This window comes from Megalops cyprinoides, chromosome 17 (assembly GCF_013368585.1).
Source record: "Megalops cyprinoides isolate fMegCyp1 chromosome 17, fMegCyp1.pri, whole genome shotgun sequence".
Lineage (NCBI taxonomy): Eukaryota > Metazoa > Chordata > Actinopteri > Elopiformes > Megalopidae > Megalops > Megalops cyprinoides.
Genome location: NC_050599.1, coordinates 27,092,856 through 27,164,684, shown reverse-complemented (window position 1 = coordinate 27,164,684; position 71,829 = coordinate 27,092,856). Strand labels below are relative to the sequence as shown.

The following is a 71,829-nucleotide window of genomic DNA, read 5'->3' as shown; positions in this document are numbered from 1 at the left end:
CCCACCAGAAGAAGTAATCACTTGGGTGTATGTGTAAGAGTGTGTAGTTATCTAATGTAAACCTCAGTGAAGAAGCCCTCAATAAGTCGCTCTGAATAAGAGCGTCCGCTAAATGCTAACACAATTAGTTAGCATTAGCATTAGCATCAGCAAAAGAGCAGGGATGGAATCTGCTGCTGTTTTTTCTAATGCCAGTGGGAAAATTCACTGTGTGTGTATGTGTGTGTGTGTGTGTGTGTGTGTGTGTGGAGTGGGGTAGGGGGTGGGTGGGATGACTCAAAGTGAATACACCCTTCAGCAGTGACCCCCCCCCCCAACTGCCGCCTTGGGGACTGGCGGGTGTACGGTTACACGCAGGGCTCAGCTTTCTTGGAAGGAGTGAGTGCATTGGCCACAGGGGGATTACGTTAACAGGAAGGACGTCCTCGAAATAGCCCGCTTTCACTTAACAAAGAGGCAACAATAAAATCGATGGGCGGCCTGCCGACGGATCAGAAACCCTACACGCGGCCTCTCGAAAAAACCGCCGGTCCTCCCCTGAGGCTGCCTTTCGAAATATTCATCTCTGGAGTGGCTTAGTGATGGTTTTATCCAGGAGCCCACTGCCATGGACAGTGGATGCTGAGGCCTAAGTATTACCCTGAACATTTCTTTGTGATGCTGTTTTAAGTTTTGCTAAATATCTTTTCACTTTTTGTGCCAGGTAGAGTGGTCTTTGTGCCATATTGAGTGATATGAAGAGGTGGTTGAGCTGTGGCCCCGGGGCCCTCTGAGTGTCACTCCTGGCCCCTGAGGGGCAGATGGACGGAAAGAATTCTATCACACACTGGACTAATGCTATGGTTAAAATGATCTTGCAGGGTTCTGTGAAACCCATGTGAAAGTGCTGTTGCAGACTTTAAAGGACGAGGGCGCTGTTGATAAGGCGAGTTTATGCCTGTCATCAAGCCAAAAAGCCTCAAACAAGCTTAACTGCCATGTATGTTAAACAGTATAGCCATTCCATTATCCACCACCCCCTCCTCCATCCCCACTGCCAAATATAAAATGAAATGGATTTCACATATGAATGTGCTCATGTACGGATAATAAAACACATTTTTTACAGGTCATAATATTACACGTGCCTTTTCCATTTCTATTTCATTATTTGTCAAATGCTCATAGCCACTCACAAAGCAAATGATTTGCACTTTAACATTCTGAAAATGTTTTCGCTGTGGTCCTTTCACAGTGATGCTGGTAAGCATTGGATCCCTTTCTAGGTCAGGTTCGCCACCCCGATCCAATGTGTTCATGCTGTATGACTTGTTCCACATGCCAGGAATCATTTTCTAAGAGATAGCAGGTGATTGGACATTAATGTGAATATTAATTGCTGGACTGGATGAATTTTGATGTTAGAGCAGGCAGATAAGCACAAACACACACACTATTCCTCAGACTCCATATATAATCACTGGTTTTGAATTACTGTTTCAGCTGGAAGCAGATCATGGGTGATCAATGTGCTTCCTGTTTGACTTTAAAGTTCTCTAAATCCCTGGGACTCTGAGCATACAGCCACTGACTCAGTGTGAGTGTGTGTGTGTGTGTGTGTGTGTGTGTTTGTGTGTTGAGGGAGACTGCACCTGTGGGTGGCAGAAGGTGATATGAACATCAGATGGGAGGTTCCGGGTTCTTGAGGGTGTATTCCACCGTAATCTGCCCTGATCCGAAATTTTCTGTGGCATCAACTTCAAGATGCACAGGCTGTCATAAACGAATTGTGAACTCTGGTTCAGTAGATGTGCACAGATCCAGTGACGGCGGCCTCTGCCTCAGACTGTCGGGAAACTCAGAGAAACAAAGCAGCACACATACCTAATTATTATGAGCGCATGTGTGCGGGTGGAGAGAGGGTCACTGCCGGGGGACTGGCAGGTCAACTCAGCAGTGGTGTGGGGACAGGCTAGGGCCAGCAGCTGAATGATTTCCTGGACTGCAGCAGCACGAGGCAAAAACAAACATAGAGTCTGTGATCTCAGGAAATCTCTGATGCAGGAGGGCTCTGTAGACACTGGGCTCAGAGTCTGCAAACGCTTAAAAATAAACTCGCCTAATCCTGGCACATTGTGGGGAAGCTGGAACCCTGGGGAGGGGGTGGGGGGGTTCCCTCTCTCTTCCGCTCCTGGTCTGACACACGGCACTGTTTCTCTTAGCAGAGGTGTGATATGCCCAGGGGGATAGCTGCTCCTGGAAAAACCTCCCTTCATCTGTTTCTGCTGATGTACCTCCTCACTCCACCTCCTCATCACAGCACCCCCTCTCCACAGCACCTCCTCACAGAGTGTGTGTGTGTGGGTGTGTGTGGGTGTGTGTGTGCATGTGTGTTTGAGAGAGAGAGAGAAAGAAAGAGAGGAAGGACAGAGAACATGCTTCATAAAACAATTGTCAAAATTTTACTGGGAATAGGGTTTTTGATTAGGAGTGGGAAAGTTGATCTCAGATCCGTTGACAAGGGAGGAATGTACCCATATCTAAATGGAGAGGAACTCACCATTGTTTCTGCCAGATGTAATACCTTGTTGATTCTGTACAGTGTAAAGTTTTATTTGACACTTTACATTTTTATGCTTCTGCTCAGGAATCATTTCTTAACTCTGTGTTTCTGCACATTCGGAATATATGTGATGCAATCTCACAGCTTATAGAACGTCACATGTTTTTGAGTTGCTGGCACAAAAGATGAAAGGATATTAGCTTTTTTTACAATGTATAGGGGCAACATACATTCAGGCTACGTAATTAAGATGAACTGAGGCCCGTGTTTTAGGCATTGTGCTGTCTATCAGAAGACAATGAGTCCTTTTGGAATATTTGGGGTGGGAGAGGGAACCCACAGGATTGCACGTTCCCCTGGGCCACGTCACCTTTCAGGTGAGGGGTATCCCTAATTAGTCGCCCTCTGCCCCTGTCCCTCCCTCCCCCACCCCCCATGGAATAATCAATGACCTCATCTCTGATGCATTGCTGATGGGTATCAGTGGTAATTAGTCATTTAATGAAAGGAGGCCTCAAGCTGTTTGCATCAGGTGAACAGTACACACCCACTTCCTGGTCCTTAGGGCCAGCCCATTAGCAATCATAAGTCTATTTTTGCGAGCTGATCTGAGATCAGTGCCCGGGGGGGCAGGACCTGACTAATGAACATCTGGCCGTGAGGCAGAAAAGGCATGTTTTGGGAAATCACACCCCTGCTTCCCCCAGCCTCTTCATATCACACCCCTCCTTCCACAGACACTCCCCTGCCAATTAGCCTTGTTGAGTAAATACTCATTAACTCTGTCAAATGCTGATAGGCTGATTGACTGTAATTATTACCTGGCCTGAGGCCATCTCTCCCTTCAGCAGAGTGAAGCTGGCCTTGTCCCGTGTAACATGCTGGATATGTTAAATGTATTGGCCCGTTGCTGAGAGCGAAGTGGTAGTTTTGTAAGCAGCTGCAGTTTGTTGTAGTCATGGCAAGATTCCCTGAGATGAATATTTGTTAGGGCTACATTTTATTTGCTTGTTGATAAGTTTTCTTTTCATGCTGAACAGAAATGAGCTTTAAATGTGTGAATGCTGCTGCAATCCAAGTCTGTGTGTGTGTGTGTCTGTGCATGTGTGTGGTTTTTGTGCGTGCATGTGTGAATATGTGTATGCAAGCATACTGTATATGTGTGTGTTTGTATCTATATATGTGAGCCCACCTGTGTGTGTGTGTGTGTGTGTGTGTGTGATAGACTAAGCCTGTTGCAATAATCAGTTGTGTATGTGTGTCCAATCAATATGTAGTGCGACGTGGTCCCACAGGTTGTTCAATTTATGTGACCTACTTGTTAAAAGGAGCCTGTTTTCTGAGAAGATGAATACTTACCAGAATTGTTCAGATTTCTTATATGTCATTGGAGTTCAAAATGTGTTTTTTCACTAAGTATTTTAAAGTGAGCCCTGTTCAGCCAGACAGACTAGACACACAGGGTTAGACAAGGCAATTTATAAAGGCTTGAAGTGTCTGACCAAGCCTGAGCTGCTCGTTATTTTTTCATTGGTATGGCTGAACCCACACCCTAAGCCTGCCCCAGATCTCTGTGGTTTACTGACATCTCAATGCTGATGATGAACAGACACACCCCCTGTAGCTGCGTTCACCCTGCTCCTGAATAGAAGAGGAGATTCCCTCTCTGCTTTTTCTACAGTTACCGATGGCAGGAGGAGGGACAGCTGTGAAGGTAAGTTATGTCATTGGTGGTGCTTTATACGCACGCGTCAAAAGCTGTACGGCAACAACTGAGAGCTTTGTGAAACCAGAGTTTCAGCTCCCCTCATTGATGAGCGTTCATGTCATCAACAAGTGAGAGAAGAATGACTCACAGGTATGGGAAAAAGCAGGGAGTGCTGATTGCTAGTACCAGTGTAGAGCCAGGCCATACCCAGGCAGGGTGTGGGGCCTAGCATCTGTGCTGTTGGCTCCATAGTGAGCAGCTGCAGGCAGGGGGGCTGTTGGGGGGTTCCGGAAGATAAAAGAAGGAGAGTCTGGTACCCCATCAGAATGGCACATTGGGGACGAGAGATTTCTGACAGGGCCACAGACATCCCCGCTGAGAGTGAGGCCCAGGTTCCAGAAGCAGCAGGAGAGGGTAGGAAAGCATCAGCGTGGCCTACAGCATGGCAAGATTGCTTCCAGAAGGGCCACTCCTCTTTTCTTTCTCTATCAGTCGGATCACATGACAAGGGAATGTTTTAGGGTGGCCTCTCCCCTGTGAGACCCTGTCACCCTCTTTCCTGCCTGTCTGGGCCCCCAGGATGTGACCCCAAGTCCCTCTGGATGTAAACAGGGCAGGGAGTCACACGCGTTCTGGTGTCCTTACTGAAGAGAAATAAAAACTCATGGATTAAAGTCAGGGAGCATTTTTCCTCTGTTGTTTTTTACCCCTGCCCCCCGTCACTAAAATGAAACAGGACTTGAGCTAATGCATTTCCAGCATCCGGTCGACATCTGCAATTTAATACTCCCGGCTCTGCTGTAGATTTCCTAAATTCGCTGACCTGCTCTGTCACTGTGGAAGCAAAACAGAGCAGTGACCTTGTTCCTCTGCTGTTTGCTTTTCAGTGTCATTGCTACTTTGCCAGACCCACTTACTTCAGCTTGCTAATGTTTATTATTCTGGGGTTTTTCAATGATTCATCATTGATTTTTTTCCTTCTTTTCCAAATTCCTGCCCTCATGCTGCTTCATCATCAAAATGGAACTTCCTAACATCACCCCAAGCATTCTGGCTAGATTAAATACCAGCCTTTTTTGTAGGTTTTCTCCACCTTCTCCTCAGCTTTTGACACTTTGAATGTTTTTTTTTTAATGTTTTTGCATTTTGGATACTTATAAATTCTGAGTGGCATGCTATTCTGTTCCTTTATGCCACAACATGTTGTGTAATTTATTATTAACAAATTAAAGGAGGTCTCTGCTGATTTATGGGACAATATTGTAGGTTTGTGGGATGCTTTGTGCTTTTGTGTGGGATAGAAGCAGGAGACCCATGAATGGGTGCACATTCTTCCTCGTACTTCATCAATAGGTGTCTGAGGTTACTTGGCTTGCGTGAACATGCCATACACAGTACCTGGCAGATGGATTCAGTAACACTGGTTATCCCAACATGGGCCTTATAGCTTTCCAGATAAAATATATATAAAAAACACATAATAATGAAATTGAATATATATGCTCTATAGAAGTGGATGAGCATGAGAACAAACACCCCTTGTTAAGCTAACAACCACATAACTGTCTCCCAAGCACTCTATCCAATTTTCACTGATAATAACAGTGGTGATTACATGAAGAATGAGGAAATTCTAGCATAGTGTGAACCTCATACCTCAGAGCCTTGGGGTAGAGCATGTGAAGTGCTATTGGTGCTTATCAGCAATGACTGAAAAGGGCTGTGTTATCTCAGTTGAGGTATTTGGGGGTTTGATGAACCCCATGAATTTTAGCTCAGACTTGCAGGCTGATTAAGGCCAATGCTAGCTGTTTAAACCTTTCCCTGAAACAGACTGATCACATAAAATGAACAAAAATGTCCTTGGGATTTCCCCTGATCCCTGGGGCAGTGTCTGACACTAATATAAGATAGCTGGGGAATACAGAGGACTGGGTCAATATCCAAAGCATCTCACATATGCTTAGTCTAGGGCTGCAGCCATGTAGAAGAGCAGTTTTCCCCTGGACCCTATTGAATGATAGGTGAGAAACAACACCGATTGTGCCTGTAGTAGCCATGGCAATCACATCTTCTCATCTTTATTTTGAGATTTACCACTCAGCTTTTTCAATTTTGAGAATATTACACACGCAACACGCACAGCCCTCAGCATTCATATATAAACACCTGGGAAAGTCCTACTAATAACTGACCCTGAATTGTTTTTTTCATGTATTTTACTCATTTGCGTATTTGGTTTTTTGTAGTGAGCAACACCAGGAGACCTTGAAAGAGAACCTAAACCAATGTGACCCTTGTCATATTACAGCTTAAGGCAGTGAAATGACACGCAGCTAACGTGTGTGCCAAGTCCTTTGATTTGATTCACATTGATCCAACACACCTGCTCCAGGGGGAATAAAAGAGCTTTGGTTACATCTCTGTTACAGGGCCCAGCCTGTGTAACTAAGACCTCTGACCAGCATTTCATATGCATTAAAAGTTCTTTTTAAACAGTGCATTATGCTTGAGGCCTTATCCTTCTCACAGCTGGCAGGTATTCCAACCCCCCCCCCCCCCCCCCCCCATCACTGTGGTCTCCTGGGGATGGTGGACTGCAGAACAACGGCGGGGGGCTGCTTATCAAAGCCAGACGCTTGACATGACGTGTGTAATTTGTGTTTTATGTGCCTGGCACAAGCAGTGCGCGGCGGCCGTGTCTGGATCCCCATTCGTACTGCAGCGGGAACCATCTTTTAGCTAGCGCTGCCCCTTGGTCAAAGTCTCCACCTCTTCACTGTGAGTTCAACTCAGCCAGCTTTCTCAAACTGGCTTTGACAGCACCTCCAAGTTTACATGCTTTGCCAGCTATAGGCCACGGGTTTGTGTTGGATGTGTCAGTAGAGATTGTGTGATTGGCTGCCATTTAGGGAGAACACCTCAAATGCTGGAATGCTTTGTCTCAATACGGACTGCGGGTTGAGTGCTACGCTGAGATGCACATTGCATACCCTCAGAACGTGCAGAAGTGCAAAAATAACCAGATCATAAAAGATTTCCCACCAAAATGCCTGTAACACCTATTATATATGTTTTCCTGAAAAAAGTGTTTTACATTATTAAGTTGATTATCTGCTCACCTTTCTTATGCAGACTGGCCTCTGTCGTGCATGTAATACTGTAGTTTAGCACTGTGTTTTTGCTTGTCCGTCAACCACACAAATGGCAATGAGGCACCACCTGGTGGTACTACAGTGGTACTACAGAGGTAATACAGAGAGCCCCTGCTCAATTAGAGCTGCCGTCATTGCCTTCATAATAAAGTGATTGACCTTGTTTGCCTGTCCGGTTACAAATGTATCTCCACGATGCAACCTGGTAAAAGAGCCAAGGATACAGGTACAATAGGGCAAGAAATAAAATGACTGACATGACCTTTTTTTTCTGAAGCAAGAACCTCTACAAAGTAGCCATTCACGGCTGATGGGTTTGTGCGTTTATTACATAGTTTGCACACTTGCCATCCACCATTACCTCAGGTGACTGGCATAGCTGACAGTTTACATTTCATCCAAATAACCCGCTGCTTGTTCACTGAATGCTAAAGCCTTTCAGGATATGGAGCTCCCTCACTGGGTGGTGCAGTGGCAACGCTGGCATATCAGTTTGCTCTCTTCTGTTTGCACTCTGAAATCAACAGCTCACCTCACCACCAGTTATGGAAGTTTATTAACTGAAGCTCGGGAGACAGGAAATTCCTACATCCATGCGTCTTCTCCCTTACCCAATCCAAACCAGCAAATGGTGAATATAAACTGCAGGGTTTTTTTCCCTAAATAATGCAAAATAAACCCTCACCCATCCCTTTTTAGGGCTGTCCCAAAGCTGTGTCCTGTGGTGGAAAAATTCAGCTACCGTTGGCGCCCTCCTATCCTGCCCTAGCTCTGACATCATTTAAGAGGTGTTGATTGTGCTGTGTGCTAGGAGATCAACACAAGCTGTTCCTTATTTCCACCCCCCATCGGCCCCTGTGCCCTCGGACTGACCCCATGCAACTCTATGAGACTGCACCCCGGCACGCCACATGGGGGTCTCCTCAATCCAGATAAGCAGTAAGTGCCTCAATTCTTTAACCAGCGGGTGCCAGGGGTCATGACTTCTCCTGGTAGAAAAAAAGAAAGCAGAAAAATAGCTTGCAATGATCCCTGAAAGAGCTCTGAGGGCAAAAGCCACAAATAATCAAATTGCTTGCATTAAGCAAGGATACTGAGGGGGTCGGTGGAGATCAGGGCTACCCAGAAGGCTGCAAGTTCAAATCCACACTGTGCTGGCATTTGTGGTGGCGTTTAGGAGGAGATTTATTTATTTGCTTTATTTATTTGGTAAATATCTAGCCATGGTGAAATGGCCACATGGCTGTGCTGTGCTATGTCTGTGTGTTTCCCCTGGAGTGTATATAATGCATTAGGAATGTAACAGAACTCGGAGGTAAGGGAGGTGACATCCTGCTTTGCTTGTGGAAATCCTTGTGTGTCTACCTGAGCGGCTGGTACTGTGTTCACCTCTGGGGGACACCTGCCATTTCCGGAGCTGATTGGGAGCGGCGCGCTAGGGAAGGAACTGCAGGTTTGAATCCAAGGTGGAGCTCTGCTGTTGAGTGCTTCACCAAGACGTTTAACCTGAATGTCTTCAGAAAATACCTACCTGTCCAAATGCATTGCACATCCCCCAAGGATAAGCACATCTGACAAGAAACTAAATACTGTAATGTGATCACTGTTCATCTTTTTTATACAAGGCATGTGTGTGCATATGTATGTGTTACAGTGTATAATGTAATTAAATTTATTGTATGAAACTGCCAAAATCAGTTTATATTCAAACTATCATTTTATATTGAAATGTATGCTGTATGTGCAATTTTTTAAGTGGAGGTTTTTGGTATCTACTCCTCTAGCCTGTTTTACACCAGTCACCATGGTGATGGGTCCAGATAGGAGGGTGTGGCCTGGAGCTCTGAGGGGGATGATGTCCAATCAAGTCCAGATGTTTTAGAGTAATGCTACCCCAGGGACTGGAGGATAGCATGTCTGCCCCTGGCGCGTGGTTTATATAGTTCCATGTTGTCTTTATAAGCACAAGGCTACAGTCTGACCAGGACCAGATGTGGACAGGTGGGTAAACTGGGGTTGGGTGGGGGTCAGAGACAGGGGTCGTGTGGATTCAGGCCAGAGGTGTGGGGAGGAGTGTGTGTGAGATTAAGGCTAAACCTCTCCTCACAGAAACATACTCACCCGGGGTCAGAGACCACCCAGAGCAACCTTGGGAGGTATGACAGTCAGAGATAAAATATTGAGATGAATTATAAGAATTATATTCTACTGAGAGATTGCAAGAGTTAAGTACTTTATGAGACAGAAATCACATTTGATAAACACAAGTCTTGTGACATGAGCACACCGCAACACAGAGATTAAGTGAAAGTCGTGGTGACACAGGAATACTGCATGTATTGGTATGATGCATATTCTGTCAATGAAGTGTATGGTAATGTTGTCAGCTTTGCCCTATGCTCTCAAGAGTACACCAATGAGTGGAGGAACACCAAACAATTCGCTACAGAAACACCCCCTTCACTCAGACACACACACATACACACATACACACTGTGCACACAGTCACTCACAAACTTTCTCTCCCAACCCCTTCTCATCTTTCCTTTATGTCTTGCTAATTGATTTCATGGCTTATCCCAGAGCATATGTCCTCTGTCAGGTTCACACACTCAGTGCATATGAAGTCTTTGTGAAGTACCAATGATCTTCTCTCTCTCTCTCTCCCTCCTTTCTTCTCTCAGATTGTATAATGTTGAATGTTAACATAAGTGAGACATGGAAGTTATCATGCAGTGCTGTGTTGTGGAGAATGCAATCTCCTCAGAGAATAGGCCCATTGTGCCAAAGAATCCCAGTAATTGAAAAGCGCTGCTAATAACTGTCTGCTGTGAGCCTTCTAAGGCACTGTCTGCTCTCTCAGGGCTCATACAGAGCCATTCAGCCCAGGCTTGGATGCTAACAGCCTTTTGTTGTGTCTCTGCTTTCAGAGCAAGGTGAGGCAAAGGAGATGTTGCTCCCACTCTGCAGAGCCTCTGCAGGTATGGGGCAGTTACCCTGCACCCAAAGCCAAGCAGGGGTGAGTCTCTCTGAAGGCGGAGCACTCTGAAGATTTGTGTGTGTGTGTGTGTGTGTGTGTGTGTGTGTGTGTGTGTGTGTGTGTGTGTGTGTGTGTGTTTGTGTGCGTGTGTGTGTGTGTATGTGTGTGTGGGTGAGTGAATGTGTATGTGATAGTGCATATGTGTGCCTGCTCTTGTGTGTGTGTGTGTGTGTGTGTGTGTGTGTGTGTGTGTGTGTCTGTTTGTATGTGTGTGTGTGTGTGTGTGTCCATGCATACCATGGTGCCATTACACTGTTACAGGTAACATTGTGAAGCTAGGTTTGGGGTAGCAGCAGGTGTGGTCTGACCAGAGCAAAGATATGAGTATTGCAGATAGCCTGCGTTGCGCTATCTCTTGTAATTTTTGGGAGATGCCCCTTCTTCTACCCTCTCCTCATCCCGAAACCTGCCAATGAGAGCATAATGAGGGCCTGATGCCCCGTCCATGGTGGGGACCTTACACACACGGCTCCAATTAGAGAGGAAAGCATGTGAAAACACCAGGAAGGTGTTCTCTCTTTCTCCCCAGCCTCTCTTTCATCTCACTTCCTCTTCCCTTGCCTCTCTCCAGCCTCTTTCATCTCTCTCCTTCTCTCCTTCTCTCCTCTCTCCAGCATCCCTTTTATCTCTCAACCTTTTTCCTTCCCTCACTCTCTCTCCAGGATCTCTTTTCCCTCTCTCTCAACTTCAACTTCAAATTCAAACAGAGCTTTACTAGCATGACAAATAAGATTGTGTAGCCAAAGCATAAAAAGAAGTTACAAATATATAAGTAGCAACTACATTGACAATAATTATATACTGCAGTGTCATATATTGTACTGTATATAATCAAGTATAAACACAAATCCACACACCCACATATACAAACATGTATATGTACTGTCCCTCTCTCCTCTCTCCTTCTCTCTCCAGTCTCTCATTCCTGTCTCTCCCTCTCTAGTCTCTCTTTCATCTCTCTCCCTCTGTCCAGTCTGTCTTTCTCCTCTCTTTCTACTTGCCTCTTCTTCCCTCTCACTTGTCTTTCCACTCTGTTCTGTCACTCTTCTCTATCTACCTCAATGACTAACATAACTAGTTATCCAGTGTTACCAATACATTTTAGGACATGCATATCAGACAAACCCTCCCACTCTTCCCTCATTCATGGAAAAAACAACATAAGGAGAGAATAAATAGGGAGGAACCTCCCCCCCTTCACTCTCTCTCTGTCTCTCTCCCTCTGTTAAGAGCTAGTTGGCATCTTAAAAGGTTATTCTCCACAGTTCTTTATTTGTGCTGACACATTGATTAATAGACTCTGAAAAAGCTTTCAAAGGTTTTGTCTCTTTGTGTCTCAGAGCTGAATTCTATTAATATAAATTGGTAGATTTGGATAAGGTTCCAAATTTTAAGGGCGTTGAGGTGTTGGCAGAGGGGAGGGTTTAAATCTGAACCATGAATTTAAGTATCAAAATTTGTACAGTCAACTGTTTCAATGATGTATTGCTATACTACTGACAACCAGTTTTGCAAGAATGTTTCGATGGTGTACAGCTATGGTTCTGGTAGCCTACAATACGTAAATTACGTGCATTCAACAGGAAAAGAAGGAACTCTGCTTTCTTGTTACTGAAATCTGCACATGCCAATTCTTCACTGATAAGATACAGATGACCTAGAAGGCAAGTCTCTCTCTCTTCTTCTCCCTCTTTGACTCCCTGTCGCCCACACCGATCTTTCCTCATCCACTGAAGCTGAAAACCGTTGTAAATTTTGCACAGGAATTTTTATGGCCCTCAATGTTAATGGAGCATTCTTGACACATTTTATAGGGAATGGCATCGTCACAATTCAACTTTTAAACAAAATATGAAACTGGAGCAGGCGAGAGTGGGCCCCAAGGCCAGGGCTGTGGGGGAAGGGAGCCTCAGCCTCTGTTATTTTAGAGCACCCTCTCTGGTCTCTTCATGAAATGCATCATCTGGGGTGAGAGAGGGGAACTCCTTGTAAAGTGTCAAGTTTCTGCCATGACATGAGCAATATTGTGAAAGTCTGAGAAAATTAATGCCATGCATCAATTCAGCTTTTATCACAGTAAAGCCAGGCGGCAGATGTGTGTGTGGGTGTGTGTGAGTGTGCAAGTACATACGTGTGTGCATGCATAGACATTGGACATGTGCACATGTGCATGTATGTGTGTGCGTGTGTGTGTGTGTGTGTGCGCGCGCATATGTGTGTGCATGCATACATATTCTGTGTGTGCATGCCTGTGTGTGTGCGTGTGCGCACATACATAGATGTTATATGTGTATGTGTATTTGTGTGTGTGTGCATATATACTGTGGCCACACATGTATGTGCCTGTGTGCATGTGTGTTTGTGTGCACGTTCTGCAAGTGTGCACGTGTCTGCACATGTCCACCTGAATCATCAAATGACTGATTCAACTTCACCGTCATTCACCTCTCAATGAGTGTGACTGTTGACATTTCACTTTGTGTGTGGGGTATGTGTGCATGCATGTGTGCTTGTAGTTTGCAATTTTCTGTGCATGTGAACAGCAAAAACTACAGGAAAGAGATGGAGGTGGAAAATCTGGAGAGACAAATAGAGACAGACAGCAGTCATAAATGAAACAATCGAGATGCCAAACATTATTTTACAAGCTTTTAAAGGCTTTTTTGGTCTGGTGTGCATAAAAATGCCCTCCCCAAACAGTTCTAACCACAACCATAACATTTTGGTTTTGGAAGAATCCAAGACGTTCTATTCTAAGAAAAAGTAATGCTACCACAATTCCCTAATGCAGTATAATTTAAGGTGTGACTGCGACCAATGTCTTTACATGAAATTCAGTTGTTGAAAGAACAGAAGCTGTTTGACTCTGAAAGAGGGTAAGTGTAAGAGTGATGACCAAGCTGAATACCAGTATAAGCTGGGGTCCTGTAATGGTGCCGCTAGAGGTGCATGTATTCACACCTGAGCCACAGCTCCCTGTGCTCAAGTATAGGTGACAGACACATGGAACATGTGCTTTGCAGTGACTGTGCTGCCCGGCACTAATAATGTGTAGTACAATGCTTCCCTCTTCTGGACTTGAAGTGAATTACATTGACTTATACAAACAGCAAAACAGTTTTCCACTCTGTCAAAGCAGTCTTTGGATATTGCAGTGGCATTACAGAAAAGGAAAACAGTCAATGCATTGTTAATAAAAAAATGAAAGGGGATCATATGAGGGGTTTACAAGTAAGCAATAGTTCTTTAAGTCTTTCAAATAGTCTAGAAAGATACTGTTACCAGTGAGGCAATATGGCTCATTAACTATTCATTCTTTTCTTTGATACTCCAGAAATAAAAATGCTGTTTGGAACGGTGATGTGATTTTGGACTTAACTACCTGATGAAATGACAATCCATTTGTTGTTGAAGGCCTCCTTGTAATCATGTACATGTGGGCCAACCCTATCATAATAGATGGCTCAAAAAGGCTGCTGGGCATTGGTGTGTCATAATGAAGAAGCTCCTTTTCTGATCGGTTTCATTGGACGTGAGATGGGTGAGTGTCACTTTTTCCCATCCTTCACAAACTGCTCGTAGGTGAGGGAATCGGCCCAACGTCCTGTCCTACTCTTCTTCTCTAAATACAAGCCCCTGGGCTCCCGCGGGGGGAGGGCTATGCTCCTGCTCCTGCAGGGGGCATAAATAGGGAAACAATTCACTGATGAAATGTTCAATGAACCTCCTCCAAAAACCTTTGAGAACCTTTGTTTGCTATCTACTTGGCCTTTATGTAATTACATATTACTTGGCTTAGGATATGCTCATATCTTGGCTTGCAATGTCTATATGTTTACATGTATACAGCTGGGTTTTTACTGCGCAGTTTGGTTCAAGTACCTTTCCCAACATCCCACACTCCACCTGGGAATTGAATCAGCAACCCTTACCTTACAAGCCCAGCTGTTTACCAGCATGTCTGTCCAAATTAATGACAAACGCCTGCTGTATTCTGATTCAGAGAATGAAACACTCGCCACTTTTGATGTCTTTAGTTATTGTGCACACATTATCTCAGTATGGAACACGGTTAGCATCAACGGTTTTGCAGAGCTCATCACGTGACTGGAAGCCGAAGCTGCAGCTGGTGTGAACTGTGCATAGCATCACACAGGTCAATGAACACCAGTGCGGATGTTTGTTTTTCATGTTTCCTATTCAGATACATCAACATTACAAGGCTGAGCTTTATTTTGGGTCTTTCACTCTAATCGCGTGCTGTTATCTAAATGCTCTGAGTGATGCTGTAGCGTCACGTTCCAAGCAAATCTGCTCAACACGTGCTGCTTTAGCCACAGAATTGCAGTAATTTCAGTTCTTTGGGTTTTATCAGAATAGTTTCTCCCTTTCTATACTTACCTTCATATCTTCAAAATCTGTGATTCCTAATCTGGGAAGATAGCAGCAATTAACATAAATCATCTTTTTACCCGTAATGAAGTTCTCAGTAAAACAGGCCTGAGGGGAAAGGACAAGCGCATAATGTTATCGCATTGTATTTCCAGTATTTACTTTTGTTTTCTGTGGAGAAAAAACTTTTTCGCATGTTTCTAATTTCTTTTCGTTTCATGAAATAACTGACGACAAATGGCTCATTCTCGGTCGACCAAAAATGTAATTCAAAAGTATTTACTTTCACTTTTGCACTTTGCAGTTGTACGTTTTTTTTTTTTTTTCAGATATACAAAATATGACAGCTAGCTATGTATAAGTAAACCTTTTCTGAATAATACGAGTATACAGTGCAAATGGCTACAGCTTACTGTTAGACCGTACACGAGGGTATTTAAAGATTGTTTATACGAACATTAAACATTTTCCTAAATCTAAATGAGCTGTTAGCAAATCAGATATAGTCACCTTGTACTGGGGATACCCTATGGATTCAATCCATTTAGCTACGTCCTCGCAGCTCCAGAGCAAGAAAGCGTCCATCTTTTATTGTGTACGTGTTGTCTAAGGCACGGCTACCATAGTAACCACCCAGGACAAGTAGGCTACGGCTCGTCGGCACTAACCAATAAACATTACATTTACATTTATTCATTTGGTAGACGCTTTTATCCAAAGCGACTTACAAGTGAGGTACAATATTAGAAGTACTGCATGACAAAGTAGGCTACCAAAGGTTGGCCAGGCAAGGTACCAACTAGCAGGTAAAGCTAGCAAGTGCGTTAAACCATCACAAGCAATTAACCATTACAACCAAACCGTTATGTTAAACTGTTACAGCCAAACATTTACATTTACATTTATTTATTTAGCAGACGCTTTTATCCAAAGCGACGTACAAAAGTGCATACAGTAAGTATAGCGACGGTACGGGGACAGGATGTGTACAGTTCCACAATGAGACAGTAGTTTTCAGCTGAGAGCAAGGTCTGTTTTAGGACACAGTGCTATCTAATTTATGCAGCTACAGGGTATAGGGCAACCAATAAGATCCAACTTAAAACATTACAAACAAACCATTACAACCAAACCATTATGCAAAACTCTTACAGCCAAACCACTATGTTAAACTATTAACTTTTTTTTTTTAATATAGTTTAGGAGGAGATAGGGGGGAAGTGTTTCAGGTGCTCAGTTCAGAGCGGAAGAGCTGTGTCTTCAGATGTTTCTTGAAGACAGAGAGGGACTCAGCAGAATGGATGAGGTGTGGAAGTTCATTCCACCACCGGGGGATAACGGCGGAGAAAGTCCTGGATAGTGATTTAACGCCATGATGTGACAGGACCACCAATGCACCGTTTGGTGGCAGAGCGTAGCAGTCGAGAGGGAACATAGGGTTGCAGCAGTGAGTTCAGGTACTTAGGTGCGGTTTTGGTGGTCACCTTGTACGCGAGCATCAAGGCCTTGAACATGATGGGGGCAGCTACAGGGAGCCAGTGGAGTTAGACTAAGAGAGGTGTAATATGAGCCCTTTTTGGTTGGTTGAAAACCAGACATGCAGCTGCATTCTGTATCAGCTGCAGAGATTTAATACTGCATGCAGGTAGGCCAGCCAAAAGAGCATTGCAGTAGTCCAGTCTTGAGATGACCAGTGCCTGGACAATTAAGGAGCTGCGCAGCATGCTTGGATAGGTAGGACCTGATTTTCCTGATGTTGTACAGGGCAAATCTGCATGACCTGGTAGTCATGATGAATAAAGGTTTAAAGAATGCTTCTTCTGACAATAAAAGCAGTTCTTTTGAATAAACATCTATTGCTGGTGCTTCAGTTGTAGAGAAAATCGATGGTTGTTGACAGCATCTTTTTGGGCTGGTATTTTTTTATTAATTGAAAATTCTCTTTATGCTATTGTAACGTTATAGAGTCAGTTAACTGGTGAATTGTATGTATTGCTCTTACACAGTCCAAGGAATGCCAGGTTGTATAATGTAATCACTGGCATACAAAGGGTTGTCGTTTTTGCCTATTTAGGTGTCTTTGCAATGGAGCATTTTCCAAAATTTTTATTCACAGTTACTGTAAGACTTAAGGAAAACATCTGAATTACATCTGATCACACAACAACTACCTTTTGTGTGGTTTACACTTTATTCACACCCATAGTAACCAATTCATTACAATGTAGTGTGGCTCAAAAGTGATAGACACAAACACATACACACACACACTCACACACAAACACACAGTTAATGGTGGAGAAGTCTGGGACTCACACAAATCTTTACTTAGCTAAAATGTATGAAATTTTGTATATACAATCATTGTGCAGTAATTGTGCTGTGTGGTTGTATGTTGCTGGTGATAATCTGCTGTGGATGGTGTGGGGCTGCTGTCTGTGCTGGGCTCATGGACTGGGTAATTAGCTGCCTGATCTTTGTTTTCAGGCTGTTTGAAGCCCCCGTGCACGTGCCCTTGCACCACTGACAGCTTTGTGTGATGGTTGGTGTCCAATGCCAAAGTCAAAATTGGCAACTGAAACCCTAACCCCACCCTTTAATAACCACACACCTGTTTGTGTTTTTAGAGGACCAAGAGATCCCTCACCCCCTGCCCCCAACACACACACACACATACACACTTCCCATTCATAAAGATTTACTTCATAGCAACAAATGTCCATAATATGCTAAGCACCGGGTCTCTGTACTAAAAACTGATACTTAGGGTTAAAATGGATAATGGAAAACTAATGAAATGTAGCCAGGCCTGTGAAATGTGTAAAACCAACAGCAATCCAAGAGACAGCAATATGAATGTACATAGCACAGCCATGTCAGGGAGTGCCTTTATCTGATTGTGGACTCTTTACGGTTCTCTTGTTGTCAGTCGAGATTTCTAGATTGGAGATCTGAAATCTCGAACACATTTGTGTGTGGTCAGTTTTCTCAATGCTGGAATATCCTACATAGATCAAGACTGCCTGTATGATATAAATATAGATATGCACATCTAAAACTTGTAACCAAGTGTTTTTATTACCTATATGCAGCTTGATGCTTTCTTTTTCCACAAAAGTAGCATATGGCTCATTTTGTGGCTATCCCAAAACAATAAAATGTCCATCAAAACCTCTGGAAAATAACGACAGAACAAAGCAATGTAGTCTCAAACCATGCACTCTAGTCTTCTCAAGGTAAACAGAGTATGGGTGGCAGGCCACACAGGTATTTCAAGGTCAAAAGAAAGTAGGTCAGATAACTGTCAGCTAATGGTAAAGACAAAAGAACACAAGACTCACACAATGAAAAATTATGCATGCTACATGTAAAAGGAAATGATATATACACAGCATTCAAGGTTGTCAGTTTCCCCATGAAAGGAGCAAGACCGAATACTCAACCTTTGTTATTGAAGGTGGTGGTGGTGGGAGTGGAGTTCTCTGTGAAAACTTGTATGTAGACTGAGACAACCTGCAATTACCCAAACGTGTTATAATTCGAATTAAACACAAATGGTTTAACACACATCTTTGAGGGCATGTTTTGCTGCCTTAGAGATTCCATTTCCCGGACAGAAGGGTCATTATGTAGATTGTGAAATGTAAAATCTTGCAATGTGCTAATGTAAGCTATAGAAAAAAACAACAAGACAAAAATCTTTGCTGTATTTGCCATAAATCCACTTAATGGATGGTTAATTGGCAACATGGACTGTTTTTTACAATATGATTTCAATGTGCTTGTTAATCAAACTACAGCTTTGTAACTACAGTGTATGATGTGGATACAGTTCTCAAGAGACATTCACATTTTTTCAGAATCTTGAATGCACTGTACAAACAAATACATCTCTCAAAGACACTTCTCTCAAATAGCTTTTCTACCCTTTCACATACTGTATGTGTGCAAGGAATTAGGATGCTTCAGGCAAGTCAGCACCTCATCGGCTCACACCTGTTTGGCTCAATCTTTCTCATTAACCAGACTCTATTTTTCATTCAATACATTACATATACAAACTGTACATGTTGTACAAATTACAACTAGTGCTTGTCATTAGCAGTTCACTTAAGTTTTCTGTGCCATTATTCTTCCTCCCTGACAACATTCACTACAGCCACAGGTGATAAAGTGTTCCACACTCTCAATGACAGTGTGTCTTTTCATGAGAACAGCTGATGGTCAGATTAAACAGCTGATCACTGAATTTGTCAAGATATCATTTTCCAGGTATATGCAAGGTCTGCCGTGCATGGCTGGCAAGAGACATACTTCATGGTAACTTCATCATGTTTTTATCCTTTGTGTTGTATTGTTACTTTAGAAGTGTCTCCATGACCTTTGAATTATTTCATCACTTTAACCTCATCCATTCCTGTGTGATCTGTTCATATATGAAATGCTGTTCCTCCGATCCCCAGAAGATATATGATTTGTTTAATTTACATTTACATTTCATGATTTAGACTGCTGTTATCCAGGGTGACTTTCAATGTGCAAATAAAAAGTGTGTTTAACAAAACAGCATTAAATGTCATTCAAAAATCAAGGACATGTACATGTTTCAACATGTTAAGTTAAAAGCAATACGTCCATTATTCTGAAAATGAAATAAAAAACACAAAAACTACAGACAAAAAATCTACACTATATATAAATCACATAAAAGGGGAACAAGATCACACTAGGACAGGGAAATGAAGTACAGTCTGAAGAAGTTGGTCTTCAATATTGTAAAGAGCCACACTGCTATTGTTAGCAGTTGAACCAAATTTGTTCAGCACATGAAGGAAATGGAAGGCTAATGGAACTCTGAATAGCCTAGTATCCTTTAACCAGACAGTCCTCTTTGCCAGTTAATACTGGGAAAGAAACACTGTAAACCCGGTATACCTTCATTTACATTACATTTACATTTTATCATTTAGCAGACTCTTATTGCGAGCAGCTTAAAAACAGCAAATACAGAGCACATCTAATAAAGCGACATGAAAAACAATGACACAAAAGCATCAAACCTTTGAAGTGCTGTGATGACTAGTGTGCACATACAGAAGTATGTTTGATGCCTAAATGCAATACAACATACAGTAAGATTACAACGTGTCCTGCAATGAAGCTATAATACACCCTGTTATGCTTATAGGAACTACTTTTCTGTTATAGTATATTGGGACTATTTTATGTGACAGACCACTATTACATTGCTGAGTTATTATGCTGCACATTGATACAGTGATTCTTTGAGATGCACCGATGTATTGAATGAGCGGAAAGACAGTAAAGTTACAGAAAACTTTATTCACTATCCAGTGTCGTTGTGTAAGTGTACAAACACAACACACCCTTCTGTAAAACTACTCAAATACTGTGATGTGAGTTATGCTTGGGTAGGGGAGCCAAGATGCAATCTGAATAGATGAGATTTCAGTCTGTGATGGAAGATGGCCAGAGACTCTCCCAGTCCCGCTACAGGCCTGACCGCTCTGTGAAGCTCATTCCATCACATTTACATTTCACACTTCATTACTCAGCAGAAGCTGTTATGTAGAGCAATGTGCAAGATGAATATATTTAACATTACCTTTACATTTTTTACATTCAGCAGATGCTCTCATCCAGATAAACTCCCACAAAGTACATCTCACAAAAAAGCATGAAACATTACACAAACAAGGACACCGCTATCCATCCAAGTAAGCATCAGTGCTAAACATGAGGCCAAGACCACAAATGTGCCCACGGCCTAACATGTGAGTGCAACACTACACACCAATAGGAATGTTCCACCAACATACCCTGAAGTAAAACCATTGTTCATATAGTGGATGGGATTAGATTCACATACTCCATAAAGTATGTTAATAATATCAATTTGGGATAGTGATGTGACACGTCCCCCCGTGCTGGCATCCCTCCCATAGATAATTTCCCTTGTCTTTGTACAACTGATTCATCATACATTTAGGCTGCCACTTCAGACAGAAGTACCCAATAAATGGCCTGCTCAGTTAAGAGGTGGGTGAACATAGAAGCATATCCCCTTTCCAATTTTTTTCTGGAATTTTAAACCTGAGATGAGAAACTGAACATTAACTTCACTGTGTTGACCTACTCTACACAACATAATGTTTTGTATAAAGTTCTGCCACATTGGCTTCTACCCAATGGGGTACGGTGACATTCTACTCCAGTTGTGTGACGCCACGGAGACGCCACTCACCACGTGAAAGATGACGTTTATCAGATCTGATGACGTTCACCACATTGTACCCACTTGAAGAATGTTATGACACGTTAGCAGCTTAGCAAATTAAGCAGTTGGCTAGCTTTGCCGTTAGGCGTCTGATTAAACTCTTGGGAAGAGTACTACCGTGACTTTTACGGATGCGTTTAGTTAGCTACCACGGGATTCATTCAGTTAGCTGCTGTAGCTGTCATTGTAATTAAAACAAATTAACTACAGTTAGCAGCTGGAAGTTACCGCGAATTAGGCAGTTACTGTAAGTAATTTGTAGCTGTTGGTATCAAAGATATCTTGCGTTCATCAAGTTGGAAGTACCTAGCTAATGTATTTATTAGCTAGCCAACCCCCTCCTTAGATAAAATGTCCTACTAACTTATGTAACCTTTCAGGTGGTGTATTAGGTAGTTAGCTAGTTAGCGAAAATGTAACTTTTCTTAAGATGTAAGACACGAACGTCGCTTAGCTAGCAGGCTGTGTAGCTATACAGTTAACAATTTGTATACGTGAATCTAAATTTAAATGTACGGGAATGCGCTAGCTGGCAAATAACCGACTTGTCTGTAAGGTTGCTTGTATCGGGTATTGTGAGTGGCTACGTTGGCTGTTTTAAATAGATTAGACAGATCGTCTCATCCAGAAACGTGGAGTTGTATTAACAAACTAGCTACAAAAATATACATATAGCAAATTATAGCTTCGGTTGACTATGCACTAACTAGTTTCTTGTGTTTAAGGTTGTACATTGTTATATATGTTGTTGTTTATGCTAACTGCTTACTTTTGCTAAATAGGTTCCGTGTGCCAAAGCAGAATCATTCCGGAAATGCTGGAGCTACTCTGGACAAGCAAAACACAGTCCATTATGTTAGCTAACAAGGCTAGTTAACTAACTGACATCATGAAGCGCACGGGAAGGTAAGCGGTTTCTCTATGAATGCATCATAACTAGCAAGGTGCGTAGGAAAAAAAAAGTTAACTAACGTTAACTGTCCAACATTGTATTGAAAGCAGACGGTTAGCAAGCTAACGTTCGCAAGCCACTAGCTATGAGCCGGCAAACTGGGTAGCGGTGCAATTGCGTTCATATGCAAAGGTTCTCATGAAATCCACCATACCCGATCAAAGATAACTACGTTACTCTCTCTTGGTTTTCACTCAGCCGTCACGCCTCAAATTTAACTCCACAGGCTGCAGCACAGCGTTTTAGCGAGCAACATGTTTGCATCGATGGCCGTGGAGAGCCATTGGTTTCTGGTCTTTGTTCCAGCTCAGGTCGACTAAAGATGAGGCATTCTGCCACAAGTGCAGAAATGGGTTTAACTACCGTTATCCGGAGACCGCTTTCTAATGTGTATTTCTGAAAGAATGTAATCTCACGGCAGCATCTCTTGAGTTGTTGTAAACACAGGATCATTCAGGAATGCATAAACATCTCCAAAAGAAATTACATGTAGGCCTATCTTTACATCCCGTCTTCATCACAGTGCAATGGGCAAAACCAATTTTCATAACTTTCTGGCAAAACGGGACAAAACATGCCTCTTTGTTAACTGTTCGTGTAAAGAAAGGTTGTCTTATGATGAAATGTTTTTCTTTTTGATCCCCAAAATGAATGACAATTATCCTAATCCCGTTTTTGCTTTCCATGATTAACGTATGAGTTTTAGGTGTCTAATGTAGATTTACAGTACATTTTCTTCATGTTCCATTTTAATTACAGCAAAGAGATTGGGCTACATTAAAGCATTTTACTTGCATCAAAGAGATTTTTCCTATTCACTGAATTAGTTCATAGAGTCCTCAAAAGTAGCAGTCTGTAATGGATGCAATCAAGTAAAAAATAATCAAATGGTGACCCTTATTTCAATCAAGATGTTTGTTAATCATGCAAAGCTACCTAACTAGTAGAACAGGTTCAGAATAGCCATCAAGCACGTGTCTCCCATATTTGTAGCTCCCTAGTCATCACTGCACATTTGACTGTCTTAGACAGGGCTGCCTACCGTAACATGAGTAATAACCCTCCCCAACACAAATAAGTGCTGTGCTCTTCTGAAAAGAACCTCAGGCTCCACAATTGAAAGCTATTGGGGAAAATGCCACCATCAGCTACATGCACAGAGCACATACATTGTGAGGAGGGCACAGAGGTTTAATTGCAGTTACTGCAGTCGATTGGGAAGATTGTGCGCAAATGTGGCTGGCTGAAATTATGTAACGTGCTGCTTGGCTCATTTTGGCCTTAATCTTACTGTCTACCGTTGGCCTGGTCAAGAGGATTGACCCTTGTTCATAATTTAAACATTTTTAAGGATCATAATTAAAATTTCAGTGTAGGTAGTCGCTGGAATGAAAATCATTCCAAAAATAAAAATATATGTATGTCTATTTAACATAAAGTTGTTTTGGAGGAAGACAGGAGCTACAAAACATGTTCCTCTTACAATGCTAAAAAACGAATTTTGGAACAATTGGTTATAATTGAGGCCGTGGAGAAGAGCACGCAGCGTGGAGATGTTGGGTCTCTTTAAGCCGTTACAGGCCCTGTCAGTAAGCTGATACAGAATCAGGAGACTCGTTGGCAAGGCAGGGGTTGCCGACCTCAGGCTCTCCTTTGCCAGCACACAGAGCATCGCCAGTATGTAATGCCTCTGCCGTCGCCACTTCCAAAGAGAGACACACTATACATTGTACTGGTATGTACGACGAATAGTTAATACAACATATACAAACACTGGTTTTGGGTCTGTGGAGTTTGTATTTTTGTGCTTTGCATAGATTTTTCTCTGCTGTGCCTGGTATACTTTTTAATTGTTTGCTCACTGAAGTAAGGCATTTTTCCTCTTCATTTCAGCATAAATTTATCTGCTTTCCCAAACCCAGTCAGTTGTTTGTTGTGCTGAGACTTTGCTAATATTTTCAGAAAAGGCAGTTACTCATGAAACTATTAAATGGTGCAGATTCATCACATTGTGTTTACTTTATTTAACTTAATTATAAAGTAGCTCTGCGTATTTTAATTGGTCAGCATAATGTAAGTGCAAGCTGTAATTGCAGTGTTTGAAAGAAAACATTGTAAATATGCCATACTTTAACAGTCAAATGTAATCTTTCAGTCTGTGTGGACAGGTGCAGTGGATTTCCATTGTATACCTCAAACTTGCTATATAATTAGCTAGTGGTTGCTTTACTCTCTGCTTTTTTAGATAAAAAACAGATCACACATTTTTGTGAGTTAAGGTGAATACATTGGCATTATCTTTTGTTTTGTGAGATTAATTTGCAACTGCAATGTGTAAAACAACATAACCTTTGGTAACTCGTTTGTTCTTAATTTGTACTTTCATGACAAAGAGAATCGGGAAATTTGTCGAATCTCGAGTTTGCTGGTCAGAGCTTGTATCATCGCAGAATTTAAGGGAAGTTTTAGTTGTATGTCACACTATAAGTTTCAGTTTCATATATTTTATTATCCTTTTAATCCCCCAAGTGTAGGGGGTGTAAGTCCAGTGCACTGTCTTTTAAAGTGTCAATTACTGCATGTTTATCAATCTCAAAGTACTGTGAATGCATTAGGGACTGTGTAATTCTTCAGGAGGAGGTTTAGAGTGATCATAACTGAAAAGTTGCTCCTCTTGATTGGTGGATTACTGCTGTGGGCTTGGCCACCTGTCAGGTCCCAGTCATTATATGTGGTTGCTGGAGGAGAGGAACACTGAGTACAGTGTGCCACCTGCACTACCTCTCCCTCTCCCTCTCTATCTCTCTCTGTCTGACCTCTGCAGATTGGAGCAGACTGACTCCGGCTCACAGCTCCCCTGAGAGAGGACGGACAAGGACAAGGAAAAGAAGACTGAACCCCTTTTCCCTACAAGGGGGTCGAAAAGATTTGCAAAGCATCAGAAAATTTTACCCCAGTTATATTTTCTCTGAGCAAGGATGGCCCGGCAGATTCTGCTGCTCTCTGTAATGTCCCTGTGGGCTTTATGTGGTGCGACTCACGTGAAGGCCGACCACTACAGACTCGAATTCCCCGGCATGGACAATGTGCTGCCTATAGTGGCCCGGCCCGCCAATGCCAGCCGCATCTTCTACGCGGTCATGTTCGATGCCGGCAGCACCGGCACTCGCATCCACGTCTACACCTTCATCCAGAAGGAGCAGGGTGAGTCGTCCCAGAATGCAGTGGGGCTGAGGTAACCCGGATAAGCCTGTGCTGTGAGGTGATGCAGAGACCCCTACATAGGACAGAGGAGTTGTTGTTGTGGTGGGTGGTTGGTGAATTGTATTTTTTGGTAATATGATGAGGTTTGTGTTCATGTTCTTTTGTGTTCAGTGTTTTTTTGTGTTCTGGTGATGGTGCCTAAGCATCGTCCCAGCCTGTGTTCAGTGACAGACTATACCGCAAGGCAATTTTTCAAAATGATAATCCAGCCCACATCTGCTCCTTGGCAAATAAGATCTGACACATTTCAAACGGAGCAGTCTAATCATTCAGGACTTTCTGCTGAAGCATATCAGTTTTGCTTGCAGAACTCAGCTCAGCAGAACTATGAACTATGAAAAAAGATTTAATAATTTCAGTCATCGTCATCAAAAAACAACTTGATGGATGGGCCTCCATCTCACTTTCATTAAATTCTGCTTGCTGTCAGATATGGTGTCACTCTTGGTGAGTAACTTCCTTTTGACCAGCATGTGTGCTTCCAGACAGGGGTTGATGTAAATACTTATTACGCATTGGTGTCACGTCTGTGGATAATTGGTGAAGATCCCTTTGTTGTATTGGTGAGACAATTTAGCAGAGATGCAGTCAGCATGTAAACTACTTTATTTCTCACCTCCTAAGTCCCTGTTCTTGAAGCTGAGCTATGGGGAAGGAGCTGAGTGTCAGGTTTTTGAATGTTTTGCATGGTGCTCCCAGTCCAGTGATACTAGCTGATACTCCAGTGATAGAGCTCAGGTCACTCTCAGCTGGGGGTTAAGCATTACCTGACTGGTCCCTGTTTCTGACTGAGAGATCTCTTTTTTTGTCCCATGTGTTTTACAGGCGAGCTGCCCATTTTGGACAATGAAATGTTCCAGTCGGTGAAACCCGGTTTGTCTGCATTTGCAGATACACCTGAAATGGTATGCTCATTAATTCCTTGTTTCGGCTGGAGCTAACTGTTAAGAGTAGGTTTTTCAAACATTTTTTTCCCCTGGTAGGTTCAGTGTTTACATAGTTGCCTTATTTATGCATATGTGTGGAATCCCAGGGTTCACATATGCAGCTCATCATTCTGCCTTATTGAGATGTTTCCATTGCACACGAAACGCTCTTAAACACGGGAGTGACTTATATAGCTAACAGTAGCATGTAATTGGTATATGATATCCATAAATACAGTGAGACATTTACTGAGGCAGTTTGTTTAAAGTACATTGCCCAAGGGTACAACAGCAGAGACCCACCTGGTGGACTGGCTACCTTTGAGTTTTGAGCCCTACTCCTTACCACTACACCACACTGCCACCCATAAAATATGTAGTTTATTGCATTTATTTAGTCTAATGTCTGCACTAAATGTAAAATGCTTGTAGTGGCTCCACTCATGCACCTTGGATCTGTGAAACAGTCGCAGGGTCTGGTCTTCAGGGCCGCGCGGTCGGCCGACTGCACAGCGGGAGATAGTAATGCGGTGTCAGAGCGCTGGCTTCCCAGCCGCGGCGTTTTGCTGACGGTGTTCTCTGTGATCTGGGGCGGGGCCAGGGAGGGGACACGGTGCGGCAGCTCCTGAAGGTGGCGAAGAGGACGGTGCCCCGCCTCGAGTGGAAGCGCACCCCTGTGGTGCTGAGGGCCACGGCCGGCCTCCGCCTGCTCCCCGAACAGAAGGCGCAGGCGCTGCTGGAACAGGTACACCACCCCGTCCTGGCAGCTGACACAGAGAGAAGCTCCCCAAAAGGAGACTGGCTCTAATGTACGGCCTCTCTCTGGCATTATACTCATAGACACAGTGTGTTAACAGTCATAACAGTTTAACAGTAACAGTCTGTGTGTTACCGGTTCAACACAGTCTCAGCATGAATGGTTTATCACGGTCTGTGTGCTGTAGTGGATCCTGCCGCTCTCATCTTGATGGACCCACACAGTACCAGCTGGATATACTGGTTAAATTTGGGTTAGATACCCTGCTCAAAGGTACAGCAGCTATGCCCCATCCTGGATTAGAAACTGCAACCTACTGCTTGCAGCTCTGCTCCTTACCTCAACCACTATAACACAGTGCCACCAGTTTTGCAGGAAAGTGTTTATCCCATCAGCACAGCAGTGTCTGTTGCCTGTGGTTTACTACATGGATCTCTGTTCATCACATGCTCATTCATGCTTTTGAGCCGTCTGTCTGTACTGTTTCTGAGTGAGTCACGGTGGTCACAGCGGTCACTGAGAACACATTGGCTGGCTAGCCGGCCAGACGTGAAGGCAGACAGACTGCTTGGACCGCTCCCTCTGAAATCATGAGGCGCATGTGGCTGGATTACCGCAATGACGCAGACATGCGGTTGAGTTTGATAAACCCATTCAAATCCATGATCCACGCATGCCCCCCTCCAGGTTCGCGAGGTGTTTGACGAATCTCCGTTCTTTGTGCCGAACAACAGCGTCAGCATAATGGACGGAACCAATGAAGGTAGAGTCGACCACTGTCTTTACCAGCCTGTTCAATTGCACATCAACTGTCCATCTTAGCACACTGACTCCTTGCCCATACACCCTACCAGAGGTGTCTGCTGTCCTCAAGTCACAGAGTGCTGATGAATCATTTCACAGCCCTAAAAGACCAAATTAATGCAGCTGCCAGTTACTTCCTGGTGAGGTAGAATGAAACACTGATTTGAATGTGGTAAAAAAAAGAAACACCTTCAGCTGTCAGAACATGATTTGAGTTGTTTTGGAAGCTGCTTTGCTGTCATACCCACAACCCAAAGTGTGTCTGGAAGCGTGTAATTATGCTCCTTTGATCCCGTCCCCTGAAGGAGGTGTCACGTTACCTCATTGTGTAATGAACCCAATTTGTCAGCATTTTCGCTGTGTGCCATTCCACACCTCTTGTTACCGCTAGACCTGTACTTACGTGTTTCAACATCCCACCCTTCACTCTAAATTTACAAGATGCTTTGAATGAGAGGCTCTAATGTAATGTAATCTGATCACCTTGTGCATGTCGTGGCAGTGATTCCTACCTCTCATTCATGCAGTGAAATTGTTGAAGTTGCAGTTTGAGAAGTTAAAGTCTAAAGGCATTTTTGTCGATGTAAAGATGTTTCCTCGGGCTGGACATTTCAACAGGTGTGATTTCATTTCTCTCTTAGGTATCTTGGCCTGGGTAACTGTGAACTTCTTGACAGGTAAATTCTCCAGTCATACTTTGGGAGTGCAGTTGTAAATGATTCTTTGATTTGGTGCTGAATCGTGTTTCAGACTATACCAAAGATTATGAGTGGTAGCTTTGAGTTTCCATCTCAGCTTGATAACCTGTGATATTGGCTAGCTACAGCAATGAAACATAACTGACATTAGTTATAGATGCCCACAAAAGCTGGGAAAAGGACTGCATTAGTCATATGTCTGTACTGTTCTGTCACACATGAGAATTGAACCGGCAACCCCCTAGTTGCAGGTCTTTAACCACAAACAAACACTGTGAGCTTGCATGTATTGTTGCAGTTTGGAGAGGTTCCTAACCCCAAAGCTCGGCATCAGAGCTCTCTGTGAAGTCGCGCTTTGTCTCCAAGCATCAGTGTATTTCATTTCAGGTCACTTGTACTCCAGTAGCAAAAACACAGTGGGCATCTTGGATTTAGGTGGAGGTTCAACCCAGATTACATTTCTCCCTAGATCCAAGGTAAATACCTCTGATACCATTAGAGCAGAGTTTACTGTATTTATATATCTGTTCATATATATTTGTGTATATGTGTGGGTGTGTGTGTATGTAAATCTCTTGTAAAATTGTTTGTCAGTTAATGAATTCTTCCTTATTATTTGGGCAAAGTGTGTCTCCCAGTTTAGTGATTTCACCCTAAACATCAGGCAGGCAGGAGTACATGTACAGCCTGTGCTACCAGGCCAAAATACTTTAACATGATAGATCACTGACCCTTGTTTTGCAGTTGTATTATTTCACAATCATGAAACATATCAAGACAGAATGATACATAGATCAGCTCCTTATGGTGGAATATGCCTGTACTCTCTTTTACAGAAAACGATTGAGGCGGCTCCGGCTGACCATGTTTCTAAGTTTGACATGTTCAACACCACTTACGAGCTGTACACCTACAGGTAGTGCCATCGTGTAGTACCATCGTCTGACTGACGCACGCCCTGCTTCACAACCATACACACGCAATCCACAGCAGAGCCCCAATGCACTAGATAATAGTGATCAGAGTGCAAGTATTCATACATTTAAAAATTATCAGTGACTCAGTCTTTTCATCCAATCATAATGCTCTGCTGTGGGGAGCGAAGTCTTTTGATTGGCTCAAACAAGTCAGCAATTGGCAGTGCATGGAATGCTCCATCCATAATGATTTTCATGAAACTCCCTCCATCACTGCTGAGTAGTATACTCTACAGGGGTCACTAGCTGGTTATATATTATGCCTACACTTAGAACACCTCATTGACAAATGCCCATATGTAACAACTGTCCTAATCTCCACCCACCCACAGTTACCTGGGAAATGGACTAAAAGCAGCCCGCCTGGCAGCACTGGGAGCCCTGGGGGCAGAAGGTAATGCAGTGAGTGCGTATGGAGCATGAGTTTGTCATGTAATCTCTGACACACAGTAGGCCCAGAGCTCTAACAAAAGCAGTTAGTTAACGGTCATTGACTCAGTGCTTGTTGCTCTCCAGCTGTACAGTTTCCCTGGGTTCCATATTTGTATATATCCATTGCATTTCTCAAGGAAACATCAAAATTTCAAGCTCCCTTTGGGTGTTCATATCACTTGAGCATATCACAGAGCATTTATAGAGCTCTAGTTGTTCTATGAATACTGCAATGCTACAATTATCCCTGGGATACGTGGGTCAGGATGAATACTACAATTGATAATTGGAAGACACCATTGAAATGCTGCTGTTTCCTTCTCCAGGACTGGAGTGGCAAGTTTTCTCGAGCTCCTGCCTGCCCAGGAAGTTCCGAGAGGACTGGTCCTTCGGAGGAGTCACGTACAAAATCAGTGGTATTGTAGACGGTGAGGGCTGCTTCCTTTCCAAATCCAAAGCTGTCTGGCTGCTTGATATGTTGGGAGTCCTCCCTTCCTCTGGTTTGTGTTTAGTTGTTTCAGTCATTGTAAAATGCTTTGTTTTGAAGGTCATATGTACCCTGCACGCACATTTCATTTAGTTTGGCATATGCATTCATTCAGGGGAACTTACAGGCAAATCCAGCAAGATACATGCATGTCTTTGGAGCATTTTGAACATAAATATCAACAAAATCGCAGTATAGAAATCCACACATCTCCTGCCAAACATAGAAATGGGTACTGGACATGGGAGTGCTTGAAGTAGTGTGCGCTTCAGTCACACCCCAGACAGCATGCTGGCCACTGGGCTGTATTTCAGATGCACCATATCCATGATTCATCAGCACAAGCAGCATCAAAAAAGTCAGACTAATTATCAGATGGAGTGTCTTGGTCTCAAATAACTACTTATCGTGAAGGATAAACGTCCGTTTGTTGAGAAATCTGTGCACAATACACATCGTTGCTGTGGTGTTTTATCAGCAGATTGATCACAGATCATCAGTGTTCCATAATGTCAGTAGCATTACCATGGAGATGTAACTTAATATAACATTTGGATTTACATCCATACCTAATGGACAGAAGGTCATGTCACATGTTGCATTTTGCTGATCAAAAAGGAGTAATAGACTCATCGGGAAGGAACTGGCTAAGTCCAGCTGGTGCAGTAGGTGTGCTGATGCTGTATTAATCCCCCACTGTCTCCCCATGGCGTCCAGGCTACACAGGGTTCAAGCCATGCTACGAGGAGATGCTGAAGGTGGTGCAGGGCATCGTGCACCAGCCAGAGGAACTGAAGGGGAGCAGCGTCTTCTACGCCTTCTCCTATTACTTCGACCGAGCCGTGGATGCCGGCCTGATTGGTGAGACTCGCAGAAGCCCCACCTCCTCCTCCGTGTGGTCAGTGAGCTTGGCCTCTAGCCCCACTCCCAGCCTCTGAGGACATCCACAGATAGAAACACACACGCAGGCAGGGCTGGCGGATAGTGTTCTGAAGCTATGACAAAATGTTAAGCTTTGGAAAGAAGCGTGATTACGTTTTGTTTTATTTTAAATGAGGTCAGCCATGTCAAAACATCCTTTCTGCCCTCCTTGTTTTGATATCTCTGGGTATTTGTATACTTTTCTGCTTCAGCCTGGAGGCTGTTTAATTTGGTATTTTTTATTCAATTTGAGATTATTACAGAATATATGGCATGTTATGTATAGTATTTCAAATGTTATACAATTGGCTTTATAATGGTGAATGTTCTACAATAAAAGGATCAAGAAGATTTTATTATTTGATAATATAGAGTATTGTCATGGCTTTTGTGTGGCTGGTACTATGGACTAAATGTTTAGTTGTAGAGTGCTTGGCTGTCACACCTGTACTGTAGTTGTACATGACAGTCATGGGAATACACTTTAAGTTTTGAGTATGTTGAGTTTGCGTGCGCTGGGCTGTAACGTTGTGAGAAAATAAAGAGAAGTATGAATGATGCGTTCATTATTGCACTTTTGCACTTTTTCACTGTGGGTTTCTGTGTTAATGGGTAGGTAATGGAAACTGTCTATACCATTATCATAGATCCCGTGGATTTAAGAGATTGTTGCACTGTAACTGCTTGCGAAGGTGTTGTGTATGCTGTATGGAGGCCTTTTGAAGTTCACACTTATTATAAGATGTGACCGAAAGTTGCCTGTGAAATCTGCCTTCCCCCAGGGAGGGTTTGAGCAGACAGGAAACATAACCCTGCTGCTCTGTGTTTATGTTTCAGATGGCACTCAAGGTGGGATGGTGGAAGTCAGGGACTTCAGGAAGAGAGCCAAAGAAGGTTAGAGCCCAAGCAGCATTAGGCCTGTATATAATTACAAAAAAATGTCCAGAGCATAGCTGCAGTCTAGACTTCTGCACTCAGGCAGTGGTTTGGCCAGTTGAGCACAATGACCTAACTTATGACCTAAGGTAAGTAGATGTTTGACAGTCTCTAGAATGACAGTTTCTAGAATAGTTTGTGATGACATCTTACGTGGAATAACAGGGCAGGGTTACCTAGAGGATCAAAATTAGCCAGTAGCCTTTCTCATTCGCCCAGGAAGTGTCCTACAGTGTACACATCTTATTGGTCATTTTCCAGTTTGAAGTGTCTACAACACACTATGAGTCAGACATCATCTAATTTTGAGGTAAATTCAAACTTCTGCAATTACAGGTGAAAGACCAGCACCCCTTCTATGTATCCTTGACATCTAGTCTAGTCTAATGCCATTAGCACACACCAAGGATACAGACACATATAGGTCCTATTAAGTTTGGATCCAGGTACCATGTTGGTAACTAAGATTGGAACAAAGGCCACAGATTAGCAAAAAAACTCTTAACACAGAAGAGTTCAGCACTTCACATGGAAGAACTCAAAGTGGGGGGGAAGCCTTTTCTTCCTCCATAGTAGCATCTAGTCAAGCAAAACACTCCATAAAACTGAAAGAATGACAGACATTATACAGGGAAGGCAAGGCAAACCAGCAAAACCATAGCAAAGGAAATGTCCTCACTGCTCTGTGCTCCAGTATACTCCAGTGTTTTTAACTTTAAGCTTGTTCTCTGTTGCAGTGTGTAATAAAATGTCCAAGTTCCGCACTGTCAGCCCCTTCCTGTGCATGGACATGACTTACATCACCTGCCTGCTGAAGGAGGGCTTCGGTTTCAAGGAGAGCACAGTCCTGCAGGTGAGGCGTTGCAGATGCACAGGGAGCAGGTCCTGAGCACTGACTCAGGATCAGCAACCTCTTTTTCCCTTGTAATGTTTCTGCTAAGCATTGTGGTTGAGTAAGCTGGTCCTGGATTGGTCCATTAGGGCCAAATATGACGCCTGTGTGGAGGAATGGTGACGCTATGTGCGATGAAAGCTAGAGAGAGAGCAGAAAGTACAGCCAAAGAAGGCAGGATGGAGAAAAAGCCATATGCCTGTGAGGAACCGGAGTTCATCCTGCCCTGTCTCCCTGTTCCCACAGCTCACCAAGAAAGTGAACAACGTGGAGACCAGCTGGGCCCTGGGCGCCACGTTCGACCACCTCCGAAACCTGAACATCCACTGAAGGCTTCGAGAGATGCCCCCCCCCCCCCCTCCCCCCTCCTGGCCCCGACTCATACACACACTCCACCCCCTGTCCTGGCCCAGCCGTGCCATGCAACCCGGCCCTTCACCCTGACCCTGGCATCCCAGGGATAATTTGAGAACACTGAGAAAAAGATGTCATAATGTGAATTTTAAGATTTTATAATTTTTTAAGTGCAACATCCCAGGTACACTGAGAATGACAGCAATAACTATAAAGATAAAAATATTAATTTCCGTCCGAAATTAATGAAGCTACCTATAAAAATGACAAGATGAAAGATAATATGTATCCCGCTTTGCAGTAAAATTTCCACAATTCAGTTATAGTGTCACTCAAACTAAAACAGAGATTAATGACTAGTGTTCACCCCAGGCACACTTGAATGGGACAAGGGCGTGGCTCTTATAGGAACTGTTGGACACAGTGAGCCCTGTCTGCACAGGCTGAGACAGTGAGCTGCAGTCCACTCCCTGTAATTGCATATCTGATAATTGCATACACCGTTTTAACGCATAATATGCACTCCTGTAAGTGCACTCTGGTAACGTACATGACATCACAGCTGTCAAAAGCGCATGCAATTATTGGGTGTTTTTTTTTTTTTTTTGCTGGAGAGTTTATATTTAACCTCACATGGGCTATTTGTCTTAAAATGTTTTCCCAGCAGGCAGTGCTGTAACCTTCAGTTCTGTTGACCTTTCATAGTAGTTAGTGTTCGATTGATGCACAAGAATGCAAGGTCTAAATCAAGGTCTGTTCAACTTGCCTTCGTTGTATTACATTTGCCTTTGTGATCACCACTGCACAGATGGCATTTAACTTTTTTCCACTCATGAACACAACACTATGTTTAAAATAGATCTAATTAATCTTTAATTGTGTGCTCTGAATTGTATAATGTAAAAGAAAGGACAATGGGCTGACCGCTGTTGTTTCTATCTCGCACATAACACTTTAATCGAGGATGACACAGCTAAGACGGTCTCTCACCTTGCTGTGGTCTGAGTTGTACATATTCATCATAATTACTGGGTGTGATTAAGGGATTTGTGTTTACTGTAACAGCTCAGGGTTGTAGACAGCACTGAGGCAGCTATAGCTGCCCTCACTGAAAGTGCCTTACACTCACTTCATTAAGACAGCTTGTATATTTAAACCCACTACTTGGTGCTGATGGAAACTGTTTTCTGAATTTCAGCGCGTTCTGTGTTTTTAGTAACTGTCTCATTTGGAAAGAAGGAAACTGTTTGCTTTCTGTTTTGAAATCAAATGTAGGAACGCTTCTAACACGGGATTCATTTGAGTGGAATGGCTAAAGGAAGCAGTTTTCTTGAAATGTCTTCTCATGTTCAATATAATTATTAGCTAATACAATAATGTGTTGCAAAACAAAATTTACTTTTGTACAGTATATATTTACTGTAAACAACATGTAAGTTACTGAGATATTGCCTAACTTATGACTGCCTTCTATTTATACCTGTTAAGTGTTTACTTGTAAACAAAAGCCTTTAAAAATCAACAAATAGTCTTAACATCCTTGCTCCACAAAAATGTGTTCTATTAATGAACCTTTGCTGTTTACTACTGGTAATACTTTGAAAAATGACAAACATAATGAGATTGATACTGGGGGCATTTAACTGCATTTATCTGTCGTCAAGACAACAGGAATAAAACTGACCAGTTGCCTTAATTCTAAAATGTGTAAAATCTCATTTCGCACATGAATATTGTTACCTTATTAAAACATTCTCGATTTTTAGATTTGTCTTTGTATTTGTGTTGAACTGCTGAGGGTTATTTTTTTCATAGCTGTTTTGTCAAGGATGTTAGAAATGGCCTTCTTTCACCTCTCCCCTGCCACTCATTTTAATATTGTAATGGATGCAGAATAACAAAAATTCCCCTTACTTTTTTAGAGATTTAAATTGTACATATTTAGTTTCTTTAAACTCAGAAGCAGAATATGCTGTTTCTTTTCTGTCTGATAATCTTGGTGTTGATGCATTCTGGCTGGCAAATCGAATGAAGGGCCTCTCGGTTTGGGTTCGGTGCCTCTTAGTTAAGCTGTTTTTTGACAGATCTGTGCTTGCTGAGAGAATGGCCTCATGCATGTACTTTTTAATAACCAAAATGTACTCTGTCAGAGGTTTTGTGGAGCCATGCAGTGTGAATGACAGCTTGCTAGATGACATCAGTCTTTTAAAAGCTGCAACAGTTTTAGAGGCTCTGCTCCCCTCAGAGACCAGGTTAAACCGGTATATAACCATAGCAACCTAACTCTCCATATACAAAATAACATTCACCACCACGGCAACCTCATTCACAATGCTACCAGATCAGGGTGGCAAATTAGAGAAGCGAGAAGAAATCAACAATCTAGAAAACGAGGAGGAAGTGAACCAAGACTGTAGTCAATGATATACCGGTGCAATTACACTGCAGTTTGATTTGCGAACAGCGTTGCATTCACCACAGGGTGTTTTATTTGCAAGCCAGGCAAGCCTCCCGGAATGAGTTTTATAGCATAATAAATACAGCAAGGGAAAGGTACCCACCTCACCCTTTTCTAGTCTGTGTGACAGCCTTATTCATCACTGTAACTCGTTCCAGCATAGCTGGAGGAGTTCTGAGGCTGGCACTGCCTGTCTCCATACTGCCTGGACTTCCTTTCCAGAATACTGTAGCTCAGTTAGGCGTAGTGCTCAGCATATATCAAAAAATTATGTGTTAGATTTGAATGCTTGTACCAGGCAGTGCAGTTCTCTCTCAGGCAACTTGTAATAGAGACTATCAATGTGAAGAGACCGGATCTAAAACCATCACATACAGCAAATCCTCAACACCAGGACTGAGAAACAACACTTAATCAGTGAATAGTGAACACAATTATGTACACAATTGCAGAATTGTCCTCTTTAAAAATCTGTGAGGTGGTTAGTTTCCATGTGGTAATGTAGGAATTGTATTGGACTGTCCTAGCCTGTTCTGCACGGTGATCTTTACTTTAGCCTATGGCGTGAGCACATTCCTTTAATGTGAGGGGAAAAAAAAAACATCCCTTCAAGCCAAGCATTCTGGTTATTTCATGAATTATTAATCCAATAAAGGCTGTAAGATTTATCTTTTCAAATCGTACAATGTTTATTTTGACTGCATAGTGTGTTGCGTAATTTAACCCATTAGGTGGACAGGCAACAGTAATTAAAGCACATGCAGCATATAAATGCAAATTACAGACAGCCTTAGAAAAATGATTCAGTTTATTGAGCAAATGCAAATGTAAATGCAAGCAAACAGTATTTTTAAAAGTACAAAAAGTGCACTTCATTAAACCAAACAAACGAAAAAAAATCACAAAATGGTGAGTCTCTGTTCTGCTTTTAGGTTTGAATGTTGCATAGCTGCTAAATACCTCCTTTTTTCTGCAGCAGGGTTTTCTGGCACATGCTATTGCTGCTTCTTCACCTTTCCATTCTGCTTGGCGACAAAACCGTTTCAACAAGCAAAAATAGTCCGCATAAACACAACCAAATGTATTTGCTACATGGACAAAGCTTTTACAAGCCTTACAAGGTTTTCCCAACCTACAGAATGTATTGAATTCAACCTTATTCATCACAAATACCATTACTACACGGCATTCGTGTAACAGTTTGTCTTCACACAACAGGGTTTTTTAAATGGACCATTGAGCTTACGCTGAATGCACACCGTTTCTCTGTATTCTGAAATGAGATAGAGTATGTTTGTGTAAATGACATACACCGGACTCTGTGAAATATGCACCTTATCTACACTGATATTTCTGTGGATTACTGCAGTGGTTCTGCGGCATAATGCTGTTAAGATCATAATCATATGAACTGTCCCTCATATGGTCACATTCCATTCAGTCCTTTATTAAAGAGTGGGACACACTCTGCCTGTTAACGCTCTCACACATGTTCACATCCCTATGAATCACAAGTAACACCAGCGAGACGCAAACAAATCTTGTACCTTGTTCAGTGTCAGCAATGCCACTCCACACTGTTGGTGACTTCTGCTATGCAGGTACACAAAGCACTCAGACAAAAATTCCCCCATGATTGCTGATCTCGGACCAGATCCCCCAGCCACAATTCTGACCTTAACCATTATAAGCTAGACTGTAAGACTGGTCCTAGATCATCACTTTTTGGAAACTTTTGCTTGAGGCACAGACAGAGGTGTCAGTTTTCCTCTCGGCTTTGCAATTTTGTGAACAATTAGCAGCCTGAAATGGGTGAGATGAACAACATCAGCAAAGCATGTTATCATTTTCTCATGACCGAAGGCAGGTGAACATGCATGCAAATCAGCGAATGAAAAAACCAGGAATGACATCACATGGACTCCTGTGGTTGGGAAGCAGATTACTCACATGATGATTTACACGGAAAGCAGGCAAATGTGACCAGACCAAAGAAGGGGATGAAGAAAATAAAAGTGAAGCTTTTACATGTATGAACCTTTGGATTTCAACTAATGTGGAGGGAGAGTAGAATTCAGAAATAAAGTCCTGTTAGAGAGGTAGCTGATTTGTGCTTTTAAAACACCATCAAGCCTATGGCAATGGGTGCTCTGGATGACCAAAATCTAGAGATTTGGCACAGGGCCTTCTGTCACCTCCTTGGTGCTGATGTCAATGGCTGGAAAGCCTTAGACAAGTAGATACAGTTATGAAACAACAATGTACCAGTTAAGCCTTCTTTCTGCTCCAACAAACCATCAAACTGAAAACAGCCACAGTTTACTGCAACTCTGCCCTTTCTTTTCTTTTCTTGACGTTTCAATGTGATACAGACTGCATGTCCAAACAGGTGAACAGAGACACACACTGACGTAACTTCAATTTCAACAAGCAGTCATCATTTTCAGGCTGCATGGAGCTTATTTTATGACCACTCCTTAGCATCATTTAATGTGTTATGCTACAGTTAATGCCCTCCCCCCTCCCCCCTTCAAATAACACATTTCAGAATGAATTTTTCCACTGTTCAGGAAAATGAGGTTTCTCCTGTAAGAGAACACACAGCTTGAATTGAATGGCAGTCTGCATGGTGTACATTTATTTCATGCACAAGCTTTGTCATTAATTTCAGTGACTTAATTCTGTCCACTGCAGCTGGACAAACTCTATCTGGGCCTGAAAAAGAATGGCCATTCGTCGAGAACGAGAGAAAAGTGACTACGCTTTTGCAACACCCAAGCAGTATTAGGAGAGTGCTCTGACTTTCTTAATGTCCTCACCTCCCCAAAGTACTGGGGATACACATCCTGCTAGGCAAATGAATTGATAGGCATGATTAATTAACCATTTCAGACGGTAAACAATTACGACAATAAATACAAGGCACAGGCATAGATATAGATGGACAGCTGGTTGTTACGCTTATCTGTAATTGGTTAGTTAAGTTTCGCTCATTAATATCTTCTGTTGAAAGGCTTCATTGGAAGAAGCATCTCAGTGCACGGCTGACGGACTGAAAAGTACTTTAGACAACTTCATGACAACGACAGCAAAGTGTCCGTCTCATAAGAAATTAATTTCTTTTTTGCTGTGTCAACAGAACGAAGCACCACTCAGGGTTGACAAAAAACAGGTTGAGACATCCGAAAGACTGTTCACGTGATCGCAGTTCAACAGGAAGTCGTACAAAAAATAAATAAGTTGGGCTTGGAAAAAGGCCTTGATAACAAAAAAGATTAAAAAGTAGATCGTACACAGTCTAAATGGAAAATGAAAGATATGCTCACGGCCCTCGTTGAGAAAAATTTTGGCTGCACGCCTTTCATGGCCGCGTATCCAGTGGCTGAGCAGTGTGCCTGGACTGAGCAATGCTATGCCCTGCTTTGAAATGTCTCCCTTTGAGTGGCTCTTCAGCCATTGGACGATATTGCGGACTATTCTGTGGGATCCACAGTGGAAGCTCTTGAGGAACTCTCTCCTGATAAGAAGGGGCTTGTAATGGTCAGCCTAAGTCAATATTTTAGGGGGATTTTATATACTTAGATACCCAGAAGTAATACCCCTTTGTTATTCGACTGTGGTAATCTATTGCGATATACTACTGTTTGTACCTCCTAAAATCTTATCCTTATTCTGGACTGACATAGATTACATAGACAAAATAACAGCCAGTAATGCTTAATATTTCAATTCATCTTAATCTTAACCAAAAGGATGACTATTGCTTCACCTGGTAACTTAAAGGAGAACTAGTGTTTAAAATTCTAATCTTGTGAGTGTACATACCAATGACGATCACTTTTTATCCAGTGGAGATTTTAACTCCCGAATGCTAAAATCTTCACCATGCATAAACTACTCATTCATACACTCACAACAAATTTTTATGTAGTTCTTTGTAACTGACCAAAAGGCAGTAAAACCAGCTTGTTTTCTACAGAGTTTTGTCCTTCTCTGTTTATTGTAATAGAAAGCAGGGAAGGGTTGTGTTCAAGGCTCTAAGAGCGCTCAACTCACGCACACAAGTGCACTGACACCCATCACAGAACACATCAAGTTCAAATTTTTAACTGGTATTCTCCTTTAAGTCTTTTGTGAAGAGCCAACCTTTGTTTAATTAAAATGAAATGGTTGGCGGGGACCAGTCTCCCCCTCCCCACCCAATAAGCAGACAGCGCAAGCCATGAAATTTTCTTGCCTAATTTCCATCTTGCTGCAACACAGAGTGCCTATCTCAGATGCACCCATTGGTCAGCTCCTTGGAAACGTGATCTAAGCCCCACTCCTCTGGGGGCGGGAAGAGCAGGGGGCGGGAAAAGAAAAAACAAGCCCATTGTGATGTGGACTGTGGGAGGGCTTGTGCCTGTCCTGTCAGTCAGTCTGTCTGTCTGTCTGTGTGTGTGTCTGTCCTGGGCAGCACAACTCCGCCCACCATCCCCGGGTGCCTCAGGCCGAGCCAGTCTGAGCGCGTTCGCCATCGTCCTCGGGCCCCGCCTCCTGCATGGCGCTCTGCAGCCTGGCCCAGGCCCCGGGGTCGTCGCTCTGCACGGCCTCCAGGAAGAGGCCGGCCTGCGTGCGCAGCTGCTCCAGCTGCGCCTGGCTGCGCCGGTTCTGCCGGATCAGCTCCTTAGTGCGCAGCGTGATGTCCAGCAGGCCCGACTGGCTCAGGATGTTGTAGGTGTTGCAGAAGCGCTTCCTCTTGTTGTGGCAGTCCAAGGGGTCGTCGCCGTGGAGGATGGGGGACCGCAGTGCGGGCGGCGTGCAGGGGGCAAGGCCCGGGGGCGGGGAAGGTGGCTGGGTGGAGGAGGTGGGTGGGGCGGAGTCCGGGCCTTTCATGAAGCCCGCCTGTTTGTCGCCCGCTGGGGCGTTTTGGGCGTTGCCATCTGGGAGCGGGGAGAACGGCCCGGGGGATGACGCCTGTGAACTGGGAGTCCTGTTGAGCACAGGAGGAGTAGAGCTAGTGGTGCTGTGACGGCGCTTCCAGTGGCCCGAGGTGAAACTGCTCCGCTCAGAGGAGCCGGAGCTGGCCCTCTCCGACCCGCTCTCCCCGGGGTGGGGGGCGATTTTTGGGTAGGATTTGAGGATGGGCAGGTACTTCTTGGATCGTCGACGCTTCACGGGCATGGTCTTCGGCAAGGAGGAGGAGTCGTTTGACACCACAGGTTGGAGGAAGACCACCTGAGGCTGTGGAATCACCTCGATCGCAGGGCGGAATCCCCAGGGCTTCGGCGAGGGTGGGATCTCACCCGGCTGTAAAAAAATACATACACATAATATCTATAAAGTATAATATCAAGTCTATAAACACATAGCAATACTAGTCCATCATCCATCAACCATCATTACTATAGCCAAATAAACAGACTAAACTCATCTATCAAAAACAAAGAAGGTGAAACACAGCAGTATTTGTAAAATTAAAAGGCAAACTATTCAGCAGATCCCAAAAATAATTTGTTAAGAAACATCTCATTCATATATTACAGCGTGAGGAAGGCCTGCTATGTAATAACTCCAGATGATGTAATAATACCAAATAATGTTATAGATGCCATATACTTCCTTATAATTACCTGGTTGAACAGTTAATGCTATAATAAAGTTATTTCGTCATCAGGTGAGTAAAATTTTTTAAAATTTTACAATGATGTAATATTGAATGAATAATGAATAATGTAACAACTCATCAAAATCATTGTCTGTTTTCTCATTCATTTTAAATGTCACATGCATAGACATGCATATATATTACGGTATTTTACTCACCTGACAACCGTTATTACATTATCCCTTCAAAAAGCTTATTACATTATCCAGAAGTTATTACATAATCCTATTTTATTACATAGTAAATGCAAAATGTATTACAGCCTTAGCCTTTCACAACCCCAGAGGGAGGGGGTTTGTAGAGGGGGCCTTGTCCAGGACGCTATGGCGTATACCTGCTTGAGGAGTACGTTGTTCATGATGATCATGGGGGACAGGCCAGAGTAAGGCCCCCCCACCATGGACACCCCAGACGCCCGTGCACTGGGCCCTGTGCCCCGCGATGTGTCATCGGAGTCCGTCTGACCCAGCACACTCAGGTGCTCTGAGCTGCCATCTGCAGGAGACAGGAGGTAACTGCTGTGGTCAACACATGAAACCGAACAGCTTCAGTGACAAGGTTCTAGCCCAAAGAAAACAAACACTTCAAAATTCATGTGAGCGCCCTGGGACTTTTCTTTTTATTAGTTTCAGTGGCACTTTGGCTGGCCCATTTGGGAGTGACATCCAAAGACTTAAAACTAGAAAAGAGCAAACACGCTAGAAAAGTGTTTGTATGTTTGATGCCACTGAAGTTTGACACGTGATAACACAAACAGTACATCACTACCTGCCGGGACACAATGGAAGAAGACATTTTCTAGCCCTCGTTAGCACTGGGCCAAAATTTAATATGATTCACCAGATAAAATAATAAGTTAAACCAGCCAGACACTGCACTGCCTGACGGATTAAAATCATTCCACAAACACTCCAAAAATGTCTCAAGAAGCCATCTCATAGAACAATCCTGCACAAGAACTCAATTTGATCTAAACAATATGGCTGTGAAGCAAACAGTTTAAAAGTCCCTAAAATACTTCAAAAGGATTCAGATTCAGGATCCAGACTTAGGCACACACCTTACAAATTCAATTTTAAGTCAATACTATGTAAAGTTTTACAGCTGGGCAAAATCATTTTTGAAGAAAGGCACAGAATAACAGTACGTGTAATGTGAATAAGACTGTTATGTCTGACCAAATGTATCTGCATAGAACCTTTGTGCCAAAGTACTTAAAAGGCAACTAGGATACTGGGAAACAGCAAAAATAACTTGACTATAAATCAAAGTTTGTTACGTTAATACCATGCATCTCCATCGGACCAGATTTGGAGAGCTGGGCATCACAGAAAAAGCACGTCCACACTTGGCTTTCGAAAACTTCAGTTGCTCCAGAAGCCCTGCCTTAAAACACAGCATCTGCCATTTTGAACTCTCCCACTGTGCTTCAATGCCACTGGGAAGACACACCAGCCAATCAAATCCCAACAAAATGAACCAGGTTTAGGGGGCAGGGCATGGTAGTAACAAAGACCCCCCCCCCCCCCACCTCTCTGATGTACACTGCTGCACTGGCTAAAGCTAGAATGCTGGCGTGATTTAAGGGCAGATATCAGAGGCTCAGAAAGAAACAGATGTAGGGAGTACAGACCTGAGAATCCCGAGTCTCTCTCGGACTCTGGCTTGGACCTCTCCAAGGGCGTGCTCCTCATTCGGGACGCCATGTCCGAGGAAAGCTTCCTGTGGCTCTGCCCTCGAACCCTGCTGCTCATCGCTGCTCGTCCCAGACGCCTCGTCTCTCGGACCCGCTGTGTCTCCCGCATCCAGGGGTGTGTCTGAGGTCAGAAAAACATGCACATGAAGAAATCACTGCAGCAAAAAGGGCTCTTATTGTTTTGTGGGACTCGGGTTTCATTAAAAGGTTATTAGCCAGGCCCAATTCTCTTCTGCTGCCCAAGTGGGGGAAAAACAACTACCTTCAACTTTAAATGTCACACTTGCTCAATCATCAGCTTGGCTCAAAGAATGTGGAAAGGTCAAACATTTGGAGCCCAGAATCTGATTACTACATTATCAGGTGAATTCTGATACAGCAGACATGTTCTATATACTGAATATATATACTGTTCCTGCTTTTCTTCTTTCCACAGTGCTTCCTTGTATAGGAGGTTCCATCAAACAATTTATTATGACTAGACATTCAGTTTCTGTGTTCCTTCCACCCTCTGTCTTGGAGGTTCTGGTGCTCTCTGCATCTGTGTGCAAGGCATGTACATTCTTTTAGACAGCACACATTTCAGAGTTTTCATAACGAATCAGGATATCAGAACACAACAAAGCTAGAGGCAGAATTTTTAATGTTTAGCATCAAGAGCTGAACACAGTGTAGGAATAAACAGGATATCTGTGGTTTTGGTGCCATTGACATTGATATTCTGTCTACACTTTTTTTTCTGTTTTAAGCTACAGTCCTTACGGAATGGTCTTGAAGAATCAGCAAATCCGAACACTTAGAGCAGATTCTTTATGTCTGTGCATGTCACATCAAAAATTCTGTCTCTGCCATTACTTCAGCTACAAGTGATTTCCTGGCTTATTATGAACTTTGTTGAAGAGGCCTGGTCTAGTAGAACATCCATAGCCGGCATAGGAAAGAATACAGCACTGCAACCTCCTGCTAACAACCCTGAGTTGCTAGATGGAGGATGGAAGAAATGCTGCAGCCAACTATCTGGCCATAATAGAACATCTGTGCTTACCTCTTCAAATGTGAGAAAGACAGAATACAACTTTCCTTGTGAAGCACACAGATCATCTGCAAATTATATTTAAAATACATGGATATAGACCAGCTCTTTCAGATCATATAGTCATCATGAGTAATGGTACCTACAATAAAATGTAGGTCAACAGTCTACAGACCACGCTTTAGTACAACACATACAATGCAACTTTCGGTAATATCAATTTCTTAGACCACCGTTAGAATCTGCACCCAATTCAGTAGGATGAAGGCCTAAATATATTTTAATTAATGTTTTTGCTGCTACAGGTGTTTATTTTAAGCACTGTTTTTACAGATCAATGGGATACATATAACTACATATAAATAATGAATAACTATATTCATTACAACCAATTAATTTAATTGACTCATAAAGGTATTAGACTGAGGTTCATTTGCGTGTATACACATTTTTAATAATTTCCTAAATTCCTAAATTTCACGTAATCCTTACGCACTTGCTGATCAATATTACCAAAGCTGCCGCATCGCTGACCAGATGCGATTTGCCAAAAGCCTGGTTTATCCTAAATCTTTGAGTAACACTTCTTGTGTGTCCATTCTTCAACAAACTGCGACGTGCACCTTCACTTTAACAGTAACTGTGGAAATGTACACACGGGTGTAAGGAAGTCATTTAACCGAGTACGTGCATTCTTTCCCCTTCAAAATGTTATGTTACACATGTGACCAATCACATGACGTCAACGACGACCGTTCGCACATCTGGGATACCCCACCCCCTTAATTTAGGACCAACAATTAGTTGCAAACGGTTAATAAACGCAAAGCGGATAGGTAGTTAGCTTTTAAACGACACATTAACACGAACGAACGCGGTTATCTACGGCAGGCAATTCAAATCATGTCACAATGCAAAGCACCACAGCTTATTTACGTCTATCTATCCCTCAGCTAGCAACATCGCGCATTCAATGACCGAGCTAGCTCGCTAATAATAAAAGAACTGGCAACTGCTGCGCAGCTAGCTTCCCGGCTAACTAGCGCAAGTAGCAATCAGCATTGAACATCAACCATCTACATTTATTTAGAGAATATCCTCGTGCGATCTCACCTTTAGCCGGTTATTAGCCAAACAGTCACCCCGTGATCTATATGCGCCCAGCCCTCCCATTAGTTAAGCTCCAGTTCTTCGGGTTCACTCGTGCAGTGCTAGCTAGCTAGCCCTGTCACGTAGCCAGCCCCACCATACACGGTGCAGAACACGCGACAACAACCCATACATTGTCTACACCCCAGGCTACAAAATCCAGATGTCGTGAATACTGTTTTAACCCACTTACCGGATATCGATTTTCTCAGTATCAGCACTACTCTACTAACTACTCATTTCACAAAAAAGTGCCAGTTTAGACGACTATGCACCACCAATATTCGCAGACATAAAAGTCGCTCCAGTCATCCCTACGAACGTAAACCTAATTCGGGAATCCGAGGGCGTGGTTGGGTTTGCGTCACTGCCGAAGTCACTTCATTTGGAATGCAGTTTCCGCCCACATTTGAGTTTTCTTTAGCTGTCATTGGTGAGCCTGTCCAGCGTCGAGCCAAAAAACGTGACTGTATGTTAATTGTGTGGTTCCCAGAGTACTCTGTGTTCTTCCGCAACGTGGTGATGTATCGTATAAACAATCCTGCCGTTCTGAGGGAGGGAGATCTCTGTACGTGGTGTACGGTTACATTATATAATTGTTCTAATACTGTCACCTGACTGAGACAACTGCTGGGTGGAGTGTCTAAAAGTCATTTTAACGGAATCGTTAAGAAATGTAGCGCAAAATTACTGCCCGATATTGAGTAGCGCTCCAAGGTATTTGGAGTAAAAATAAAATGTAAGTTCAATTTAAATTACTATAACGCTCTCACAAGTTCAGCATGCTTTATTTGTCTGAAATGCAACGGACTGTATATTGCCAAAACAAAGGTATTTGCAGCTGAACATAACACACAGTAATAAAATTCCGTGTAGAAAATTTGTTACCCCTTTCATATTTGTCTGTTTTTTTTTTTTTTTTGCTACTGTTCCCTAGGTTGTGACAGGCAGCTGTATAGTTCACTGCCAGCAATATAAAGTTCCTTGCCTCCCAAAGAGGGTGGCCAATTTTGAAAAATTTTGGCCACCCTCTTTGGGTGGCCAAAATTTTGTATGAGCAGGGTCATTTGGTTAAATAAACTCACCCCATTGATTTGTACCATTTTGCGTGGAAGTATAGCTCTCTATCAACCCCATGATACTGATAGTGTGAGCACAGCCTGGGCTCCGGGGCTGTGTTTGCGTGACCCCTCTGGGCTGCAAGGTCTGGCAGCCGTACTCAATGTCCAGACTGTGATCACTGAGTCTCTGTCTTGTCAAGGTAGTTTTCATTTTTCCATCAGTCATCATGGTTAGGTAATCCACCATAAACAGTCTTTTTAAGGCTGATAGCACTCAAATCACATGTTTATGTGTTTGTGGCCCAACTGGACGCTTAATTTTGTTTTTGTTGTGTTATAATCAGGGTTACTATAATCATCTGTGTATTAAAGGTGCTGTCCCAATGCTATTTGTGGTTAGGGAGAATTAGCACAGTGTGCCTGAGGACCCGTTTGTGGGGAAGACTCTTCTGGACTTAGGTATGGGCATTGCATGGATTTGTGGTGATAGGAATGTACAATGTGTATTGACTAATACTGACTATTAGCCTGATTCTGCCCTCCCTGCAATTATTGGAAGGTTTTTTGCATTTATAGGGTATTTTTACAGAACCATTAATAGAATGAAATACCCTGCGTGCTTTCTCTTTCATTTCATTCACAGCCAGTTTCCATTTCCATTTGTGCTGATAATCAGACTCAAATAGTTGCACTACATTCAGTACTTTATTTAGTGCTTAGTATTCAGTTTATTTTTTTCACAATATGAAGTTGTGTTTGCTTTTCTGAGATGTGAATCTCTCTCTCTTTTCTTTGAACACCATGACGTTAGTCGTATTCATACTTATTGCCAGGGCCTGGGTCTGGCAACAGTCCTCCAACAGAGCCAGGCTATGCTAAAATCTCTGTTCAGCAGGTGACAACAGCAAGACCAAGTCAGTTGCACAGAACAGAAATGTTTTAAGAGGCCATTAAGAGGTGAGTTCCTTGGTTGCCAATATTTCTTCCTCTCGTTGTTTTCTGTACATTGATTTATATATGGCATGCAATGCATATACGTTGCACTCTACACCAGGTTTAAGTTTAAAAAATAATATCTATTCCAAATTGAAAGATTTTTGGAAATCTTGCAGGAATATTTTATATATGTTTTATATATATATTTTTATATGTTTATATTTTCATATTTAAGTTGAAATATGGGTAAATTAGGGGATTACATGGTATAAACATCAGTAGTTTTGTAGAAAGTCAATATGATTTTTACTCAAGGTATGGTTTTAATTAAGGAAGTATAGCATTCAAGTGTTAACCATTTTAATATGGGTTCTCCAAATGTCTGGCATGTACGCAGAGGTGAAGTCAGGTTGCTCTCCAGTTCTGGCGTTCAGATCTCTGCAGGTGGGTGCAGTTCCCTGGGGCTGCAAATGGCAGACCTCAAGACTGTGGAAAGCCTCTATGGGGAGAGAGGGTCGCGTGTGTATTGCACAGAGCAGGGTGTTCTGAACTGTGTGGGCCCATTCTTTTTGGTGTTGTAGCTAAATGCAATTTGAATCTGTCCATTCAAATTGATTCTGTGTGGTTTCTGGTTTAAACCAGATTGTCAGTACCCTGTCTTAAGTAATGACATTTGTTTCAGTGGAAAGAGCTGTCAGCTATCATACGATAACCCCGCCCCAAACCACCACCACACTCTCTCTCTCTCTCTCTCTCTCTCTCTCTCGTTCTCTCTCTATCTCTCAACAGTGGTGCTAGTGGAGGAATGAAGATTATTTTCACTGAGAAATGCAGGGGTCCTAGACTATCCTTTTCAAATTCTTCATTAGGGTTATGTAATGATGACGCATTAGGGTACTTGGTAAGAGCACTCAGTGTCTCTGGGTTGAGAATGGGGAGGGGGATATTGGGTGTCACAGAGGAGAATCAGGGGATTTAAAGATTGAGGCATGGCTTATCTCTTTATTTGTGAAGTTTTGAAATTACTCAGGTGGTAATGACTAACCAGCCACGACCTCTTTGCAGAGCTGTAAAATGAAATTATTGCTGGTGTATTCGGTACACTTAACCACCTCATTCAATCACTCATTGTCTTGACTGAACTGATTTAGGCCTCAGTCCCACTGGGCACTCCCAGGTGTACCTGACTGATACTGTTTCAGTTAAGAGGGGTGATTTGTGTACAATTGTGTTTTTATGGCCTATAGCCGATGCTTTAAACACAAGAGCAGTGACGTACACACATTATGATAGGCATTACACACCCAAACTGGCACATCTTTATTGAATCATGTTTACCTGTTTCCTTGTCTTCGTTTGTGATATTACCAGCAGAAGCAACTAGTACTTGCAGCATCCTTCACTCACAGTGGTCCCTGCAGTACCAGTCCTTCAGCATTACCACCAATAGTGGTACACCCTTTGAAAGCAGTTTGAAAGCAGTTCGGTTTTCCAGGGTCCAGTTCCAGCATTCTTTCCTGGTGCCCACTAAGTCCCAGGGATAGCAATTAATAATTAGTAATTAAGTAGCTAAAAGGTATTAATTAGCAAAATGTAATTGGATCTTCAAAAACTGGGTCTTGAGTGGTTCAGTCAGCATGGCATGCCATGCATGCATGGGTTTGAAACCAGCCTTGCCATTTTCTGATAATGACATTTTCTGTTAGGAGTCAGAGGTGGGTGGGCCAGCCAGGGAGTGCTTGTCTCATTGCTCCCAGGCACCCTGCAAGTTCCTCAGTTTACAAAAGTGGAGTAGCGCCTATCCTACATTTACATTCACACTTATTCATTTATTCATTTGGCAGACGCTTTTATCCAAAGCAACTTACAAGCAAAAAACCATAAGGAGTCAACAGTATTAGAAGCGCTGCATGACCAGGTTTCAATGGTTGGCCAGACAAGGTACAAGCTAGCTGGTAGAGATAAGGAGCGCATTAACCCATTAGATTTTCTATTTTCTTCTTATTATTTTAATAGCGAAACAGTTTTGAGACATGAGAAATTCCTTTAGGTGGTAGTGTTTCAGGTGCTCAGGTGAGAGCGGAAGAGCTGTGTCTTCAGATGTTTCTTGAACACAGAGAGGGACTCGGCAGAAAGGATGAAGCGTGGAGGTTCATTCCACCATTGGAGGACAATAGCAGAGAAAGTTCTGGATAGTGGTTTTGCGACGGGACCACCAAACATCGTTTGGTAGCAGAGCGTAGCAGTCGGGACGGAAAATAGGCTTGTAGTCCTCCAATGGTCACCTTCTCCACTGTAGCATGCTGTGTGACTTGTTGTGCAAAACATAGCCATTGGGTGCATGTGAGTGTATTGCATTCATCTCGTCTCAGTGCTGCTGTGTAAGAGGGTGTTGCAGTGAGACAAGACTAGTATACAACTGATGATTCCAAAACAGGGTTGCAACAGAGCAACGGAGCACTGTCAACATCATGTTTGAGTACATTGGATAGAGCCAATGTAAAATGTTAAAATGATTCAGATACAACATGGAAGACACACCTTCTACACTTAAAACACAATACAATTAATTAAGTAATAACAACACTTCTGAATAATTACCACACAACTACATATGAGTGACAATTACTACAACTCACTTCCAAACTATACTATACAAGTCACTTTTGCTGCAAGTTATTTTTAAGATAGTTTAATTGAATTGGCTCATGACAGCAGTTCGTCATATGTGGAGACACAGACATCACAACCCACGTTGCATCTTATCGTGTTTGCTGTTGAGTAGCGATTGTGAAGACTAAAGGGTCTTGGCAAGCTGCAATAATCCATCCAGCCAGTAGATGGAGACAATCTCCCATAGCTGCACTAAAACCGATGTAATGTCACAGTACGATTTACCTTCTGTCTGAACATTTGTAGTTTTTTTATTTTAACCACACAATTTAAATATATTTGCAAATATAATTATGACATTATTTTTCCCCTTCATTTGAAATGCAGAGTCCCCAAAATGGACTGTCAGTCCCTCTCTGTTCAAAGAAAGTTTCTTGTAATTCTTTTGGTGGCATATCTCATAGTCAAGGTCCTTGGTTTATGACACGCTAGTGTGTCCCACTGAGTAATATAATCAGTCAAAGGACACCAATGCAAAGGTCATGTATCACATTTTTACAGACCTTGATTGGCTCTATTCTGGATAATAAATATATAAAGGCTGAATTAATCAATTATGATGACCATCATTCAAAAAAATACAAAAAAGCGAAAAAAATCTTCGTCCTCCGTGTTCATTTGTTAGCGTGCAACCGTGGTCCCTGTATGCATTGCTCTTCTAGGACACCTTATCGGGTCAGGTGGCACAAGGCTTCTCTCCCATGGCGACCTCCGCCTCCTAGACAACCATGGGCTCCTTTTGGGGGCTGGGCCTGTCACCACAGCAACACTGTCCGGTCCCAAATGCAGCCAGTCCCCTAAGACAGTCCATGGTGTCAGCACAGGGCAGAAAATGAACAGGGTTCTAGGGCGGAGTGGGGGCAGAGTTACAGCTACCTCCGTGGGGGCAGACACCTAGTGACAAATGGAGGAAAAATGGGACTCTTAGGGTTTCCTTGTGTGTGTGTATCACTGGAAAGCACCAACACACCCATGGATGCATGTGCAGCAGTCATACCAAAAGTGGCCACATGGGGGCGCAGTAATTCTCTCTATATTTTACTAGCCACAATTCACCTTCTTTCTGACTTGCATGCACACACACCCTGATTGCCCTTGGAAACTATGTCTTGAAACTATTTTAACATGTTATAAAACGTAAATTCTAAATTTCCAGTTTATTTCAGCACTTTCTGTGCACTAGTAAATAAAGAGCTTTTAAAAGTAAAAAGGAGTGTAAAGTGTAGGCCTCTCTGGCTCTCATTTACCCCCCCTCAAACACACACACACAACTAACACACACACACAGTCACTCACACACATCCATAAACACACATGCACACCCACTCTCTGTATGATATTTCAGATATTGCAGATCCAGCAGGCACAACCCAGTACTCACGTGTCACAGTCTTTCACTCTCTGTCTGTCCTTCCTCTTCCTCCCCCTCTCCCTCTGTCTCTGCCTGCTGCAATGGAAGACCTCACGCATCACTATACATCCAATACAGCAAAACTTGTTCTGTCCTCTTACATTATTACATATCATACATTTTTACTGATCACTGCACATCCATTGTGGCAAAACTCCTGCTCTCTTTAGAAAATTATACATCCAACAAACCTGCTTTTACTAACTCTGCCACAAAGTAATGTTGTTATATATTCTATATACATATGTATGTATAGTGGATATGCTTACCTCTCATTTCTTTCATTTCTCACAGTGACACCTCTGGGTCTAGATACAAGAGAACATACTGTTTGTCTTTATTCACATTTATTTCAAAATTCAAAGAAAATGAACCAATAAACGCACACCTTTCTCTCATGGAATGCTCGTAATAAAGATTAAGAACAAGCCCACATGGCATGATTAAGATTAAGCCCACACGGCATGACCCCTCTGTTTCAGAGAATTTTTTTTTTAGAAAACTACCTCACTCTCATTTTACGAGCAACCTGTAAGACTTGACAGCCTAATTGCAAACAGCCAGAGAGAAGGTTTTTATACTGAAAACATAACACAATTGCACAGTGAAAGGAAACTGGTAATATCACAGAATTTTCTGAATGCAAAAGTAAAATTGTGACAGTGGCACTGCTCCATTAACAGGCATCCTGAGCTCATGAATGCATGCATTCACATACACACAGCAGATCTGATTCCTCTTACCTACATTCACATGTTTGGTGCTCCATAAATGGCATCTCGACATAGCCTCTGTCTTCGCCTGCTGCTTTGATCTTCAGCAGCTGATACGACCACCAGAGGAGGTAGAATTAGAGTACAGAAAAGGCCTTGAGGTTGACTGTTTCCCCTATTAAACAAGATTTCTCCAGCTTTTGCTGAGGTGGCGTTGTTTAGATGTATGTGATGTCAAACTGTGCAAACAGTCAAGGACTGCATGATGAAGAACTGTGCAGATGGCCAAGGACTGCATTATACCTGACTGCATAGATAGTCAAGGACTGCATAATGTCTAACTGCGCAAATAGTCAAAGACGGCGTGATGTTAGACTGTTCAAACAGTCAAGAACTGCATGATGTGCAGATAGTCAAGGAATGCACAATGTCTTGTATCACGCTTAAGGAAGTTCAGGTTATTTAATATTGCTGCTATCAAATGACTTCAATGTGCCAAGTGCGGTGTTGGCTGTGTGAGGGTGTGGTCCCTCTGCAGGGGGGTGTGGCTATGAGCGGGGCTTACCTGGATGGTGATGTTTTGGGTTAGTGTGGGGTAGCACTCATAGCTCTCGTCGGTGCAGCAACCGGCGCAGCGCCACAGCAGCACGCAGGCGGGCTTGAAGATGTGCTCCACCTCCCCCGGGTACTCGTGTACCACCTCCACCAGCTTCTCCATGGTGCGACACTGGCTCTGCCCCCACACCTCCTGGAACCGCACCACTAAAACGACAGTGGACAGCACGGCCGTCAATCACGGGCATGCAGCCAATCAGACTGCCCCCCGAGTGTAAGGTCTGAGCACACTGGTGTTTACACATGCTGACACCTGCACAGAGAGCCTGAGAGCTAAAGTAAGATTTCCATTTGATAAAGGCCTCCTACTAAAAGCGCTTGTTGCAAGGGTTAGGGTGTATACTTGCTGCATGCACTTTTGTAAGTCACTTTGGATAAAAGCGTCTGCTAAATAAATAAATGTAAATGTAAATGTAAATGTACCACTGTGGTAAGTAAGTGGAGATATACCAGTTCTCCAAGCTTTACAGTGAGGCTGCAGGAGCATTATCATGTGGCTAGCTGCAATGTCAGCACATCATTGAAAAAAGCAAACAAACATTATGTATTACATACAGCTGGGTGTGACACCACTCCACCATGTATCCACACAAAGAGATTTATGAAACTGTGTCAGAGGGATCAAGTGAAAACCAGTTTCTGGGACAGCTCAGCGACTCCATGTGGCTTTTGTTTTCAGAAAACTTGGCTATGCAAAATCAGAGGCATTCCTGCTAGGATTTTTGTGTGAATATTTTCTAGTGGTATCCGGTTATGAAACACAATATTCACAAGGCTGAAACAAATGAAGCACTAAGAAAGGAAAAGAAAATAACCTCAGTGGACCCTGCCCACAGCTTGCTTAAGAGCAAGTCAGAACTAGTGGGGCTTGAAGACAAAATATATGGGTCACCTTATGGAACCTCAAATAAAGAAGGTAGCCTGGTTCCAGCTCTACAGTGGAAAATGTGTATAATGATCCAGCCTGGTCCAATTCTGCAGTGAAAAGGGGGTACAATGAACCAGTCTGGTTCCAGCTCCACAGTAGAAAAGTGGTATGATGAGTCAGTCTAGTTCCAGCCCTACAGTGGGAAAGGGGTATAATGAGCCAGTCTGGTTCCAGTTCTGCATTAGAGAAGTGTTGATAATGTCCCTGCCGACACATCACCACAGCTGCGTGATCACCACACTCAGTGCGACACATGAAGCTAGGCTGGAATGCACTGCTCCTCTGTGCCCAGTGATCGAAATCGCAGCAGACACTGTGCCCCATTGTCTTCTTCCACCCCACCCCTCCCTCCAGCATAATTAACGACATCACCCCAAAGTCACCTCATCCAGTCCTTGTGCCACCCACTTCATAACTGAGCACTCAAACACCCTCCTTGTCTTATAGCAATGTGTCATTTGAGAGCTTTCTCAGGCACCTTTGTACTGATTGGCTGGTGTGGGACCAGGTCCTTCCACAAAGTATACACTGCTCCTTCTGAGTGATATTTCTCTGTCCCTAGATCATGCACTGTGTGTGAATTCTAGATTAAAGCATAATGGGCTAAAGACAGGGGATGCAGCTAAGCTGTGTTAGGTCTTTAAATTACCCTATTTCCCACAGGATGAACTCATTCATGCAAACATGCAATTAGCGCCTGTGGCAAATGCCCACACTATCAGAAACACGTAAAAGTGTAAGCAGCTGCTTATAAATAGCTGTTACTGCCAGCATTACAGTAATAGGTAAAACTGCACTGTGAGATGCTTTTCTGCAGTGGGGCACTCATTTAGGTCCCTGGCTGGTGCTCTTATTGAGTCAGTGAACACTTCTTTTCACTGGGTACCTCAGGCAAACAGGCCAACGGTGTGGATCAGGAGCGTGCAGATGCTTACCTCCCGTGCTGTGGGATCCGCTGGCCTCAGAAGAACTCTGCAACAGAACCAAAGCAGGGAGAGGAGACGTCAAGTCTGAGACACCACGGAGACAGAGGATAGCTTCCGCTTACAATACATTTCTGACACCGGTGACATAAAAGGTGTTGCATATGTGTTTTTATGCTTGAGAGCCAAAGACTGACAGCTTTCCAGACTCTGGATCAGAACCATAGATGGACAGCTGGCAATGGCTTCTACACTCTGAATGTTGCTCCCCCTGCAGTACAGATAGGGACTGTAGCCAACAATGTTAACAAGGCTCCGACATGTCCTGCTCAATCAGGGTCACATCTGTACCCTATTTCCTGCTACGTTTGATTGTGAAGGATGGAAAAAATTATTTTCTACAATATATATTTCAACTATTTGCCTTCCCATGGTGCTTTCCACTAATGCTTGATACTTCACATCTACACATGATAAACACTGTTATTAATCTTATTTTTTACTGGGCTACTAGAACTCAAGGAGGAGAACAGGGTTTAACGAGCTCTGGGGAGCAGGCCTCCTCTTCACGGAATGCTGTGCAGGGTTCCAGGGAGTGCACTAAAGGGATGGGACCCTCCTCTTTTTAGGCTGGCATTATGGACCCCACCCCCACCCTCGAATGGAGTACTGCAAACATGTTTTTCACACAAGTGCAATTTATTCCGGAATGGGGCATGAAAGAAACATTGCACGATCAGAAAGCTGGAAAGAGGTAGGGAGGTTGAGTGGGGTTATGGGTGTTTGGGTTTCAGGGGGGTGCTTGGAATTGAGCGTCACAGTGCAGGACCACACTGTCCTGGTACTAGAGGGCCACAGTGCCTGCAGAGATGAGTAGAACAGACTAACATGGCCATCCCCTGGGAACGGGTGACCATTTGGCCAAGTTGGGTGTACCTGACCACATGGTCGTCTCGGTTATGGGTGACCACATGGCCGTGATGGAGGACCAGCCATGTCTGCCAGTTCCCTGTGGCTGGGAGGGATGTGTGACAAATGAAATCATCAGCCTGCCTCCTGAACAATCAGCAGCAAGACACAAGAGGTCAAGAGTAATAGAGTGTAATAGAGTGGGTCAGGTTACTGCATTGTCCATGAATGAGGATATTCTTCCCAGCGCTCACGCAGAACACAGTAATGACACAGCCCGGCACATGTGGAAAGCAGCACCGCTCTTTGAGCTTCCTTTAGCTGCCCACGAGACTCGTACGGAACGCGACCCAACCTCACTGTGGGGGCGAGACGGTCTGCTGTCACCGTCTCCCTCCGATGTCAGCGCTGCCACAGAGCAGGAAGGAACAGAACATGACAGCTCCTCCTGTCTTTGTTCTTAATTCCCTGCTCGCTGTCTCCTGATTGGCGTCTGATTAGCCCCCTTTTCATGTGGTGTAGGCCCGGCCCCCGTGGGACGCTCCCGCCCACCGCATTCTCCAGTGACTCGCTCGCGGTGGGGCTGTCTGCTCTCTGGGGCTCTGGGCGCGGGTCCAGGGCTGATCCAGACTGAGAGGGAGGGAGAGGGAAAGAGACAGCTGGCCTCTGTTTCAGTTCCAGCACACCTCAAAGCCGAGGAGCAGGACAACCGGAGGCCAGCGGACGTGATGCCTCGCTCGTGACTCTCGCACCTCCCGCGGAAAGGAGGGGAGGCAGGGTTCGGCGAGAGAACCAGCTGCTCGGGGTGTGTGGGGAAGCTCACGTACACACCCCATCCCCTCGCTCCTGCCCCAGGGACAGCAACTCCCTAACCAAGGATCAGTTACACATCGCATTACGGGGCAGGGTGAGGAAGCATGTGTTGGGGGGAGGGGGGGGGAGTTGGGGGTTAAGGATAGGTGAAGAGACGTAGACAGTAGGAGAAGAGGTGGAGCAAAGGGAGCTCCTTTTTCCAATACTGTCAGCCCTGCTGTTCAGACAGCTTTATATACATGGAGGTCTTATGAAAAACACTTACTGAGCTGAGACAAATTCCACAAAGGAGATGTCATCTTTACCTACTTCAATGAGACACACTTTCTGCCCCCAGATTAAATATGTGAATTTTCAGGCGCGTTTCATTGGATGGGCCTTTGCACAAATGTTATCTCACATTAGAGCCCTGCTGTTCCTGGTAACCAAGGCTAGGGCAAAGGCACGGGGGGAAAGGAAACATTTTTAGTGTTCATGTCTGACTCACCAACATGAAACTCTGTTTATACTGGCAAAGCAACTCCAATGCTCTAGACAGATGAATCCTGTAAGAAGACAGTGATTCATTACTCTCTCCCACCAACACCTCCTCCACATTGTTGATTAACAGACAGGAGTAGTAGGCTCAAAGGGTTTCCCAGTTGAAATGCACGCCACGCTGCCCCACTACAACTCCCCCAGGGAGGATGAGCTCAACCTTTCATAAACAGGCTCCCTTGCCTCCTTAAATGACCATTATAACCACAACCCACAGTCTGACCCAGCATGACAGAGGAGCAAGACCTCAAATGACTTTCAACACATTAGTAAATGCGTCCAAAACTGAGCTTACTTTTGCAAGGAATCAGACAAGAAAAGAAAAAGTGCATCAAGAGCGCATCACTGAGCCCCACACCTTTTGACGACTCCATCTCTGCATGTTGATTGGCCAGGAGAGCGTGCCTCCGACTCTGCAGTAGCCAGTCAGAGGTTAACAGTGCGGTGATCAGAGAGGACAGACTTGCCCATGCTGTCTGGCCCTTTTCAGGCATCACAAGGTGTTTCATGAGATAAGATTATGGGGCACGGAGTGCAAACACACCCGGATTTGGCAAACGCTAAGGAGAGCAAATATACTGCACCTTGTCTATGACACGTGATCCACCAATTACGTACTGTTAAAGTCAACAGAATAAAATCTCCTGACAGATAAATGCTGGTACAGTCCCCGTATTCTCAATGCTGCTCAGATCCTGTAAAACCACTTCGCCTTATTGTGCTGTAAATGTTGATTTAATGATGAAGATATACAACATTTTCTGAGGGGTGGAGGGATTTGACATGGCTGCTTAACATTCTGGTTTGTTGTTATTGCACCAGTTCAAGCCAGTCTGAAAACCTGTCCCCTCAGTGTTCCCGTAGCATTCTAATAATGTCATTGTGACATTGCCACAAAGGGACAGTGTTATAGTCACATAATAACATCACATGTTGGCTGGAATTCAATTTCAAGTACAAATATCCTGTATACCCATCCGGTGCAAATACATATGCCTTGCAGTTGTAATTTAACACATATACAACAAATTCTAACTTTAAAATGATTTTACATTATTATTATTATTTTTTTTTTTCAAATTTAACAAGCATCTGGAAAGGCACTCCAGTTAAATGTTTGGTTGTATACACCAGCCTAACTCAGAATCGGTTATAACACAGTGTACTAAATATGAAGTTTTATGCTTCTTAGGTTTAATATCATTTTAAAACATCACATAGACTTTTGTATGTGCTACCTGGTTGTTGAGATTCGAGCTATCCCAAGATTTTTGGGCAGGAGGTTTTACATGGTGGCTGGGAGATTTTTCAAACATAAATATTAAAAATATGCCTAAATGTGTACATAAAGGGAAAGCTTATCAAAGTACACTTACTTTGGCACCAGCTATCTGTTCTGTAAATGACCATAAGCCCTCATTATAGTTGCAATATTTAACTATTAAAATTTGTTCAATGTATCTGATTTTTGGGTCATTTTTCATGCACAAAATGCATATTAATCAAAAGTGAAGGGAAAGTGATCCAGGATGAGTTGCTAGGAACAGTTCACTACACCCAAGTAATCCATGACAGGAGATATTTATGATATTTCAAGTATGGAGATATGTAAAAGGTAATCCGAATTCATTTACCAGACAGAAGGCCGAAGTGGGGGGGGGGTTACCATCTTGTTCAATGGCTAGATGCCTGTGGTTGGATGTACAAAGCACACTATAGTGTAATATGTGATTCCCAACAGTTACAGTTTAACACTCACTGTTCAAATCTGAAATTGTTAAAAGGGCCAACAGAAGGGCTGTCAGAAGTGTTCAGCAGGGGGAACATTAGCATGTCACAGTAGAATAGTGAAAGGAAGGTGTCCTTTTCCTGACACTAACCCACCATAACCATTGACACACCCGCCCAGGTGTGCGAACTCAGGTGGGGTGGTCCCAACATCTCCTCACATCTGACCTGTGGGAGCTGATACAGTTCCTGAGGAAGATCAGTTTCATGTTGTGACAGCCCGAGCTTAGGCTCCACAGACAGCTTCCCCCTGCCCAAACATCTCTATTCAAGTTTCAGCTTCACAGGGATTCATGGGATAGCACGTAACACACGTAGTGATCGGTGAGATCACCTCGCTTTCGTGACACATCTGCGGACCTTTTGAGGAAATCGCCTCCCTCTTCTATCTCCTGTTGGGATGTCTTGGCCAATCAGTGCCAGCCTCGCTCTGATAGGACAGGGCGGTTTGAACAAATGCGGTGAATGGCACATAAATGGGGCTTCTGGGAGCAGGAGTTAGTGGGAGGCTCCCAGCTGACCCAGGCACTCATCAATCAAGCTGAGAGTCGAGCCTCTAAACCAGGTGCTGGGAAGCAACCCTGAGACAGTCCACAGGCAGACCACCACGTCTGCCCCTCCTCTTACGTAACACTGTAACAGCCTGTGCCCTTTGCATTTTCACACGCAGAGATCTTCAAATCTGTTTGCTCTTTGCTGAAATTCCCACAAAGCTGAGATGCTTTCCTGCTTTGAGTTCTCCAGAAAAGCCCAGCAGCCCCGGGGGTCCTCTCAGACGGGGGCCATATGTTAGAAATGAATTAAGGTCAGAAATAAGTTAAGCTAAAGCAACATATTGCCTCTGTAATTCCCCCAGCCCCTGAGCAGACTTCTCCAGGTCACCTGCTGGGTACTATTCCCACTCACTTCCATTGAATTCCCACAACTTCAAACTGCCATCTTCTTCCTTACAGAAAAACCAACTGCAAGCTCTTTAGCCTACAAAATACTGACAGAGCTGGCTCCTTGCATCTGTCTGTGTTAATGTCACATGCTGCTGGTCCCTCTCTATGTGTGAGGAGAGATCTCTGGGAAATTACCATAGACTGAGGCAAACCAGAAAGAGGAAATGATGGCCATCATAGTGTAACACTATTCAGGCTATTCAGCAAACCTACTCTTGATTTCATGTCATAAAATGTGCATCAGAGGTATGCTTTCAATATGTGAAATTAATTAATTTTTGAGTTCTCAATAAGGTCCTTGTCTAAGTAGAAGTTTTTCACAGCTTAAATGAACAGGGTTTTCCATTGGGAAATGTGACCCTGGGTGACATTGGCTACATTCATTTGGGGAGGTCTGGGTGAAATTTTCCAGCTGGTCCAATCAGGCGGCTGAGGTTGCAGGGAATGCAGGGATTGGAGGTGGGGGTGGAGTGGGGGGGTGTGCAGGGGTCAAGTTGGCCGTACCTCCCTGTGGAGCGTGCTGAAATCCCAAATCCCTGAGAGTGACACAATGACTAATAATGCACTCCCATGGAGTTTGGGGGATTTCAAAAGAAGCCTCCATTAAGGCCAGACCAACTGATACAGAGGTTTCATCCTGTGCCAGAAAATACAAAATACAAAATACTTCAGTTAATCTCGTTTATGCTGTAATCCCCCCATTTTGTGCAGCTGCTGAGTGCTCTGATATCAGCAGTAAGATGAGGAGATCATGGAGAGTTTCTCAGACACAGAGATGGTGTGTTATCCTTCATAAACATGGCACTGCCAGGATGGGGAGGAGACTCACACCATCTCTCCAGGTTTTGAAGTTTCAGCTCCAGGCTGGATTTTTTTTTTTGTTGTATTTTTCCATATTCTCCCCAATTTGGAATGGCTAATTCCCTGAATTGTTGGAATGCCCAATTTGCCATGTTCGGTCCCATTGCACAACCCCCACTGTCAATCCGGGAGAGCGTGGACAAGCACGTGCCCTCCTCCGAGACACGTGATGTCAGCCGCTGCTTCTTTTCACACTGCGGTCCACAAGCCAATCTAGCACAGAGATGAGTCGGAGGAAGACATTTCATATGCAGCTTTGGCATGTGGACCACAGGCGCCCGACTGAACAGCAGGGGTCGTTGTTGCTAATGGGACCGAAGCCCCTGCCGCTGTACCCACTCCTATCCCTGGCGGAACGAAGCCAATGTACTCCTCCTGTGGGCTCCCGGTCACTGTCGGTTAGTGACACGGCTGGGATCAAACCCGGGCCCTAGTGCTCAGTCTGCACTCAGAATGAGTGCTTTTACCGACTGAGCCACTCGGGAGCAAAGGCAGGCTGGATTTACTGTGGCAGAGGTTTACAGTTAGGCTTCAATAAACAACAGTTTCTCCTGAATCCTCTTTTTCAAGGACTTTACTGCTTGTGGTGGGCATCAGTGTGTGCGGGGCACAGAACTATATGTGTTGTATCTATGTGTAAGCCCAAGGGTCAGTGGCCATTCCCAGCCTATCCAGCTTTGCTAGCTATAGCTATGCTATAAGGATCAGTGGAGCTACAGAGCACCTGCTCTGAACTGATCTGATGCAGAAGCAGGATCTGTGTGAAACAGGAAGGTGTGGGTCTCCTTTACATACAATGTTAAATAAGGTCTTTGCTATGATAAACTCTGCTGCCCCTTTGCAAACCTCTCTGAATTACTGCCAGATGGAAGGAGAAGGCCTGACAGAGGACATGTGAGTCCCCAGGGAGGCAGAGCCGGCGCCAGTGGACAACAAATTGCGGGAGAATTGAAATGCAGAGAGGGGGCGGTGACTTAACCCAAAAAATTATGCACGCTGCGCACAGCTATACGATCGCTTAACAAGTGCATCATTACACCACACACACACACACACAGATCGACAAACCCCAGGAAACACGTACCATCCACACACCATCACATGATAGTGACTCTCTGAGCTTGATTTTAACAGAGCCAACAACATTTACCGACATAACGCAAGTGAGAGCTTAAAGCAGCAACCACCAGGTCAAGTCACCCATGCAACGCTCTGGAGAAGCCTCTGCTAATTAACACATGCAACTAGAAATTGAGAATCAGTCTCTACTGAAGAACAGAATCTAACACAGGCAGTGCAACGTAGTAGGCACATATTGTCCTGTGCAAAACTATTAGTGACATAAACAATAGGCTAACACAGTAGGCCTACTCAACAAATATAAGTATCCCTTGACCAACCTAGCACTCCAAAACATGAAAAAAATATTCATTCCTACCTTAATTCATCGTTTTGGCTTTGGGTTTCTGGCTTTCCTGTGTTGTCCTGAGCGACTGGTTGGTCAGTGCTGGTTAATACGCTAGTCCCAAGGTCCTCTATCGTGTTTTTTTTTTTAATCCATTTTTGGATGTCTGTTTTGTTTGTTAAAATCTAGATAACAAACTAAGCTAGCTACTTTCTTGAAATACTGTGGGAAAGTTGCCAACTCAGAGTTGGCAACTCAACACAACAAGCTTATGCTACGTTAGTTTGCACTCACCCAGACAACCAATCAAGTGGATTTGCCTGGATTTGAAATTGTAGGCTAGAACATGACTTTGGTTTTAGGGAATTATGGTGGGCTAAATTATTTATTAGTATTTTAAAATGAAAATAAATTTTTAAAAAATTGAAATTAGGTCTTAATCTTTGCTGAGGGGGCGGGGTAGTCCATCTGAGGGGGTGACGCCCCCTTACGCCCCCCCGTGGTGCCAAGCCTGCAGGGAGGGTCACAGTAGAGGTACCAGGTGGACTTTCACTGTATCTCAAAAACAGGAAAAAGTATCAAATAAGGAGTAATGACAATATCAAAGGTATCTTTATAACCTGGGCAAAACAGTGACGAATTGCAATGTGTCACTGAGGGATAGCATACTCTGAAACTCTGAGCAGTGGCCCTGTGGCCCCGTATGATAAGCATTCGGTCACTTTCAACCGAGTTAATTTGCTGTTGCCTTATTGTAAGGGAAGTGCCTGCACTGAATTCCCATTTCAGACCGAAAGCTAAAGCAATTCACCTCTCTGTGTTCCACTCATGCCTTGAAACTCAGAACAAAATGAATGATCTTCTGAGCAGACAACATCTCCCAAGCTTAAACTGGACTCATTTGTAAGATATTCATGCATGCAATTCAAGTTAAGCCTGACTCAGAGGCACAGCAGCCGTAACGTACACAAGATTTGAACCCGCAACCTTGTGATTACGAGTTTAGTTCCATAACAACACAACCACAGTTTTCCTGAGCCTCCAAATAAACATGGTTCTCAGTACAAGTTGTTTTCACGATCCTGACCCTGCTGTGTTTTTCTACTGCTGCTGTACCAAGAAGCCATGGTACATGAACGTGAATACTTTTTTAACTATTAAAGTATATTATTGCTTATTTAAGATCTCCAAGAGAAGTCGACAGGTATGAAGCAACCTCCCACAGACTCATTTCTTCCATGTCCTTCAGACCCCTGCAGCTGGGGGCATATTGATTTAAAAGGCACTTATGGGGGCCCTACGGGAAAATAAAATCCTGCAGCGATAGTGTATAAATCTGCCGTGCGAGAGTCACTGTCCAAACAAGCACTTTCCCAGGGTTTTATTCAAGGGATGTTGACTTTTTACAGTTCTATTAATGTTCTTTTTAGACTCTGGCTATATCATAGACATAGAGAGCTGTAAGGTAAACAACAGATCTTTTTTTAAGCAGAGCTGGGTTCCACTTTAAGGGCTGCAACCTGTCACAGCCCCTGGGACCTGCAAGCAGAGAAGATTGCCACATCCTGACTGACCCTGGACCTGCCGGGGAGGCCGGCGAAGACCGATGGTCCCCAGACCCCTCTACACACAACTCCAAATGCTCTGTTGCTCACACTGACACCAGGTCAGCTACTCCACTTGTCCCCTGGCCAGGAAATGCAGAGAACATAAAGAGCAGGAAACTGGAAAATGACACAGTGGCGGCAGAAGCTGACTCAGGCCCTGTCTGGCTGAAAGGAGCAATACCCTGGGGCTGGCATGGCTACAGCACAAAGCACGGCCGTGAGTTTGGGACCTCCGCTGTCCCGGCAGGGAAATGCAGCGCTCTTCCCTTCCCAGCCGTGTGGAGGGAGTCCATGACTGAGAGACCGTGACCTGGGGGGCAGGTTTCGCAAACTACAGGGCTAAACGGAACGCCTGATGATGGATTGTACCGTCCTGCAGTGTATGTGTGTGTGTGTGTGCGTGTGTGTGGCGGGGTGGGCTCCTTTGTTTTGTTTTGTTTTTTGCCCTTGTGATGGAAGAGTTACGGGATACTGAGTGACAGTAAAAAACAAGAGTAACAATAACACTTATTGAACCAGGGAGATCACACCAATTTCATGTTGGGTCTTGACAGCTGGTCTGTACAAGCAGGTGAGTGGGTGAAGATCACAGATTTGCATAGTACATGGAAGTGCTCACTGCTGTCATTGCCCTGTGTACGTGCCTAAAAGACACCCACAGCGAAAGTGGCCTGCTTTCACTACAAGTGTTTTGCATATTATCCACTTGAGCAATTCAGTTCGAGCATCTTGCTAAACCCCACAACAGCAGGGCCCCCACTCAGGATCTGAGCCTGTTTCAAACCTGGCTCCAAAGCCAACTATGGTCTTTGACTGTACATGGGTCATTGCACAGAACTCATGTTCTCAAGAAAGAGAGGGAGAGGAAGAAAGAGAGAGAGAAAATGGTTGTTATTATTATGTATTATTCACTATTTATTAATGATGGTTATTGTTATTATTATTATTATTATTATTAGTAGTAGTAGTAGTAGTAGTAGTAGTAGTGGTAGTAGTAGTAGTAGTAGTATTACTAATGATGATGATTATTATTATTATTATTATTAGTAGTAGTAGTAGTAGTAGTAGTAGTAGTATATAAAATTGCCTTGGCAACACTATATTTGTTATAAAGCATTTTGAATTTAAATTTGAATTTGGGGGGGGGGGGGGGGGAGAGAGAGAGAGAGAGAGGGAAAGAGAGAGAGACCCTTCAGAGGCATTCATTAATGGCTATAGTGAAGCACACCACGCAGGGTTTGCTTTTTCACTCAGCTTGGTCTCTGTGAGGAGAAGTCTGACTGGCTGTGTGTGAGCCGGCATGGAAACGCGTCTGGGAGCACGTCCTGTATGGATGACGGCAGATCCTACAAACGCAAAATGAAAAACATCTGTCTCCGGGTAAACCCCGCGCAAATTAAACTCGAATCATAAAAGTTAAACCCCAGACCTTGGATAGCTGCAGCTGCGTCTGCATTTTGTTCCATCCTGACTTAGCGCTTCAGTCTGAGCTCAATAAAAAAGCCATCAGGTCCATCTTAGGCAGGCATAACTTAACATTAAGTGTCTTTCCCACTGTTACCGCATACTGGAGATTAAAAACTTTAAAAGTCTCAGAGGTTTCAAAAGATAATTGAGGCTGCTGACAACACTGAAGAATCTCTGAGACAGGCGCAAGTCTGTTGCATAGGGTTGCATGGGAGGTGTCAGGGGTGAGTTTTGTCTGGGATGAGTCCAAGTGATGCTACTGAAATGACAATTTTTGGGGAGCAGTGTAGTATGGTGGTAAGAAGAAGGACTTGTAACTGAAAGGCTGCTTGCTTGATTTTGTTTTCAGCAACGGCTGTTGTACCCTTGGTACAAGCACAAATATCATTAAATACGCAGCTGTCTAAATGGATAACATGTAAAAATTCTAAGTTATGAATGTCACTCTAGATAAGAGCACCCGCTAGCCAAATGTAATAATATAATAGTAAGCTAGTACCAAGTAAAACTGGCAGATGTTTGTAATGTTGGCCGATCTGTTCTCTAAACAGAGACTGGATAGACAAACACTTCCATGGTGAAAACATTCCTAGAGTGCCAGAGTTTTGGAGATTCTGTGCCTGCGGGATGGCAGTGTAATGTATCCTTCCTAGTATCTGTCTTTTTGCCCAGGTGTGCCTCCATGCACCAACCAGATCTTACCCAATTGGCAACAGCTACCTCTGCCACAAGGCACTGGCTGGCTTCCACTGCGACTGCCCCAAAGGCCAGAAGCTGGGGAATCCCCGGCACAGCGGTAAGCAGTGAATGCAGTGGATGAGGCGAATTGAACTTGGCGAATGCCCTGATGTGTACATACGGGGGGGGGGGGGGGGGTTGGCGCAGTAGCGGGTGACTGGTTTCTGCAAACAGCAATTCCTAGAAGCATCAGGGGTCTCCCACTGCGGCGGAAGACGCTGATGGTTAAACTGGAATAACAGGTGGTCAGTCTAGCGAGCTCTGGGACACATGCAGATAGCTTTCTCTGTGGGCTGCTGTTTGATTCGTCTCCCTACTGCAAAGTAATGAGAAGGGCAGGTGTACCAGAAAACAGGGGAAATCCAAACAACGTCCCAGCTCTCCAGCTCAGATTCTGATTGGTCAAGGGACTTGATCCAATTAGGCTCCACCCACTCCTATCACCTCCCACTCTGAGAGACAGCCCATCAGGGACAAGCAGATCACTATGCTCTAAAGGGAAGCTAAATATGTCTTTCAGTATACACAAGTGTCTACCTAGCTAAAGAAGTTCACTGATAGGCTCTTCGATATAAAATCCTGTTTATTGTGATATGCAATGGTCACATCCACTCACAGTTTACACATTTCATGATCATCTTCCTTTTGAGGAACGACTTTGGGATTTCACATATGTTGACCTTTGACTTGGTCAATAATCCTTTTGCTATGGTTATGTTTCAGAAACTCAAATCTGAAGGCACTGAAGGCACTGATGCAGTGGATGCTACAATGGCTCCAAATGACATAGTCAGCTTTGCATTTTTACCAGAGCTGAACCAAAAAGCTGATTCTTTCATTAAACTCATCAAACTAATTTTCAATCTAGGATAACCAGGCCCAGATACCAATGACAGGGCAAACTATAAGGACCAGTTAAATAAAGATTATTACCAGTTGCCAGTCACAGATCATCTAAAATCAACTCATATGGCTTTATTTGAAGTACTTACATTAGCTAGACCAAGAGCTAGCTAGCCTAATATTTCTCATCCTTCAATGGCTTGTTTATTATTGCCTTTTCTTCAGTTATTATGCATCTGCAGCATCACTGCTTATTTATAGTTTCATGGAAGATTAAAACCACTTTATAAGGGGCATGGTGACCAAACATTAGCATTATTGCTGTAATCTCAGTAGGGCGATAACTGGATGGTAGGGTATCAACTTATCTTTACAGTCACAGCAGACAAGCTTTGGGTTTCAAAAGGCTGGAATGGATGTCAACTCATCCATAGCAGGCAGCCAGGCAGCGCTGGGGCAGAGTGGAGACTGGCCCTATCCTTAACACACTGTGCTTGGTGCTGTGGCAAAGCCGCTAATTAACTTGAACTGTAACAAGGGGGTTGCCAGTTTGACTCCCACATGGTTGTACAACTGCACAAAGCAGCCTACCAAGCCTCCTCAGTAGTTCTTCAGAAATAGCAGCTCAAATTGATGACGTGAAGTGTTTATGTGGAGCTGGATGTGGGCGTCTGCCAAAACAAAGAAACGATGCTCTCGTGGTGGGAACTGAGGCTAGCTCTCAATGAAAGTGGGTGCTTCACTCCATCCCTGAACCACGCGGATCGTAACATTTCGGGAAATGTTGCTCGTCCGGTCCCAAAGAGCATCGTCAAAATACATGGACTGTGGTTATGAATTGCAGTCAAAGTCCGAGTAAAGTGCAAGTCTGGGTACTGAATTTACACAAAGCGCAACGACACAGAATTCCTTTCATCATAAGGTACGTTAGGTAGTCTCGCGAAACGTTCAGTAAAACAGGATACGTGTAGTAACATTAGAATCTATTCTCAGAATGCCCAAACCTCTGAACCGATATCGCGTTTAAAGAAAGTCAAGTGCACGTCAATGCTCAAAATTAAAACGTTTTAAAGTTTTCTGTCAATGTACATGCAATCGAAACTCGAGGCAAGTGTGGAGAAATCGGGGTTGCACTAATTACAAGGCATTAAACGTGAATGCAGTCTTTCTTTACCCCGTTTGACATTTTCTAGCCCTCACACTGAGGGCTGCTGAGAGCTGCAGCCTGACACGTTTCACTGTGTGACTCAGCCGGTATTCACTGTGGCACGAGTTCAGAGATGAATTGTGTTGAAGGCTATGAGACAACAGAGCCCTATACGGAGCGCACCAGTAGTAACTGTGTGTAAAACGCTGATCTTAAAATACACGAGAGGCTATCAAACCGTTCAACTACAGCAGCTGCAATTACGTTTGATCTCGTTGTAAACGAAGGGTTAAATTTTGTCATCTGAAGTAACTCCCTTTAAAAAACGCTGAAGTCACGAGTCTGGAGTCGGATGCCAAGAGAAAGCCTTCATTCAAGGTCTGTGGAAGCACATCGCTTTCGATTCCTACATATATATATATATATACATAAAAAACTATCAACCATGCAATTGCGTTTTATAGCGTCAAAGAGCACCTTACCTGAGCAGGTGAATACTTAAAGAGGAGAGCAGTGGCAATCTGGGTGATGCCGACAAGAAACATCATATCGAGTCTCTTTAGTCTCATTTTAAAAATGCTTTATTTAGAAAATCCTCGAGGAATTCTGCAAAAATCCAAAATTCTGCGTCTGGTAATATTCAGAAATTCACGCTAGAAGAATTCCAAAAAACAAAAATCCCGCCAGCGCAGCCGCGTCTCTTTTCCGTTGATCCCTCCTCAGAAAAACTGCGGGGAGTGAATGAGTGCATCGTCACGTACTGCAGAAAAGTCACAACCTGACGGAGCGCCCAGAGGTGTAAGTTCCAAATTTCGCTATGCTGCCAATCTTTGTCAATGACATCTGCATACTGTAAATGACTTTCTGTACGAAACTACACTGATAACATATATGACGTAAACTTAATAAAATCACCCCCTCCCCCGTGACAAATTTACAAATCTTTCTATCGGTCTGACCAATCCACCCAGTTTTACACTCCAAAAGTCTATATATGCTCAAAGGAATCAGCGTTTCAGGGTACGTTTTTTCATGCAGCAGGAACCAAAAAATTTTGCGTGTGCTCTGAAGTCCTCGCTGTTTGCTTTTCCCTCCCCGGTGTTTTTCCTTCGTGTAGTTATATACATGGCATTAATTGCTTCTCAGTACCCCTCCTCAACGTGTCTTTTGAATGAGTCCCCTCCCCGCTATCGCGCCCTCCCTCAGACCTTCCCTCTGTTCACCTCTACCCCAGTCCCCAGCATCCCCTTAACCCCTTAGATGGCTATAAGACAACACCCCCCCCCCCCCCCCCAAGTTTTGTTATTCTCAGTTATTAAAAATATTTGATATCTATTCTTTGGCGATTGTTAGTAACCAGTATTAACTAATGTTAAAATAAGAGTTGCATGATTTGTATGATGAAGAACGGCTTCCGGTTATCACTATGGAATTAAATTTGTCCGTCAATCTAGGGTTTTCTATGATGTTTTTTCTTTGAGAGCTCATAGGTTTTATAACTATGGGCAAACTGCACATCTGATGACTGCCCGCAAAAGCACATGTGTACCATAAATACATTCTTAGATACACTGATGAAATACCCACCTTGCCATTGCTGTAAAAACATTTCACAAATATTATATATTTTTAAGAAATACACTCGTAGGTTTTGAAGCAGGTTTCAGGGTTCCTCAAGGTACCATCATGCCTAGACATCACATCATGTAAATCACAGCACAGAGCAACACATGTATGATGTATGTGTGTATGCGTGTGTTTGTGTGTGTGTTTGAGTCAGTGAAGCAGTGACTGGAATAAAGGTGACCAATATGCTGACTGCCTTCTAGGGAACAGGATGCTACTATAAGATGCAATCCTGGAATAGTAGACATTTTTTCTTAAAGAATCACTTGCTATTGGGAATGGATGGGTTCAGGGGTGAGTTGCTGGGAATGGTTCACCACACCCAAATAACCCAAATAATCCATGACTGATGATATTGATGATATGTTGATATTTCAGGTATGGAGATACAGTATGTAGGCAGTGATCCTAATTCAATTATTGGACGGAAGAACTCCCACTGAGGCTTAGAGAATTTCAAAGTCCATAAGTATTATGGCTGAATGAGTGTGTAACCCCCAAGGTGGTGAAAATCCTTTTCTACAGTTGCTTCACCAGGGTTTTGCAGCAGGTTCTTGGAGAATCCTTCAGTGGTTTATGTCCCACTACCAATCAAGCTGCAGAGAAGCCTTCTCCTTTGTGCTAGAGAGAAGGAGATTCTTACTTTACAGTCAACTTAAAAAAGGAAGTGAGAGTAAATTGCCTGAGAGTCTGGTTTTCTGGCCGTGGAGATGGAACCGACTTCCACTATTTACCCCCCCCCCATTATGACCACTGCCTAACTGATGGCTGTTAGCCTTCGGTGAGACATTTTTATCCTCTGTCTTAATGCAGATTTGTAGGAGGGATTAGCCGTCCGGGCTTCAGGGGCGATCTTGTGCTGCTGAAGTGTCAGCTGTTTTGTAAGGTTTCCCGTTCATATTTATCAGCAACATTTATCTCTGGCACGGGATCCTGGACCGGTGGCAGCCAAAGGAATGCAGTTTCCATGCTGGACTCCACTGCCCACTTACCTGCAGCGGTATTAAATGATAGCTCAGTTTTACGCCTTTCCATAGACCATGCTAACAGGAGCCTTCATTTGTTAAAACGGGCAGGCAGAACTCAGTGTACCCCCCAACTCCATTACTCGGCCTGAAGATCTGCTTCTTTTGGGTGTGCTGTTGGGAATTAATTATAGAAGCAGCTGATAAAGTGGTCTGCTACGATATACAGTACTGCTGAGACGGCCCAGCTTCATGTTTTTCAAGGAGGGTGTAATTAAACTCTAAAAGAACAGGAGAAAAAATACAGGCGGCAGGGATGTGGTGATTGATCATGTTTGGCTGGCATTTTTAACATGGCTTTTAACGGCCCCTCTCATAGCTGGAGGCACACTAGGAACATGGGAACCATGCAAAGGTGAAAAGGAAACCGAATCCACCTTTAATCAATCAAACACACATATACCCTTTTTATTAATACAAAATACTGAAACAAAGTGCCTTGGCACTGTAACCTCGTCTCCAGGAAGCCAGGAGTAAGCGGTCAATTTTGAAATTTAAGAGGGATGGAAGAAATCCAAACTGCTCACGATGCCGTTCAAACCTTAAATCAAGTGAGCAGTTGGTACTTAAAGAGCACCTGGGGCAGTTCTCTTAAAACATTATCAGCATTTCATCGTATAGTTTTCATGCGCTGCATATGTATGAAATCGGAGATAGAAAATTTGAGGTTTTCTGGAAATCAATAACGTGGAAAGCATTTGAACATGAACCTCAGGGAAAGTGTTCAGTTAGCTGCACCAGAGTGCAAGACAACGGGCCTCACAAAGCTGACCTATGAATGATGTGTCCAACTAAGTCCTTTTCACATCACATTCTCGCAGTCACACTGTGCCTTTTGCAGAAGCTAGCTGAAAATTGGGGGCCTCTCTGGAAGGAAGGGAGAGATCGCCCCCTGTGTGTGACTGTAGCTGGCTAGTGCTGTGAGGTCTGTCACTGTCAGTTCCACCCCTCAAAAAAGAGGGCGCAGGGGGAGCTTTAACCACACAAAAAATGTGATGAACTAGCTATCCCAAAAGAGGGAAAATGCAAAGTACTCCTGCCACCCACTGTCAGTCTTGAACATTGATTTGAAACTTTACCTTCCAGTTATGGACCGTTGGTGCAACACAGGATGTAATTCAAAATGGAAAGGAACGGAAAACTTGCAGACCAAACCACCAATCCACCCAGCAATATCCTTGAAAATCTGACAGAAAACAAAAGGATGTCTTGGTGTGGCCTGCATCTCACCAGAATTTTAACCCTGCCAGAATGGACATGTAATTAAAGGCATGGACCAAGAAAGGGAATAACAGCCTACTGTACTATTTGACGCCTAGGCAAACTGGAAGAATTCACTCT

General features: G+C 43.5%; 3 protein-coding genes across 3 annotated transcripts; 1 reads left to right on the top strand and 2 right to left on the bottom strand.

Moving 5' to 3' along the window:
* The first annotated feature begins 21,186 nt into the window (after nt 1-21,186).
* LOC118791993 (ectonucleoside triphosphate diphosphohydrolase 5-like) lies at nt 21,187-33,534 on the top strand. The gene is made up of 15 exons (XM_036549619.1): nt 21,187-21,382; nt 21,918-22,041; nt 24,912-25,291; nt 26,177-26,256; nt 26,879-27,022; nt 27,722-27,797; nt 28,480-28,515; nt 28,924-29,012; nt 29,373-29,452; nt 29,846-29,907; nt 30,272-30,373; nt 31,150-31,293; nt 32,191-32,247; nt 33,027-33,142; nt 33,428-33,534. Exons 3-15 carry the CDS (start codon nt 25,066-25,068, stop codon nt 33,509-33,511), a joined length of 1,296 nt encoding a protein of 431 aa, XP_036405512.1. The 5' UTR covers nt 21,187-21,382; nt 21,918-22,041; nt 24,912-25,065; the 3' UTR covers nt 33,512-33,534.
* A 6,749-nt stretch (nt 33,535-40,283) lies between these two features.
* On the bottom strand, nt 40,284-45,866 carry LOC118792236 (CLOCK-interacting pacemaker-like). Its single transcript, XM_036550035.1, has 4 exons — nt 45,712-45,866; nt 43,274-43,457; nt 41,975-42,135; nt 40,284-41,282 (listed from the first exon to the last, which is right to left on the bottom strand). The coding sequence occupies exons 2-4, from the start codon at nt 43,443-43,445 to the stop codon at nt 40,479-40,481; spliced, it is 1,137 nt and encodes a 378-aa protein (XP_036405928.1). The 5' UTR covers nt 43,446-43,457; nt 45,712-45,866; the 3' UTR covers nt 40,284-40,478.
* Nucleotides 45,867-52,338: 6,472 nt separating this feature from the next.
* Nucleotides 52,339-68,450, bottom strand: LOC118792698 (placenta growth factor-like). Its single transcript, XM_036550599.1, has 4 exons — nt 68,320-68,450; nt 54,791-54,827; nt 52,878-53,074; nt 52,339-52,422 (listed from the first exon to the last, which is right to left on the bottom strand). Exons 1-4 carry the CDS (start codon nt 68,404-68,406, stop codon nt 52,339-52,341), a joined length of 405 nt encoding a protein of 134 aa, XP_036406492.1. The 5' UTR covers nt 68,407-68,450.
* Between the last annotated feature and the right edge of the window lie 3,379 nt (nt 68,451-71,829).

Excerpts from the sequence above, each read along its gene's own strand:
- LOC118791993 (XM_036549619.1), top strand. The coding sequence starts at position 25,066 with ATGGCCCGGCAGATTCTGCTGCTCTCTGTAATGTCCCTGTGGGCTTTA. Across the intron at positions 25,292-26,176 it reads CTTCATCCAGAAGGAGCAGG|GCGAGCTGCCCATTTTGGAC; the intron begins GTGAGTCGTCCC and ends TGTGTTTTACAG. Across the intron at positions 26,257-26,878 it reads TTGCAGATACACCTGAAATG|GGAGGGGACACGGTGCGGCA; the intron begins GTATGCTCATTA and ends GGGCGGGGCCAG.
- LOC118792236 (XM_036550035.1), bottom strand. The coding sequence starts at position 43,445 with ATGCGGGAGACACAGCGGGTCCGAGAGACGAGGCGTCTGGGACGAGCA. Across the intron at positions 42,136-43,273 it reads GAGAGACTCGGGATTCTCAG|ATGGCAGCTCAGAGCACCTG; the intron begins GTCTGTACTCCC and ends TGTCTCCTGCAG. Across the intron at positions 41,283-41,974 it reads ACAACGTACTCCTCAAGCAG|CCGGGTGAGATCCCACCCTC; the intron begins GTATACGCCATA and ends ATTTTTTTACAG.
- LOC118792698 (XM_036550599.1), bottom strand. The coding sequence starts at position 68,406 with ATGAGACTAAAGAGACTCGATATGATGTTTCTTGTCGGCATCACCCAG. Across the intron at positions 54,828-68,319 it reads TTAAGTATTCACCTGCTCAG|AGTTCTTCTGAGGCCAGCGG; the intron begins GTAAGGTGCTCT and ends GTTCTGTTGCAG. Across the intron at positions 53,075-54,790 it reads CGGATCCCACAGCACGGGAG|TGGTGCGGTTCCAGGAGGTG; the intron begins GTAAGCATCTGC and ends CTGTCGTTTTAG.